This window comes from Mytilus trossulus, chromosome 13, assembly GCF_036588685.1.
Source record: "Mytilus trossulus isolate FHL-02 chromosome 13, PNRI_Mtr1.1.1.hap1, whole genome shotgun sequence".
In the NCBI taxonomy this organism is placed as follows: domain Eukaryota; kingdom Metazoa; phylum Mollusca; class Bivalvia; order Mytilida; family Mytilidae; genus Mytilus; species Mytilus trossulus.
Window position 1 is genome coordinate 5,963,316 of NC_086385.1, and position 72,089 is coordinate 6,035,404.

The 72,089-nt window shown below is 33.4% G+C and overlaps 2 protein-coding genes across 2 annotated transcripts; one reads left to right on the top strand and one right to left on the bottom strand.

Moving 5' to 3' along the window:
* The first annotated feature begins 37,919 nt into the window (after positions 1-37,919).
* Positions 37,920-39,939, top strand: LOC134695356 (uncharacterized). Its single transcript, XM_063556583.1, has 3 exons — positions 37,920-38,170; positions 39,074-39,272; positions 39,723-39,939. The coding sequence occupies exons 1-3, from the start codon at positions 38,107-38,109 to the stop codon at positions 39,937-39,939; spliced, it is 480 nt and encodes a 159-aa protein (XP_063412653.1). The 5' UTR covers positions 37,920-38,106.
* Positions 39,940-40,484: 545 nt separating this feature from the next.
* On the bottom strand, positions 40,485-44,793 carry LOC134695357 (putative nuclease HARBI1). The gene is made up of 3 exons (XM_063556584.1): positions 44,054-44,793; positions 42,899-43,188; positions 40,485-40,679 (listed from the first exon to the last, which is right to left on the bottom strand). The coding sequence occupies exons 1-3, from the start codon at positions 44,592-44,594 to the stop codon at positions 40,485-40,487; spliced, it is 1,026 nt and encodes a 341-aa protein (XP_063412654.1). The 5' UTR covers positions 44,595-44,793.
* Between the last annotated feature and the right edge of the window lie 27,296 nt (positions 44,794-72,089).

Genomic DNA, 72,089 nt, shown 5'->3' on the forward strand with positions numbered 1-72,089 from the left:
CTTACTTTTATATTTTGGTTGAAAGGGTGCGCAGACAATAAATGGGAATTTTTGCCCATCTTACATTTAGAATAACGCGTCAAGTGATATTACTCATTAACCAAACATATTAAAGACCTATGGTCTTTTGATTTAAGGTCCTGGGTTTGTGACCTTGAAATTGAGGTCAAGGTCATAGGTTAATAGGACGTTCTAGATTTTGACCTTTGCTTTGAATTCATATTAATACATCATTAATCCATAGGAAATAACATTTTAAACTGATTTTTCATATTTCAATATCAAAATAGAACTTTACTAGTGGAAAGACCTTCAATTGTTCTCTGAACAATTGGTTTTTAATTAGGTCTTTCCACCTTTCTGTGGAAAGACCTATTGTATTTGTTCTGATTATTATTTTTTTTTTTTTCTTCCGCCTAATTTTTTTTCTTGCGTAGTATTGAGGTTTCAAAAGATGTCGCTTAGATATTTGAAATATGATATCATATAGTTTATACGCTTTAAAAATTTACAACGACAAAATAAAATACTTTACGTTGTAAGAGTTATCTACCCTAACACTGTTTTTCTTGTGGCCACTACTCCTTCGCAACCGTAAAAGATTACGACAAATTTATTTTACCAAATTGCTCGTTACATCTTCAGGATTAGGATATTCATTTGGACCGAAGCTTTACGGAGACTCCATATGAGAGTTATTCCCCTTTTTTCATTTGATTCAAGTCATATGCATTTCTAACTAGTAAACCATACGTGATAGAGACCTAGGGTCTTCAGATTTAAGGTCCTTGGTCCGAAAAAATGAAAATGAGGTCAAGGTCAAAGGTCAAGGTCATATTCTTAATTTTGATTTTGGCTTATTTTCACTTATTTTCAAATACCTTATGACACATCGACAAATATTTTTTCATAAATTGTTAGTTGTGACATGTCCTTACTTTTATATTTTGGTTGAAAGGGTGCGCAGACAATAAATGGGAATTTTTGCCCATCTTACATTTAGAATAACGCGTCAAGTGATATTACTCATTAACCAAACATATTAAAGACCTATGGTCTTTTGATTTAAGGTCCTGGGTTTGTGACCTTGAAATTGAGGTCAAGGTCATAGGTTAATAGGACGTTCTAGATTTTGACCTTTGCTTTGAATTCATATTAATACATCATTAATCCATAGGAAATAACATTTTAAACTGATTTTTCATATTTCAATATCAAAATAGAACTTTACTAGTGGAAAGACCTTCAATTGTTCTCTGAACAATTGGTTTTTAATTAGGTCTTTCCACCTTTCTGTGGAAAGACCTATTGTATTTGTTCTGATTATTATTTTTTTTTTTTTTCTTCCGCCTAATTTTTTTTCTTGCGTAGTATTGAGGTTTCAAAAGATGTCGCTTAGATATTTGAAATATGATATCATATAGTTTATACGCTTTAAAAATTTACAACGACAAAATAAAATACTTTACGTTGTAAGAGTTATCTACCCTAACACTGTTTTTCTTGTGGCCACTACTCCTTCGCAACCGTAAAAGATTACGACAAATTTATTTTACCAAATTGCTCGTTACATCTTCAGGATTAGGATATTCATTTGGACCGAAGCTTTACGGAGACTCCATATGAGAGTTATTCCCCTTTTTTCATTTGATTCAAGTGATATGTATTTCTAACTAGTAAACCATACGTGATAGAGACCTAGGGTCTTCAGATTTTAGGTCCTAGGTCCAAAAAAATTAAAATGAGGTCAAGGTCAAAGGTCAAGGTCATATTCTTAATTTTGATTTTGGCTTATTTTCACTTATTTTCAAATACCGTTTGACATATAGACAAAAAAAATTTCATAAATTGTTAGTTGTGACATGTCCTTACTTGTATATTTTGATTAAAAGGGTGCGCAGACTATAAATTGGAGTTTTTGCCCATCTTACATTTAGAATTACACATAAAGTGATATTACTCCTTAACCAAATATATTAAAGACCTAGGGTCTTTTGATTGAAGGACCTTGGTTTGTGACCTTGAAATTGAGGTCAAGGTCATAGGTTTATAGGACGTTCTAGATTTTGACTTTTGCTTTAAATTCATATTAATACATCATAAAGCCATAGGAACTAACATTTTAAACTGATTTTTCATATTTCAATATCAAAACAGATCTTTACTTGTGGAAAGACCTTCAATTGTTCTTTGAACAATTGGTTTTTAATTAGGTCTTTCCACCTTTCCGTGGAAAGACCTATTGAATTTGTTCTGATTATTAGGTCTTTCCACCTTTCCGTGGAAAGACCTATTGAATTTCTTCTGATTATTAGGTCTTTCCACCTTTCCGTGGAAAGACCTATTGAATTTGTTCTGATTATTATTATTATTATTATTTTTTTTTTTTTTTTTCTTCCGCCTAATTTTTTTTCTTGCGTAGTATTGATGTTTCAAAAGATGTCGCTTAGATATTTGGAATATGGTATCGTATAGTTTATCAGCTTTAAAATTTTCAACTGTGTAACAAAATACTTTACGTTGTAAGAGTTATCTCCCCAAACACAGTTTTTCTTGTGGCCACTACTCCTTCGCAACCGTTAAAGATAACGACAAATTTAGTTTACCAAATTGCTCGTTACAACTTCAGGATTAGAATATTCATTTGGACCGAAGCTTTACGGAGACTCCATATGAGAGTTATTCCCCCTTTTCCATTTAATTAAGTGATATGCATTTCTAAATGGTAAACCATAAGTGATAAAGACATAGGGTCTTTAGATTCGAGGTCCTTGGTCCAAAAAAATAAAAATGAGGTCAAGGTCAAAGGTCAAGGTCATATTCTAAATTTTGAGTTTTTTTGATTTTTGCTTATTTTCATTTATTTTCAAATACCTTATGACATATCGACAAATAATTTTTCGTAAATTGTTAGTTGCGACATGTCCTTACTTGTATATTTTGGTTGAAAGGGTGCGCAGACAATAAATGGGAGTTTTTGCCCATCTGACATTTAGAATTACGCGTAAAGTGATATTACTAATAAACCAAACATATTACAGACCTAGGGTCTTTTGATTTAAGGTCCTTGGTTTGTGAACTTGAAATTGAGGTCAAGGTCATAGGTTAATATGACGTTCTAGATTTTGACATTTGCTTTAAATTCATATAAATACATCATAAAACCATAGAAACTAACATTTTAAACTGATTTTTCATATTTCAATATCAAAATAGATCTTTACTAGTGGAAAGACCTACAATTGTTCTCTGAACAATTGGTTTTTAATTATTATTTTTTTTTTTTTTTTCTTCCGCCTAAATTTTTTTCTTGCGTAGTATTGATGTTTCAAAAGATTTTGCTTAGATATTTGGAAATGGATGTCGTATAGTTTGTACGCTTTAAAAATTTACAACTGCGTAATAAAATACTTTACGTTGTAAGAGTTATCTCCCCAAACACTGTTTTTCTTGTGGCCACTACTCCTTCGCAACCGTTAAAGATTACGACAAAATTATTTTACCAAATTGCTGGTTACATCTTCAGGATTAAGATATTCATTTGGACCGAAGCTTTACGGAGACTCCATATGAGAGTTATTCCCCCTTTTCCATTTAATTAAGTGATATGCATTTCTAAATGGTAAACAATAAGTGATAAAGACATAGGGTCTGTAGATTTGAGGTCCTTGGTCCAAAAAAATAAAAATGAGGTCAAGGTCAAAGGTCAAGGTCATATTCTAAATTTTGATTTTGGCTTATTTTCATTTATTTTCAAATACATTATGACATATCGACAAATAATTTTTCATAAATTTTTAGTCGATACATGTCCTTACTTGTATATTTTGGTTGAAAGGGTGCGCAGACAATAAATGGGAGTTTTTGCCCATCTTACATTTAGAATTACGCGTAAAGTGATATTACTAATAAACCAAACATATTAAAGACCTAGGGTCTTTTGATTTAAGGTCCTTGGTTTGTGAACTTGAAATTGAGGTCAAGGTCATAGGTTAATATGACGTTCTAGATTTTGACCTTTGCTTTAAATTCATATAAATACATCATAAAACCATAGGAACTAACATTTTAAACTGATTTTTCATATTTCAATATCAAAGTAGATCTTTACTAGTGGAAAGACCTACAATTGTTCTCTGAACAATTGGTTTTTAATTATTATTATTTTTTTTTTTCTTCCGCCTAAATTTTGTTCTTGCGTAGTATTGATGTTTCAAAAGATGTCGCTTAGATATTTGGAATATGATGTCGTATAGTTTATACGCTTTAAAAATTCACAACTGCGTAACAAAATACTTTACGTTGTAAGAGTTATCTCCCCAAACACTGTTATTCTTGTGGCCACTACTTCTTCGCAACCGTAAAAGATTACGACAAATTTATTTTACCAAATTGCTTGTTACGTCTTCAGGATTAGAATATTCATTTGGACCGAAGCTATCCGGAGACTCCATATGAGAGTTATTTCCCCTTATGCATTTGATATAAGTGATATGTGTTTCTTACTGGTAAACCATCAGTGATATAGGCCTAGGGTCTTTAGATTTGAGGTCCTTGGTCCAAAAAAATAAAAATGAGGTCAAGGTCAAAGGTCAAGGTCATATTCTAAATTTTGATTTTGGCTTATTTTCATTTATTTCCAAATACCTTATTACATATCGACAAATAATTTTTCATAAATTGTTATTTGCGACATGTCCTTACTTGTGTATTTTGGTTGAAAGGGTGCGCAGACAATAAATGGGAGTTTTTGCCCATCTTACATTTAGAATTACGCGTAAAGTGATATTACTAATCAACCAAACATATTTAAGACCTAGAGTCTTTTGATTTAAGGTCCTTGGTTTGTGAACTTGAAATTGAGGTCAAGGTCATAGGTTAATATGACGTTCTAGATTTTGACCTTTGCTTTAAATTCATATAAATACATCATACAGCCATAGGAACTAACATTTTAAACTGATTTTTAATATTTCAATATCAAAATAGATTTTTCTAGTGGAAAGACCTACAATTGTTCTCTGAACAATTGGTTTTTAATTAGGTCTTTCCGCCTTTCCGTGGAAAGACCTATTGAATTTGTTCTGATTATTATTATTTTTTTTTTTTTTTTTCTTCCGCCTAAATTTTTTTCTTGCGTAGTATTGATGTTTCAAAAGATGTCGCTTAGATATTTGGAATATGATGTCATATAGTTTATACGCTTTAAAATTTTACAACTGCTTAACAAAATACTTTAAGTTGTAAGAGTTATCTCCCCAAACACTGTTTTTCTTGTGGCCACTACTCCTTCGCAACCGTAAAAGATTACGACAAATTTATTTTACCAAATTGCTTGTTACATCTTCAGGATTAGGATATTCATTTGGACCGAAGCTATCCAGAGAATCCATATGAGAGTTATTTCCCCTTATGCATTTGATATAAGTGATATGCGTTTCTAACTGGTAAACCATCAGTGATATAGGCCTAGGGTCTTTGGATTTAAGTTCCTTGGTCCAAAAAAATGAAAATAGGGTCAAGTTCAAAGGTCAAGGTCATATTCTTAATTTTGATTTTGGCTTATTTTCTCTTATTTTCAACAACCGTGAAAGATATTGACAACTTCTTTTTACTAAATTGTGAGTTGCGACATGTTGTAACTTATAAATTTTGGTTGGAAGGGGTGTGTAAACAATAAATGAGAGTTTTCGCCCATCTTATATTTAAAATCATGCCTATAGTGATATAACTCATTAACCATACATATTACAGACCTAGGGTCTTTTTGTTTGAGGTCCTTGGTTGGTGACCTTGAATTTGAGGTCAAGGTCAAAGGTTAATAGGACGTTCTAGAATTTGACCTTTGCTTTAAATTCATATTTATACATTATAAAGTCATAGGAACTGACATTTAAGATTGATTCTTGATATTTTGATAATAAAATAGATCTTTACTTGTGGAAAGACCTTCAATTGTTCTTTGAACAATTGGTTTTTAATTATTATTATTATTATTAATTTTTTTTTTTTTCTTCCGCCTAATTTTTTTTCTTGCGTAGTATTGATGTTTCTAAAGATGTGGCTTAGATATTTGGAATATGGTATCCTATAGTTTATACGCTTTAAAATTTACAACTGCGTAACAAAAATACTTTAAGTTGTAAGAGTTATCTCCCCCAACACTGTTTTTCTTGTGGCCACTACTCCTTCGCAACTGTTAAAGATAACGACAAATTTAGTTTACCAAATTGCTCGTTACAACTTCAGGATTAGGATATTCATTTGGACCGAAGCTTTACGGAGACTCCATATGAGAGTTATTCCCCCTTTTCCATTTAATTATGTGATATGCATTTCTAAATGGTAAACCATAAGTGATAAAGACATAGGGTCTTTAGATTCGAGGTCCTTGGTCCAAAAAAATAAAAATGAGGTCAAGGTCAAAGGTCAAGGTCATATTCTAAATTTTGATTTTGGCTTATTTTCATTTATTTTCAAATACCTTATGACATATCGACAAATAATTTTTCATAAATTGTTAGTTGCGACATGTCCTTACTTGTATATATTTTGGTTAAAAGGGTGCGCAGACAATAAAAGGGAGTTTTTGCCCATCTTACATTTAGAATTACGCGTAAAGTGTTATTACTAATAAACCAAACATATTGAAGACCTAGGGTCTTTTGATTTAAGGTCCTTGGTTTGTGAACTTGAAATTGAGGTCATGGTCATAGGTTAAGATGACGTTCTAGATTTTGACCTTTGCTTTAAATTCATATAAATTCATCATAAAGCCATAGGAACTAACATTTTAAACTGATTTTTCATATTTCAATATTAAAATAGATCTTACTAGTGGAAAGACCTACAATTGTTCTCTGAACAATTGGTTTTTAATTATTATTATTAGGTCTTTCCACCTTTCCGTGGAAAGACCTATTGAATTTGTTCTGATTATTAGGTCTTTCCACCTTTCCGTGGAAAGACCTATTGAATTTGTTCTGATTAGGTCTTTCCACCTTTCCGTGGAAAGACCTATTGTATTTGTTCTGATTATTATTATTATTATTATTATTATTTTTTTTTTTTTTTTTCTTCCGCCCAATTTTTTTCTTGCGTAGTATTGTTGTTTCATAAGATGTCGCTTAGATATTTGGATTATGATATCATGTAGTTTATACGCTTTAAAAACTGACAACGGCATAACAAAATACTTTACGTTGTAAGAGTTATCTCCCCAAACACTGTTTTTCTTGTGGCCACTACTCCTTCGCAACCGTAAAAGATTACGCCAAAATTATTTTATCAAAATGCTCGTTACTTCTTAACGATTAAGGTATTCATTTGGACCGAAGCTTTACGGAGACTCCATATGAGAGTTATTCCCCCTTTTTCATTTGATTCAAGTGATATGCATTTCTAACTAGTAAACCATAAGTGTTAGAGACCTAGGGTCCTCAGATTTGAGGTCCTTGGTCCATAAAAATGAAAATGAGGTCAAGGTCAAAGGTCAAGGTCATATTCTAAATTTTTTGATTTTGGCTTATTTTCACTTATTTTCAAATACCTTATGACATATCGACAACTAATTTTTCATAAATTGTTAGTTGCGACATGTCCTTACTTGTATATTTTGGTTGAAAGGGTGCGCAGACAAGAAATGGGAATTTTTGCTCATCTTACATTTAGAATTACGCATCAAGTGATATTACTCATTAACCAAACATATTAAAGACCTAGGGTCTTTTGATTTAAGGTCCTTGGTTTGTGACCTTGAAATTGAGGTCAAGGTCATAGGTTAATAGGACGTTCTAGATTTTGACCTTTGCTTTAAATTCATATTAATACATCATAAAGCCATAGGAACTAACATTTTAAACTGATTTTTCATATTTCAATATCAAAATAGAACTTTACTATTGGAAAGACCTTCAATTGTTCTCTGAACAATTGGTTTTTAATTATTATTATTTTTAGGTCTTTCCACTTTTCCGTGGAAAGACCTATTGAATTTGTTCTGATTATTATTATTTTTTTTTTTTTTTTTCTTCCGCCTAAATTTTGTTCTTGCGTAGTATTGATGTTTCAAAAGATGTCGCATAGATATTTGGAATATGATGTCGTATAGTTTATACGCTTTAAAAATTCACAACTGCGTAACAAAATACTTTACGTTGTAAGAGTTATCTCCCCAAACACTGTTATTCTTGTGGCCACTACTTCTTCGCAACCATAAAAGTTTACGACAAATTTATTTTACCAAATTGCTCGTTACGTCTTCAGGATTAGAATATTCATTTGGACCGAAGCTATCCGGAGACTCCATATGAGAGTTATTTCCCCTTATGCATTTGATATAAGTGATATGCGTTTCTTACTGGTAAACCATCAGTGATATAGGCCTAGGGTCTTTAGATTTGAGGTCCTTGGTCCAAAAAAATAAAAATGAGGTCAAGGTCAAAGGTCAAGGTCATATTCTAAATTTTGATTTTGGCTTATTTTCATTTATTTTCAAATACCTTATGACATATCGACAAATAATTTTTCATAAATTGTTAGTTGCGACATGTCCTTACTTGTATATTTTGGTTGAAAGGGTGCGCAGACAATAAATGGGAGTTTTTGCCCATCTTACATTTAGAATTACGCGTAAAGTGATATTACTAATAAACCAAACATATTTAAGACCTAGGGTCTTTTGATTAAAGGTCCTTGGTTTGTGAACTTGAAATTGAGGTCAAGGTCATAGGTTAATATGACGTTCTAGATGTTGACCTTTGCTTTAAATTCATATAAATACATCATAAAACCATAGGAACTAACATTTTAAACTGATTTTTCATATTCCAATATCTAAATAGATCTTTACTAGTGGAAAGACCTACAATTGTTCTCTGAACAATTGGTTTTTAATTTTTTTTTTTTTTCTTCCGCCTAATTTTTTTTCTTGCGTAGTATTGATGTTTTAAAAGATGTCGCTTAGATATTTGGAATATGATATCGTATAGTTTATGCGCTTTAAAAAATCACAACTGCATAACAAAATACTTTATGTTGTTAGAGTTATCTCCCCAAACATTGTTTTTCTTGTGGCCACTACTCCTTCGCAACCGTTAACGATTACGACAAATTTTTTTTACCAAATTGCTCGTTACCTCTTCAGGATTAGGATATTCATTTGGACCGAAGCTTTACGGAGATGCCATATGAGAGTTATTCCCCCTTTTCCATTTAATTAAGTGATATGCATTTCTAAATGGTAAACCATAAGTGATAAAGACATAGGGTCTTTAGATTTAAGGTCCTTGGTCCAAAAAAATAAAAATGAGGTCAAGGTCAAAGGTCAAGGTCATATTCTAAATTTTGATTTTGGCTTATTTTCATTTATTTTCAAAAACCGTATGACATATCGACAAATAATTTTTCATAACTTGTAAGTTGCTACATGTCCTTATTGTATATTTTGGTTGAAAGGGTGTGCAGACAATAAATGGGAATTTTTGCTCATTTTACATTTAGAATTACGCGTAAAGTGATATTACTCATTAGCCAAACATATTAAAGACCTAGGGTCTTTTGATCTAAGGTCCTAAGTTTGTGACCTTGAAATTGAGATCAAGGTCATAAGTTAATATGACGTTCTAGATTTTGACCTTTGCTTTAAATTCATATAAATACATCATAAAGCCATAGGAACTAACATTTTCAACTGATTTTTCATATTTCAATATCAAAATAGATCTTTACTAGTGGAAAGACCTACAATTGTTCTCTGAACAATTGGTTTTTAATTAGGTCTTTCAACCTTTCAGGTGAAAGACCTATTGTATTTGTTCTGATTATTATTATTTTTTTTTTTTTTTTTCTTCCGCCTAAATTTTTTTCTTGCGTAGTAATGATGTTTCAAAAGATGTCGCTTACATATTTGAAATATGATGTTGTATAGTTTATACGCTTTAAAAATTTACAACTGCATAACAAAATACTTTACGTTGTAAGAGTTATCTCCCCAAACACTGTTTTTCTTGTGGCCACTACTCCTTCGCAACCGTAAAAGATTACTACAAATTTATTTTACCAAATTGCTCGTTACATCTTAAGGATTAGGATATTCATTTGGACCGAAGCTTTACGGAGACTCCATATGAGAGTTATTCCCCTTTTTCATTTAAATTAAGTGATATGCATTTCTAAATGGTAAACCATAAGTGATAGAGACCAAGGGTCTTTAGATTTGAAGTCCTTAGTAAAAAACAATGAAAATTAGGTCAAGGTCAAAGGTCAAGGTCAAATTCTAAATTTTGATTTTGGCTTATTTTCACTTATTTTCATTAACTTTATAAGATTTCGACAATTTTTTTTACTAAATTGTTAGTTGCGACATGTCGTAACTTATGAATTTTGATTGGAAGGGTGCGTAGACAATAAATGAGAGTTTTTGCCCCTCATATATCTAGAATGATGCATAAAGTGATATTACTCATGAACCATACATAATACAGACCTAGGGTCTTTTGATTTGGGATCCTTGGTTTATGACCTTGAAATTGAGGTCATGGTCATAGGTTAATTGGACGTTCTATATTTTGACCTTTGCTCGAAATTCATATTTTTATATCATAAAGCCATAGCAACTGACATTTTCAACTGAATCTTAATATTTTCATATCAAAATAGATCCTTATTGGTTGAAAGACCTTCAATTGTTCTTTGAACAATTGGTTTTTAATTATTATTTTTTTTTTTTTTTTTTTTTCTTCCGCCTAATTTTTTTCTTGCGTAGTATTGATGTTTCAAAAGATGTCGCTTCGATATTTGGAATATGATATTGTAAAGTGTATGTGCTTTTAAAACTGACAACTGCGTAACCAAATACTTTGCGTTGTAAGAGTTATCTCCCCAAACACTGTTTTTCTTGTGGCCACTACTCCTTCGCAACCGTAAAAGATTACGACAAATTTATTTTACCAAATTGCTCGTTACATCTTCAGGATTAGGCAATTCATTTGGACCGAAGCTTTCCATAGACTCCATATGAGAGTTATTTCCCCTTATGTAAATGATATAAGTTATAAGCATTTCTAACTGGTAAACCATAAGTGATAGAGACCTAGGGTCTTCAGATTTGAGGTCCTTGGTCCAAAAAAATGAAAATGAGGTCAAGGTCAAAGGTCAAGGTCATGTTCTAAATTTTGCTAACTTGTATATTTTGGTTGAAAGGGTGCGCAGATAATAAATGGGAGTTTTTGCCCATCTTATATTTAGGTTTACCCGTGAAGTGATATTACTCTTTAACCAAACATATTAAAGACCTAGGGTCTTTTGATTTAAGATCCTTGGTTTGTGACCTTGAAATTGAGGTCAAGGTCATAGGTTAATAGGACGTTCTAGATTTTGACCTTTGCTTTAAATTGATATTAATACATCATAAAGCCATAGGAACTAACATTTTAAACTGAATTTTCATATTTCCAGATCAAAATAGATCTTTACTAGTGGAAAGACCTTCAATTGTTCTGTTCTCTGAACAATTGGTTTTTAATTTTATTTTTTTTTTTTCTTCCGCCTAAATTTTGTTCTTGCGTAGTATTGATGTTTCAAAAGATGTCGCTTAGATATTTGGAATATGATGTCGTATAGTTTATACGCTTTAAAAATTTACAACTGCGTAACAAAATACTTTACGTTGTAAGAGTTATCTCCCCAAACACTGTTTTTCTTGTGGCCACTACTCCTTCGCAACTATAAAAGATTATGACAAATTTATTTTACCAATTTCCTCGTTACTTCTTCAGGATTAGGATATTCCTTTGAACCAAAGCTATCCGGAGACTCCATATGAGAGTTATTTCCCCTTATGCATTTGATATAAGTGATATGCGTTTCTAACTGGTAAACCATCAGTGATATAAGCCTAGGGTCTTAGGATTTAAGTTCCTTGGTCCAAAAAAATGAAAAGAAGGTCAAGGTCAAAGGTCAAGGTCATATTCTTAATTTTGATTTTGGCTTATTTTCTCTTATTTTCAACAACCGTGAAAGATATTGACAAATTATTTTTTCTAAATTGTGAGTTGCGACATGTTGTAACTTATAAATTTTGGTTGGAAGGGTGCGTAAACTATAAATGAGAGTTGTCGCCCATCTTATATTTAAAATCATGCCTATAGTGATATAACTCATTAACCATACATATAACAGACCTAGGGTCTTTTTGTTTGAGGTCCTTGGTTGATGACCTTGAAATTGACGTCAAGGTCAAAGGTTAATAGGACGTTCTAGATTTTGACCTTTGCTTTGAATTCATATTTATACATTATAAAGTTATAGGAACTGACATTTTAGATTGATTTTTAATATTTTGATAATAAACTAGATCTTTACTTGTGGAAAGACCTTCAATTGTTCTTTGAACAATTGGTTTTTAATTATTATTTTTTTTTTTTTTTTTCTTCCGCCTAATTTTTTTTCTTGCGTAGTATTGATGTTTCAAAAGATGTCGCTTAGATATTTGGAATATGGTATCGTATAGTTTATACGCTTTAAAATTTACAACTGCGTAACAAAATACTTAACATTGTAAGAGTTATCTCCCCAAACACTGTTTTTCTTGTGGCCACTACTTCTTCGTAACCGTAAAAGATTACGACAAATTTATTTTACCAAATTGCTCGTTATATCTTAAGGATTAGGATACTCATTTGGACCGAAGCTTTACGGAGACTCCATATGAGCGTTATTCCCCCTTTTCCATTGAATTAAGTGATATGCATTTCTAAATGGTAAACCATAAGTGATAGAGACCTAGGGTCTTCAGATTTGAGGTCCTTGGTCCAAAAAAATGAAAATGAGGTCAAGGTCAAAGGTCAAGGTCATATTCTAAATTTTGATTTTGGCTTATTTTCACTTATTTCCAAAAACCGTATGACATATCGACAAATAATTTTTCATAAATTGTTAGTTGCGACATGTCCTTACTTGTATATTTTGGTTGAAAGGGTGGGCAGACAATAAATGGGAGTTTTTGCCAATCTTACATTTAGAATTATGCGTAAAGTGATATTACTCATTAACCAAACATATTAAAGACCTAGGGTCTTTTGATTTAAGGTCCTTGGTTTGTGACCTTGAAATTGAGGTCAAGGTCATAGGTTAATAGGACGTTCTAAATTTTCACCTTTGCTTTAAATTCACATTAATACATCATAAAGCCATAGGAATTAACATTTTAAACTGATTTTTCATATTTCAATATCAAAATAGATCTTTACTAGTGGAAAGACCTTCAATTGTTCTCTGAACAATTGGTTTTTATTTATTTTTTTTTTTCTTCCGCCTAAATTTTTTTCTTGCGTAGTATTGATGTTTCAAAAGATGTCGCTTAGATATTTAGAATATGATATCTTATAGTTTATTCGCTTTAAAATTTACAACGACATAACAAAATACTTTACGTTGTAAGAGTTATCTCCCCAAACACTGTTTTTCTTGTGGCCACTACTCCTTCGCAACCGTAAAAGATTACGACAAATTTATTTTACCAAATTGCTCGTTATGTCTTAAAGATTAGGGTATTCATTTGGACCGAAGCTTTACGGAGACTCCATATGAGAGTTATTCCCCCTTTTTCATTTGATTCAAGTGATATGCATTTCTAACTATTAAACCATAAGTGATAGAGAACTAGGATCCTCAGATTTGAGGTCCTTGGTCCAAAAAAATGAAAATGAGGTCAAGGTCAAAGGTCAAGGTCATATTCTAAATTTTGATTTTGGCTTATTTTCACTTAATTTTTAATAACTTCTGACATATCGACAAATAATTTTTCATAAATTGTTAGTTGCGACATGTCCTTACTTGTATATTTTGGTTAAAGGTGCGCAGACAATAAATGAGAGTTTTTGCCCATCTTACATTTATAATAATGCGTCAAGTGATATTACTCATTAACCAAACATATTAAAGACCTAGGGTCTTTTGATTTAAGGTCCTGGGTTTGTGACCTTGAAATTGAGGTCAAGGTCATAGGTTAATAGGACGTTCTAGATTTTGACCTTTGCTTTAAATTTATATTAATACATCATCAAGCCATAAGAACTAACATTTTAAACTGATTTTTCATATTTCAATATCAAAATAGAACTTTACTAGTGGAAAGACCTTCAATTGTTCTCTGAACAATTGGTTTTTAATTATTATTATTTTTTTTTTTTTCTTCCGCCTAATTTTTTTTCTTGCGTAGTATTGATGTTTCAAAAGATGTCGCTTAGATATTTGGAATATGGTATCGTATAGTTTATACGCTTTAAAATTTACAACTGCGTATCAAAATACTTTACGTTGTAAGAGTTATCTCCCCAAACACTGTTTTTCTTGTGGCCACTACTCCTTCGCAACCGTTAAAGATAACGACAAATTTAGTTTACCAAATTGCTCGTTACAACTTCAGGATTAGGATATTCGTTTGGACCGAAGCTTTACGGAGACTCCATATGAGAGTTATTCCCCCTTTTCCATTTAATTATGTGATATGCATTTCTAAATGGTAAACCATAAGTGATAAAGACATAGGGTCTTTAGATTCGAGGTCCTTGGTCCTAAAAAAATAAAAATGAGGTCAAGGTCAAAGGTCAAGTTCATATTCTAAATTTTGATTTTTTTTGATTTTTGCTTATTTTCATTTATTTTCAAATACCTTATGACATATCGACAAATAATTTTTCATAAATTGTTAGTTGCGACATGTCCTTACTTGTATATTTTGGTTGAAAGGGTGCGCAGACAATAAATGGGATTTTTTGCCCATCTGACATTTAGAATTACGAGTAAAGTGATATTACTAATAAACCAAACATATTAAAGACCTAGGGGAATTTGATTTAAGGTCCTTGGTATGTGAACTTGAAATTGAGGTCAAGGTCATAGGTTCAGATGACGTTCTAGATTTTGACCTTTGCTTTAAATTCATATAAATACATCATAAAGCCATAGGAACTATCATTTTAAACTGATTTTTCATATTTCAATATCAAAATAGATCTTTACTAGTGGAAAAACCTACAATTGTTCTCTGAACAATTGGTTTTTAATTATTTATTTTTTTTCTTCCACCTAAATTTTTTTTCTTGCGTAGTATTGATGTTGCAAAAGATGTCGCTTAGATATTTGGAATATGATGTCGTATAGTTTATACGCTTTAAATATTTACAACTACGTAACAAAATACTTTACGTTGTAAGAGTTATCTCCCCAAACACTGTTTTTCTTGTGGCCACTACTCCTTCGCAACCGTAAAAGATTACGACAAATTTATTTTACCAAATTGCTCGTTACTTCTTCAGGATCAGGATATTCATTTGGACCGAAGCTATCCGGAGACTCCATATGAGAGTTTTTTCCCCTTATGCATTTAATATAAGTGATATGCGTTTCTAACTGGTAAACCATCAGTGATATAGGCCTAGGGTCTTTGGATTTAAGTTCCTTGGTCCAAAAAATGAAAATAAGGTCAAGGTCAAAGGTCAAGGTCATATTCTAAATTTTAGATTTTGGCTTATTTTCTCTTATTTTCAACAACCGTGAAAGATATTGACAAATTCTTTATGGTAAATTATGAGTTGCGACATGTTGTAACTTATAAATTTTGGTTGGAAGGGTGCATAAACAATAAATGAGAGTTTTCGCTGATCTTATATTTAAAATCATGGCTTAAGTGATATAACTCATTAACCATACATATTACAGACTTAGGGTCTTTTTATTTGAGGTCCTTGGTTGGTGACCTTGAAATTAAGGTCAAGGTCAAAGGTTAATAGGACGTTCTGGATTTTGACCTTTGCTTTAAATTCATATTTATACATTATAAAGTCATAGGAACTGACATTTTAGATAATCTTTTAATATTTTGATAATAAAATAGATCTCGACTTGTGGAAAGACCTTCAATTGTTCTCTGAACAATTGGTTTTTAATTATTATTATTAGGTCTTTCCACCTTTCCGTGGAAAGACCTATTGAATTTGTTCTGATAATTATTATTAGGTCTTTCCAACTTTCCGTGGAAAGACCTATTGAATTTGTTCTGATTATTATTATTTTTTTTTATTTTTTTTTTCTTCCGCCTAATTTTTTTCTTGCGTAGTATTGATGTTTCAAAAGATGTCGCTTAGATATTTGGAATATGATATTATAAAGTGTATGCGCTTTTAAAACTGACAACTGCGTTACCAAATACTTTGCGTTGTAAGAGTTATCTCCCCAAACACTGTTTTTCTTGCGGCCACTACTCCTTCGCAACCGTAAAAGATTACGACAAATTTATTTTACCAAATTGCTCGTTACATCTTCAGGATTAGGCAATTCATTTGGACCAAAGCTTTCCAGAGACTCCATATGAGAGTTATTTCCCCTTATGTAAATGATATAAGTAATATGCATTTCTAACTGGTTAACCATAAGTGATAGAGACCTAGGGTCTTCAGATTTGAGGTCCTTGGTCCTAAAAAATGAAAATGAGGTCAAGGTCAAAGGTCATGGTCATGTTCTAAATTTTGATTTTTGCTTATTTTCACTGATTTTCAAATACCGTATGACATATCGACAAATAATTTTTCATAAATTGTTAGTTGCGACATGTTCTTACTTGTTTATTTTGGTTGAAAGGGTGCGCAGATAATAAATGGGAGTTTTTTGCCCATCTTATATTTAGGTTTACCCGTAAAGTGATATTACTCTTTAACCAAACATATTAAAGACCTAGGGTCTTTTGATTTAAGATCCTTGGTTTGTGACCTTGAAATTGAGGTCAAGGTCATAGGTTAATAGGACGTTCTAGATTTTGACCTTTGCTTTAAATTGATATTAATACATCATAAAGCCATAGGAACTAACATTTTAAACTGATTTTTCATATTTCCATATCAAAATAGATCTTTACTAGTGGAAAGACCTTCTCTGAACAATTGGTTTTTAATTATTTTTTTTTTTCTTCCGCCTAAATTTTTTTCTTGCGTAGTATTGATGTTTCAAAAGATGTCGCTTAGATATTTGGAATATGATGTCGTATAGTTTATACGCTTTAAAAATTTACAACTGCGTAACAAAATACTTTACGTTGTAAGAGTTATCTCCCCAAACACTGTTTTTCTTGTGGCCACTACTCCTTCGCAACCGTAAAAGATTACGACAAATTTTTTTTACCAAATTGCTCGTTACTTCTTCAGGATTAGGATATTCATTTGAACCGAAGCTTTCCGGAGACTCCATATGAGAGTTATTTCCCCTTATGCATTTGATATAAGTGATATGCGTTTCTAACTGGTAAACCATCAGTGATATAGGCCTAGGGTCTTTGGATTTAAGATATTTGGTCCAAAAAAATGAAAATAAGGTCAAGGTCAAAGGTCAAGGTCATATTCTTAATTTTGATTTTGGCTTATTTTCTCTTATTTTCAACAACCATGAAAGATATCGACAAATTCTTTTTACTAAATTGTGAGTTGCGACATGTTGTAACTCATAAATTTTCGTTGGAAGGGTGCGAAAACAATAAATGAGAGTTTTCGACCATCTTATATTTAAAATCATGCCTATAGTGATATAACTCATTAACCATACATATTACAGACCTAGGGTCTTTTTGTTTGAGGTCCTTGGTTGGTGACCTTGAAATTGAGGTCAAGGTCAAAGGTTAATAGGGCGTTCTAGATTTTGACCTTTGCTTTAAATTCATATTTATACATTATAAAGTTATAGGAACTGACATTTTAGATTGATTTTTAATATTTTGATAATAAAATAGATCTTTACTTGTGGAAAGACCTTCAATTGTTCTTTGAACAATTGGTTTTTAATTAGGTCTTTCCACTTTTCCGTGGAAAGACCTATTGAATTTGTTCTGATTATTATTATTTTTTTTTTTTTTTTTCTTCCGCCTAATTTTTTTTCTTGCGTAGTATTGATGTTTCAAAAGATGTCGCTTAGATATTTGGAATATGGTATCGTATAGTTTATACGCTTTAAAAATTTACAACGACATAACAAAAAACTTTACGTTGTAAGAGTTATCTCCCCAAACACTGTTTTTCTTGTGGCCACTACTCCTTCGTAACCGTAAAGGATTACGACAAATTTATTTTACCAAATTGCTTGTTACGTCTTAAAGATTAGGGTATTCATTTGGACCGAAGCTTTACGGAGACTCCATATGAGAGTTATTCCCCCTTTTTCATTTGATTCAAGTGATATGCATTTCTAACTAGTAAACCATAAGTGATAGAAACCTAGGGTCCTCAGATTTGAGGTCCTTGGTCCAAAAAAATGAAAATGAGGTCAAGGTCAAAGGTCAAGGTCATATTCTAAATTTTGATTTTGGCTTATTTTCACTTATTTTCAAATACGTTATGACATATCGACAAATAATTTTTCATAAATTGTTAGTTGCGACATGTCCTTACTTGTATATTTTGGTTAAAAGGGTGCGCAGACAATAAATGGGAATTTTTGCCCATCTTACATTTAGAATAACGCGTCAAGTGATATTACTCATTAACCAAACATATTTTTTGATTTAAGGTCCTTGGTTTGTGACCTTAAAATTGAGGTCAAGGTCATAGGTTAAAGGACGTTCTAGATTTTGACCTTTGCTTTAAATTCATATTAATACATCCTAAAGCCATAGGAACTAACATTTTAAACTGATTTTTCATATTTCAATATCAAAATAGAACTTTACTAGTGGAAAGACCTTCAATTGTTCTCTGAACAATTGGTTTTTAATTATTATTATTATTTTTTTTTTTTTTTTTCTTCCGCCTAATTTTTTTTCTTGCGTAGTATTGATGTTTCAAAAGATGTCGCTTAGATATTTGGAATATGGTATCGTATAGTTTATACGCTTTAAAATTTACAACTGCGTAACAAAATACGTTACGTTGTAAGAGTTATCTCCCCAAACACTGTTTTTCTTGTGGCCACTACTCCTTCGCAACCGTTAAAGATAACAACAAATTTAGTTTACCAAATTGCTCGTTACAACTTCAGGATTAGGATATTCATTTGGACCGAAGCTTTACGGAGACTCCATATGAGAGTTATTCCCCCTTTTCCATTTAATTAAGTGATATGCATTTCTAAATGGTAAACCATAAGTGATAAAGACATAGGGTCTTTAGATTCGAGGTCCTGGGTCCAAAAAAATAAAAATGAGGTCAAGGTCAAAGGTCAAGGTCATATTCTAAATTTTGATTTTTTTTTATTTTTGCTTATTTTCATTTATTTTCAAATACCTTATGACATATCGACAAATAATTTTTCGTAAATTGTTAGTTGCGACATGTTCTTACTTGTATATTTTGGTTGAAAGGGTGCGCAGACAATAAATGGGAGTTTTTGCACATCTGACATTTAGAATTACACGTAAAGTGATATTACTAATAAACCAAACATATTTAAGACCTAGGGTCTTTTGATTTAAGGTCCTTGGTTTGTGAACTTGAAATTGAGGTCAAGGTCATAGGTTAATATGACGTTCTAGATTTTGACCTTTGCTTTAAATTCATATAAATACATCATAAAACCATAGGAACTAACATTTTAAACTGTTTTTTCATATTTCGATATCAAAATAGATCTTTACTAGTGGAAAGACCTACAATTGTTCTCTGAACAATTGGTTTTTAATTTTTTTTTTTTTTTTCTTCCGCCTAAATTTTTTTCTTGCGTAGTATTGATGTTTCAAAAGATGTCGCTTAGATATTTGGAATATGATGTCGTATAGTTTATACGCTTTAAAAATTTACAACTGCGTAACAAAATACTTTACGTTGTAAGAGTTATCTCCCCAAACACTGTTTTTCTTGTGGCCACTACTCCTTCGCAACCGTAAAAGATTACGACAATTTTTTTTTACCAAATTGCTCGTTATTTCTTCAGGATTAGGATATTCATTTGAATCGAAGCTTTCCGGAGACTCCATATGAGAGTTATTTCCCCTTATGCATTTGATATAAGTGATATGCGTTTCTAACTGGTAAACCATCAGTGATATAGGCCTAGGGTCTTTGGATTTAAGTTATTTGGTCCAAAAAAATGAAAATAAGGTCAAGGTCAAAGGTCAAGGTCATATTCTTAATTTTGATTTTGGCTTATTTTCTCTTATTTTCAACAACCATGAAAGATATTGACAAATTATTTTTACTAAATTGTGAGTTGCGACATGTTGTAACTCATAAATTTTGGTTGGAAGGGTGCGTAAACAATAAATGAGAGTTTTCGCCCATCTTATATTTAAAATTATGCCTAAAGTGATATAACTCATTAACCATACATATAACAGACCTAGGGTCTTTTTATTTGAGGTCCTTGGTTAGTGACCTTGAAATTGAGGTCAAGGTCAAAGGTTAATAGGACGTTCTAGATTTTGACCTTTGCATTAAATTCATATTTATACATTATAAAGTCATAGGAACTGACATTTTAGATTGATTTTTAATATTTTTATAATAAAATAGAACTTTACTTGTGGAAAGACCTTCAATTGTTCTTTGAACAATTGGTTTTTAATTATTATTATTTATTTTTTTTTTCTTCCGCCTAATTTTTTTTCTTGCGTAGTATTGATGTTTCAAAAGATGTCGCTTAGATATTTGGAATATGGTATCGTATAGTTTATACGCTTTAAAATTTACAACTGCGTAACAAAATACTTATCATTGTAAGAGTTATCTCCCCAAACACTGTTTTTCTTGTGGCCACTACTTCTTCGTAACCGTAAAAGATTCTGACAAATTTATTTTACCAAATTGCTCGTTATATCTTAAGAATTAGGATACTCATTTGGACCGAAGCTTTACGGAGACTCCATATGAGAGTTATTCCCCCTTTTCCATTGAATTAAGTGATATGCATTTCTAAATGGTAAACCATAAGTGATAGAGACCTAGGGTCTTCAGATTTGAGGTCCTTGGTCCAAAAAAATGAAAATGAGGTCAAGGTCAAAGGTCAAGGTCATATTCTAAATTTTGATTTTGGCTTATTTTCACTTATTTCCAAAAACCGTATGACATATCGACAAATAATTTTTCATAAATTGTTAGTTGCGACATGTCCTTACTTGTATATTTTGGTTGAAAGGGTGCGCAGACATTAAATGGGAGTTTTTGCCAATCTTACATTTAGAATTATGCGTAAAGTGATATTACTCATTAACCAAACATATTAAAGACCTAGGGTCTTTTGATTTAAGGTCCTTGGTTTGTGACCTTGAAATTGAGGTCAAGGTCATAGGTTAATAGGACGTTCTAAATTTTCACCTTTGCTTTAAATTCACATTAATACATCATAAAGCCATAGGAATTAACATTTTAAACTGATTTTTCATATTTCAATATCAAAATAGATCTTTACTAGTGGAAAGACCTTCAATTGTTCTCTGAACAATTGGTTTTTAATTATTATTTTTTTTTCTTCCGCCTAAATTTTTTTCTTGCGTAGTATTGATGTTTCAAAAGATGTCGCTTAGATATTTAGAATATGATATCTTATAGTTTATTCGCTTTAAAATTTACAACGACATAACAAAATACTTTACGTTGTAAGAGTTATCTCCCCAAACACTGTTTTTCTTGTGGCCACTACTCCTTCGCAACCGTAAAAGATTACGACAAATTTATTTTACCAAATTGCTCGTTATGTCTTAAAGATTAGGGTATTCATTTGGACCGAAGCTTTACGGAGACTCCATATGAGAGTTATTCCCCCTTTTCCATTTAATTATGTGATATGCATTTCTAAATGGTAAACCATAAGTGATAAAGACATAGGGTCTTTAGATTCGAGGTCCTTGGTCCTAAAAAAATTAAAATGAGGTCAAGGTCAAAGGTCAAGGTCATATTCTAAATTTTGATTTTTTTTTATTTTTGCTTATTTTCATTTATTTTCAAATACCTTATGACATATCGACAAATAATTTCTCATAAATTGTTAGTTGCGACATGTCCTTACTTGTATATTTTGGTTGAAAGGGTGCGCAGACAATAAATGGGATTTTTTGCCCATCTAACATTTAGAATTACGCGTAAAGTGATATTACTAATAAACCAAACATATTAAAGACCTAGGGGAATTTGATTTAAGGTCCTTGGTATGTGAACTTGAAATTGAGGTCAAGGTCATAGGTTCAGATGACGTTCTAGATTTTGACCTTTGCTTTAAATTCATATAAATACATCATAAAGCCATAGGAACTATCATTTTAAACTGATTTTTCATATTTGAATATCAAAATAGATCTTTACTAGTGGAAAAACCTACAATTGTTCTCTGAACAATTGGTTTTTAATTATTTATTTTTTTTCTTCCGCCTAAATTTTTTTTCTTGCGTAGTATTGATGTTGCAAAAGATGTCGCTTAGATATTTGGAATATGATGTCGTATAGTTTATACGCTTTAAATATTTACAACTACGTAACAAAATACTTTACGTTGTAAGAGTTATCTCCCCAAACACTGTTTTTCTTGTGGCCACTACTCCTTCGCAACCGTAAAAGATTACGACAAATTTATTTTACCAAATTGCTCGTTACTTCTTCAGGATCAGGATATTCATTTGGACCGAAGCTATCCGGAGACTCCATATGAGAGTTTTTTCCCCTTATGCATTTAATATAAGTGATATGCGTTTCTAACTGGTAAACCATCAGTGATATAGGCCTAGGGTCTTTGGATTTAAGTTCCTTGGTCCAAAAAATGAAAATAAGGTCAAGGTCAAAGGTCAAGGTCATATTCTAAATTTTAGATTTTGGCTTATTTTCTCTTATTTTCAACAACCGTGAAAGATATTGACAAATTCTTTATAGTAAATTGTGAGTTGCGACATGTTGTAACTTATAAATTTTGGTTGGAAGGGTGCATAAACAATAAATGAGAGTTTTCGCTGATCTTATATTTAAAATCATGGCTTAAGTGATATAACTCATTAACCATACATATTACAGACTTAGGGTCTTTTTATTTGAGGTCCTTGGTTGGTGACCTTGAAATTAAGGTCAAGGTCAAAGGTTAATAGGACGTTCTAGATTTTGACCTTTGCTTTAAATTCATATTTATACATTATAAAGTCATAGGAACTGACATTTTAGATAATCTTTTAATATTTTGATAATAAAATAGATATTTACTTGTGGAAAGACCTTCAATTGTTCTTTGAACAATTGGTTTTTAATTATTATTTTTTTTTTTTTCTTCCCCCTAATTTTTTTTCTTGCGTAGTATTGATGTTTCAAAAGATGTCGCTTAGATATTTGGAATATGGTATCGTATAGTTTATACGCTTTAAAATTTACAACAGTGTAACAAAATACTTTACGTTGTAAGAGTCATCTTCCCAAACACTGTTTTTCTTGTGGCCACTACTCCTTCTCAACCGTTAAAGATAACGACAAATTTAGTTTATCAAATTGCTCGTTACAACTTCAGGATTAGAATATTAATTTGTACCGAAGCTTTACGGAGACTCCATATGAGAGTTATTCCCCCTTTTCCATTTAATTAAGTGATATGCATTTCTAAATGGTAAACCATAAGTGATAAAGACATAGGGTCTTTAGATTCGAGGTCCTTGGTCCAAAAAAATAAAAATGAGGTCAAGGTCAAAGGTCAAGGTTATATTGTAAATTTTGATTTTTTTTTATTTTGGCTTATTTTCATTTATTTTCAAATACCTTATGACATATCGACAAATAATTTTTCGTAAATTGTTAGTTGCGACATGTCCTTACTTGTATATTTTGGTTGAAAGGGTGCGCAGACAATAAATGGGAGTTTTTGCCCATCTGACAATTAGAATTACGCGTAAAGTGATATTACTAATAAACCAAACATATTTAAGACCTAGGGTCTTTTGATTTAAGGTCCTTGGTTTGTGAACTTGAAATTGAGGTCAAGGTCATAGGTTAATATGACGTTCTAGATTTTGACCTTTGCTTTAAATTCATATAAATACATCATAAAACCATAGGAACTAACATTTTAAACTGATTTTTCATATTTCAATATCAAAATAGATCTTTACTAGTGGAAAGACCTACAATTGTTCTCTGAACAATTGGTTTTTAATTGTCATTTTGTTTATTTTCTTTGGTCACATCTTCTGACATCAGACTCGGACTTCTCTTGAACTGAATTTTACTGTGCGTATTGTTATTCGTTTACTTTTCTACATTGGCTAGAGGTATAGGGGAGGGTCGAGATCTCACAAACATGTTTAACCCCGCCGCATTTTTGCGCCTGTCCCAACTCAGGAGCCTCTGGCCTTTGCTAGTCTTGTATTATTTTAATTTTGGTTTCTTGTGTACAATTTAGAAATTAGTATGGCGTTCATTATCACTGAACTAGTATATATGTTTTAGGGGCCAGCTGAAGGACGCCTCCTGGTGCGGAAATTTCTCGCTACATTGAAGACCTGTCGGTGACCTTCTGCTGTTGTTTTTTTACGGTCGGGTTGTTGTCTCTTTGACACATTCCCCATTTCCATTCTCAATTTTATATATGTCTTAAAGAAATTATATTGGTAACAAAACCTACAAATTTTAAAATTTAATTATAATAAAAGCATGACAAGTTGCAAAAAATACTTTAAACATCAATCTTTTAGCCGATTGATTTGGCGGACTTTTTGACGCTACGGACGACTGTAGCGCCACATAATTAATTCCCCCTGCTATTGTTGCTGATAAAACTTGACAACAACGGATGTTTCCGAGGACTAGCTTTCCAACTGAAACAATATGAAAATGGAGAAGAAAAGTAATAGCGCTTACATACTTTACCAACTGTATGCACATGCATATATTTCAACCCGATCTGATTGATATTCTGTTTTTTTGTGAGGACAAAACCTACTGAATTAAGTGGAATCAGAAAACAGAATTACAAATCTACTAGAGGAATTCAGAAAGAATTCTTATGAAGGTAATTCCACTGTTTTTCATGAAAATTTTATTGAAATGCCCTTTATAATTCGGCCCGTATAACTGGATATGAAAATACCAAAATGTCAAAACGTAATCATTCGATCTGCATCTGTGAATTTGGTGTCAGAAATAAATTTGGAACTAATGGTTCAGCAAAAAGCTTTCATGGTGTCGCCTTTATTTGAAAAATGTCGTGTCTTGCTTCCAAAGGAGTATGCCGACAAATACACATGACTTTCATAAAATAGATTTTCAAATTATTACAGGGACTCAATTATCATACAAACATGACAAGGCCAGGATAAACTAAACTTGTATTCAGCTGCTCTATGTCTATTGGTAATGCCTTTTAATCTGCAAGTAAGTTTAAATCTTAACTCAAGATGGGGGATTTACAAATATATATGCCTGATGCACGAAGCTTTACACTATGGTTATTTGTCTTATAAATTAGCATCGAAGATTATTGTTTTTAACATTACAGTACAGCCTGTGACTTCCTCTTAGTTATGTCCACCCTTTTGCATGGTCAACATCCAATGGTGAACATTTATTGGGGTATTCAATCCTGAGATGTTGGCCATTTATTGGGGGTCATAAAACATAGGTAGAATTTTTATCTCATTATGTTACCTGTTAAAATCAATCAGGGTTGAAGTTTTCAGCTGGTATGTTTCATTAAAATTTACCTGTACAGGTAACTCAGGTTTCTTTTAAAATTGACATTTCACCTTTTGTTTTAAATGTGGAATAAAATATTGTTTTAGTCTTTTTAATTTAAAAAAAAAATTAAAAAATTGTTGTAATGTTATTTAAATTTAAATTTTTGTTTATTTTTCATTTTTGTATGGTTTTTTTTATTCCTTTTTTTTCTTAATCTTTTAATTTCTTCTTGGTAAGAATCTTGAGTAGAAATGGCAAAAAGTCAAAGATAAAGTTATTGACTATCATTTGAAATAAACCAGACTTTTCATAAATATTAATTGTTTTTAAAGTAAGAGGTTTATATAAATGTACTAATATACATTGTATTCAAGTTTTTGTTAGCATTATTAAATGAGTTATTACTATTAATAATAACTAATAATCATGCAAATGATATTTAAAAGAAAATTAAAAGTAATTAAACAATAAAATTGAGAAAGGAAGTCGGTTTCTAACTTAACAAAATAATATGATCAATATCAATCCTTTTACAATAAATTTTGATAACATCTAATATTATTCAGGAAAACTACAAGTTTGATTATATGGTTTAGGAAAAAAACTAATTTTGTTAATCTAAATATTTTTCAAATCTCTAAACAAGAGTTGTGCACAAACAATCACTGATAAGACTTGTTTTCCAAATGCCCACCTAGTCATGCTAGTTATCATCAAATTTTGATAAATGCTGATGAAAAATGTTCTTATCTCTGAATAAAGTGAATCTTATGAAAAGAAATTATTTAAGAAATTGTCTTGAAACTTATTAAATATGTTATCTTCAGTTTGGTTAATATCTTTCAAAATTTTCTCCCGAAAAAATAATGGGCACTTCTAAAGATGGTGACACTTTTATGGTCTATTAATTAAAACATATTTTTTTCAGTGTATTATATTGTCGAGAAAGTGCTGAACTGGCAGGCTACATATTCTTGGTATACATTTGCAAAGAATATTTCACTCAACCTAGGACTTTTAGATAAAGTTAATAATTGCAGAGACTTGAATGAATTAAGACTTTTAAAGTCCTTAATAAAAAATGAATTTAAAGAAAAATCTAAGAATAAAAACTTATGATAAAAACTGTAAAATTTATTGTGTCGATAGGTAGAATTTTTGGTCATAATTTAGAAATAGAAAATAATGGACAATATTAAATTTCTAGAAAGGATAGAATATGTAAACATTGCCTCTTGTAGGTCAACTAAAACACCTATTCCTTGATTGTAAAATTAACAAAACAACTTTGAGATAATCTATTTAAAAATTATTTACCTTCTCATAATAATGTCTCTTACCCAAAAACAAAAAGTAAAAGAAATGCTTAACCTTTAAAACATGGATCATGTTTAAAATATCATATGACAAAAAAATATTATCAAATTTTGTTGTAATGAATATTTCTTATATTTCTATTTTATTTAATAGAGAAATAATGAACTGCCTAAATTTTATTTAGCACAAGTCCTCAGACAATCATGAACATACGCTTAACAATGTTGAATGCAGATCAGTCTATCTACAATAATAAACAATTTTAATTTAAGTGTTTATTTGAGAAACACCTTTTTATTAGAAAAATGCAGTCATGAGACAATTATTTTTTCATTGAGCTGTTTGTTCACCTAGTTTTATTATTTCATTTTATTTTTGAATTTCTTGTCATAATCACAGTTATTAAATTTGACAAACACATACATGTATATTTTACCTGAGACACCTGACCCGTAAGTTATATAATTTTAACACTTCAATGCATTCAATATTTCCCTATATCCTTGACTGGTTTTTGATTAATACCTTGTGTATTAAAAATGCAACAGGGACATATAGGGCCACCATGGTGAACATATTTTTTTTGGCCACCATTAATAAGACAAAGTCACAGGTAGTACTGTAAATGCAAATCTTAAAAAACTGCCAATTTTAATATATTGTCTTTTGAATACTGATATAAGCAATAAGCAACAACAGAAAGATACATCTATGTGGTTACTTAATGTATTTTTTTTATTATAAAGCTGCTTCCGATATATATATTTACCTAAAACTGCGTGAAATGAGAAGATCAGGTCAAATATATAAATTTCGACATGTTTATAATGTCATAGTAATAGCATCACACACATCATTATTAACGTTTCTGTCTCTGTTGTTTCCTCAGTATACAGTAAGTATTTAAATAAGACAAGACATAATAGCTATATCGCCATTTATATTTGTTTATAAGAAAAATCGGTTAAAAGATAAAACAAAATGCGAAAGGAGAATATTAAAGCAATAGTTTTACCTTGAGTAAGGTAATCCTGACTCGTTTTTATTTCCGCTCTGTCATCAGGAGTCATTTCAACCTGACAAAAACACTCAACATTTTAACTGAATGAAAAACAACACAATATAATTAAGTAGCTTAACTGTACATCATTTTCACCTGAACATAAAACAGTTATGATAATTGAAGTACGAGGCCAATAAGGAGGGTACACAAAATGTGTTTCTAATATCTACAAATAAACTCTTTTCAAATACAGTACTTGTAAATAAACTCATCATAGATACCAGGACTGAATTTAGTATATAAGCCAGACGCGCGTTTCGTCTACAAAAGACTCATCAGTGACGCTCGAATCCCAAAAAGTTAAAAAGGCCAAATAAAGTATGAAGTTGAAAAGCATTGAGGAACAAAATTCCGAAAAGTTTTGCCAAATACAGTAACCGCATGCTTAAATGTTTTAGCAATAATTCAGTTAGGATCTATCCGTCCAACTTACAATGGTGATCGTTTAATTGATAGGACGAATCGAGAATATATATAATGATTTTTAACATTACTATTCAGAATAGTTTTGCTCCCAGACAAATAGTAGAAAAATTTACAAGATGTTCCGAAAGATTGCCAAAGTTAGCTATACAATAACAGTCTATTAATCTTGTTTGGAGATTCTGGGAACGAGTCTTCACAAATCATGTTGATAGCGTCATTGTGGTGGTATCAATCTGTCTTTAATATTACGGAATCCTCTTTTTGCTTTATTTATTGGAGATTGTTACCCGCATGAAAAACTTTTCCAGTCACATGGCGAAAACATGTATAAAATGTGCAAATAAAATTAATTATTTTTTAATTTTTTAAATAATTTCAAATTTCCTACATAAAAAGGAATGATTTAAAGAAGAATAACGAAAATGCCGAACTCCAAAGAAAATTCAAAATGAAAAGTCAAACAACTGTCATATTCCTGCATTGGTGTTGACATTTCTCTGTAAAGAAAATGGTCTATTTATTAATGGTTCTATAGCTAGCAAAACACACAAATATTATAGGTAAAAATACCAAAACATATTTACCGCAGTCACTTTTATTTTAACCACTACAAAACACTAGAGGCTCTGGCTGTGTCGCTCACCTTGGTCTATGTGAATATTCAACATAGGACACAGATGGATTCATGACAAAATAGTGTTTTGGTGATTATGATGTGTTTGTAGATCTTACTTTACTGAACATTCTTGCTGCTTACAATTATCTCTATCTATAATGAATTGGCCCAGTAGTTTCAGTGGAAAATGTTAGTAAAAATTTACAAATTTTATGAAGATTGTTAAGAATTGACTATAAAGGGCAATAACTCCTTCGGGGGGTCAATTTATCACTTTGGTCATGTTGACTTATTTTTAGGTCTTACTTTGCTGCAAAATTATTGCTGTTCACAGTTAATCTCTATCTATAATAATATTCAAGATAATAACTAAAATCGGTTTGGCTCAGTAGTTTCAGGGAAGAAGATTTTGTAAAAGATTACTAAGATTTACGAAAAATAATTAAAAATTTAATATAAAGGGCAATCACATCTTCTTCATATTTGAATTCCGGTGGATAGTTGACTCATTGGCAATCATATAACATCTCTTAGTTATATACCTGACTTTAAACTCGTGTTTTGTAAAAATGAATGAAATATTTGGCACCGGGGTTTAAAGATTAGCAGCAAACAATCAATCAATTCAAATATGTGTTTAAATGAAAATTATTTGATATTGATTCATTTTTTGGGGTGGGGATAGGAGGATTTTATATATGAATAAGGTTGCCTAGTAAGATCTGAAAAATAGGCATGATTAGCGACAGATTAAAATGAATAATAATGCCCTTTTCCTTTCCCAAACCTCCATCTATATTTAAGCTGACCACCACGGAATAGCCCTATAGTGTTAAAAAAACTAGCGTTAAACACCTCTCCTTTAACTGTCATTTAGACTAAACGACGCCATTTTGCCTACACAGTTGCAACACTGGGTAAGCACCTCATAAAGCACATTCAAGTAATGTTTTATATTATTGCATTTAGTTGTTCTCTAAAAGAGTATATAGATAAGACCGTTGGTTTTCCCGTTTGAATGGTTTTACACTAGTAATTTTGGGACCCTTTATAGCTTGTTGTTTGGTGTGAGCCAAGGCTCCGTGTTGAAGGCCGTACTTTAACCTATAATGGTTTACTTTTTATGGAGAGTTGTCTCATTGGCACTCACACCACATCTTCCTATATCTATATGTATATGTACATATTTTCCATAGGGTCCCAGATTAAACTATATGTCTCTCTTTGGTGGCAATCATGGATGATTGATCGGCTTCAAAGTAACAACTTTGGCTTTACTCCATTCGGCGGTTTTCTAAAAGAAGACATGTGTATGGATTTTCAAATTGTCCTATGATAAACGATGTCCTCGCTGGCGCCCATCTTGGCTGACGAATTGGCTTCAACGAAGCTACACTTGGTCAGCACCTCATTAGTAACTTTCATGTCATGTCTGGTTTCTTTCAATTCAGGGGTCTCTAAGAAAAGACATTTGTATGTATTATCCGTAGGGTCCTATGTTAAACTACGTCCCCCGCTGGAGACCATTTTGGATAATGGATCGGCTACAAAGTAACAACACTTGGTCAACACCTCATAAGGAACATTCATGCCATTTTTGGTTTCATTTTATTCAACAGTTCTCTAAAAGAAGTCATTTGTATGCATTTCCCATAGGGTCCTATGTTAAACTAAACCCCCGCTGGTGGCAATCTTGGATGATTGATCGGCTACAAAGTAACAACACTTTAATAGCTTGTGGGAAAAGATTCGTAAATGACCTCAATGTTCTACTCTAACATATGTATTAGTAAACTTGCTACATGTCTCTTCTTATTATGTTTTTTTCATTTTGCCCCTATATCAATTTTATACTATAACTAAGGCCGTGTTCACACCAAACGCCGTGTACAGTAAACATGTTTACGTTTGGTTTAATGTAATGTACGCTAGTTTCACATTAACTTTGTTCACATCTATACACCTTGTTTAGCTACCTGTACATAAGATTTGTTCACACTTGTAAATTATATGTCATTTAAATGTTCATTACGTAGAACCGAATTCAAATTTTCGAACAGCTTTTCTAGCAGTTTGGGAACGACCATTTGACTTTTAAAAAAAAGGGGGGGGGGTAGACTTTTCCACACTTTTGATTAAAAAAAATCGAGTGATATAGATGATTAGAATTAACAATATTCTGAATCCAAAGTTTCCCCATACATTATAGTGTTAAATATTAAATTGCTACCATCGAAACATAAATATATAAACTTTCGCGAGGGAAAAAAATCTGACTCAAAACCCCTCCCATCCCCCCTTTCTTTTTTTCTTTTATAAAGTAAAGTGGTTGCTCCTTTAAGAAAGTCATTTTGGATGATTTGCAGTAGTTTAAAGATGTCTCGATTACGCATTAAAAACGAAGGCTGCATCAGCGTGCTTACAGACGAAGAAAAAGAACTGTGATGTTAAGGATCACTACATTTCTATCTTTTCTGGGTTTTTTCAAATGGTATAGGGAGTGGGTAATGTTTTAATTTTTTTATTTCTTATTGTATTTTTTGTGGGATCTGAGATACTACACAACAATTAACCTCACCCTTTTTCAATTATGCATTTATGAGTGAATCGTTGTTTGATTAAATACCATTGGCAAATATTTCTGTCAGTGTGTACGTCCTGTCGATTCGGGAAGACCTTTTCAAATGAATTATAAATGTGTTCGGCAGTGATGATGGATGAGTAAATAAGGCTACGTAAAGTAAATTGTTTTTATAACAAATAAATATATGAAGTTTGGACAAATATTTCTGTAAAGAACTTTATAATAATAAGTGTCATAAGTATAAATTTATAGAAAAATCGTTTCTTTTTTAAATAAACATGGGACAATTAAGGTTTTGAATACCTAGTATTGTGTACACTTAACCTACACAAGGCCTACATCGACTATCGACTGCATGTAGACAAAACATGATTTAAACTACATGTAAACATTGAGTTTTATAAATGGAAACGTAATTTTGTTTTGTTTGTGTGTGAGTTACACTAACACAACACCGACTTTAGGTCAATGTGAACACGGCCTAAGTGATTACCATTATATTGACATCTGCAGAGCCTTTCTCCAAGGGCAATCAGTATACTACCAGTTTTCAGTAAACATTTTAGATAGTAAGAATGAAATAAAAGAAAGGGAATTGTAGCAAGTCTACAAAGACGAAAGAAAAAAAGTGTAAATTGTTTGTTATACGAGGGAAGTTAGTTTGAAAAATTATTTTCAAAGAAACTAAAACAACATAATAGTATTGTGTATATATAAGCACATAGACAAACACATATTCTACGTTAATAAATTATTCTAAATTGTATATAATATAATGCATAATTATTATACCTTGATCATTTGCATGAATTTGGGTTTTTTTTTATCCATTAAAACATACTTTATTGTAATATTGATAAAAGTCTTGAATTCTGTACAATCAACCAGTGATGGTGAAATTACAAGGTCGATGTCTCAAAAAATGTATAATTTATGAGTTCAGAACATTCTGACAACCACCTCTGACACAGAAAAAAACTCGATTAATACTTATTGCAGATTAATAACCTTTAAACTTCCTAATCTAAAATGTGTAATTACTCACAAATTAAGGGTAAAAGCACTAAGAAATGAAGGCGCGAGTTTCTCTCGCGTATTTTAACACAGTTATTACAAATAGGACAACACGTGGAGAATGTTACTTTACTAAGGGAACGAATAAAGGGGGGAGGATGGCTGGTTTTTTTTCATAAAATAATTTTCTAAGCTGATGAAAAACAAGCTATCAGAGCAAAAAAAAATATTTTGAATTCTGATTTCCCCCATACCTTGAAGAAAATAATTTGATTGATAGCGTTGAAGAAATGAATTGAAAAAGACGTAATTGTAACAGGATGCTGAATTGTATCAGGAAGCTGTTACGAAGTCTCCCAAACAAAGCTCCCAAAATTAGCCATTTCCATGGTCTCATATTTTATAAGATTTGTTTTATTATCCCATACAAAAATATATAAGGTTTAGTGTTTGGGATCTCTACTGTTTACAAGCTTTCAAACAGAAAGGTGTGGGGTGACCCCATACACCCCCCTATTTGTTTTATCGTCCCATACAAGAACAAATATGGTTTAGGGTGGGGATCTCTACCGTTTACAAGTTCTCAAACAAGAGGGGGTGGGTGACCCCTAGGGACTTCCACTTTCTTTCATTTGATTTGTTTTATTGTCCCATACAAGAATATATATGGTTTAAGGGGGATCTGGACCGTTTACAAGTTTTCAATCAAGAGTGGGTGGAGTGAACCCAAGGGACTTTCCTTTTATTTCATTTGATTTGTGTTATATCCCATGCAAGAATATATATGGTTTAGGGGTGGATCTAGACCGTTTATAAGTTTTCAATCAAGAGTGGGTGGCGTGAACCCAAGGGACTTTCCTTTTATTTCATTTGATTTGTTTTATTATCCCATGCAAGAATATATATGGTTCAGGGATGGGGATCTCGACCGTTTACACGTTATCAAACAAGAGGGATGGGGTGACACCCAGAGACTTCCCTTTTACTTCATTTGATTTGTTTTATTGTCCCATACAAGAATATATATAGTTTAGGGGTGGGGATCTGGGCCGTTTACAAGATAAAAGCACATTCCCAAATTAAAGGAGGGTGTGTTACCCCAAGGGACTCCTGTATTTTATTTGATTTGTGTTAATGTCCTGTGACAATTTCTGAAGACTGCATGTGTTTATCACTTACAGTTTTCAAGTTATAGTCATTTGAAATTTTTTTATAAATAAAATCCCATAGGGTTCTATAGTTAACCCCTACCTTGTTTGTGCCCCTCAAAATACCCCTTAATAAACCCCAATGCACAAACGAAAGATTGATGGCTCCCCTAGACATGTTAGTCTAACATGTTTTAAAATCTGAAGTCAATCTGACAAGCCGTTTAGGAGAACCGCTGCGGAAAAGTTCATTTTTAATGTGGCGGAAGAAGAGGAAGAGGAAGAGGAAGAAGAAGAATAATAAAAATTAAAAACCAATTGTTCAGAGAACCATTGATGGTCTTTCCACCAGTAAGGATCTTTTTTTATATGAAAATATTAAAAATTTGGTTTTAAATGTCAATTGAACCGTCAAATGACAGCTTATTGAACGTTGATTCCAAAAATGTATGGTTTCTATGGAAAAAGATATAGATAAGGGAGATAATTGTTAACTTCCGGTTCAAATGACGTAATTTCCGGTATAGTTTGATAGTTTAATTGACACTGATTCCAAAAATATATGGTTCTTTATACTTTTACATTTATTAAGAACAAAAAATAGCTACTTCCGGTAAACAAAAGGTCACTTCCGGTTGGCTTTTACAAGGTCACATTGCTTGCAACCTATTGCAAAAAGTCCCATGTCTTTATCATGTATACATATGAGGTAAAAGCAAAGGTCAAAATCTAGAACGTTAATTTTGCCAATGACCTTGAGCTCAATATCAAGGTCATCAACCAAGGACCTCAAATCAAAAGACTTTAGTCCTCTACTTTATATTGTTTATGAGTTATATTACCATACATATGATATTAGATATAAAAAGGGGGAAAACTCACGTCAAATGTCTACGTACCCTTTCGACTAAAATTTATGTGTTACTACATGTCGTAACTAACAATTTTATGAAAATATTTTGTCAATATCTTATATGATTTCTGAAAATAAGAGATAACAAGCCAAAATCAAAATTTTGATCATGACCTTGACCTTTGACCTTGAACTCATTTTCAATTTTTTGGACCAAGAAGGACCTCAAAACAAAAGACCCTAGGCCTCTAACACTTATGGTTTTCCAGTTAAAATTGCATATCACTTATATCAAATATAAAAGGGGAAATAACTCTCATATGGAGTCTCCGGATAGCTTCGGTCAAAACAAATCAAATCATCCTGAGGATATAACAAATTTGTCAGTTTCTTATACGGTTGCGAATATTAAGCGATCACAAGAAAAACAGTGTTCGGGGAGATAACTCTTACATTGAAAAGATTTTGGTTACGCGGTGTCAGTTTCAAAAGCGTATTAATTGCTCGATATCATATACCATATATCTAAGCGACATCTTGCGAAACAAAAAAATTGCGAAGGATCAAAAAGTTGGCGGAAGAAAAAAAAAAATAATAATAATAATAATAATAATCAGAAGAAAACCAATAGGTCTTTCCACGGAAAAGTCGAAAGACCTAATAATAAGAACTGACCAAAACAATAAGTCTCCAAACTTTGTTTGGAAAGACTTAATTATTCAATGGTTGTTCCCTAAAATACTTTTTACTGGGCCGATGCCTTTGCTGGGGAACTGATAGTCCCTGAGGATATCACTATCCCAGTAGCCAATACTTCGGTACTGGCATAAAAATATGGATTTTGCGTTTTTATTTAAAATTTGCTGTTACAAAATTTTTGAAATAATTTAAAATTAAGGAATGTATGTATCATGCAAAGTCCCGATTCCTTGTCCGACTTTGGCTTTCTTGTTGTCCTTCTTTGTTTATAGCTTGTTTAATAAGCTTTGGATTTTCAATTATTTTGGGTTCGAGCATCACTGAAGAGACATTGATTGTCGAAATGCGTATCTGGGGCAGACAAATTGGTACCGTTTATGTCGTGTAATGTTGCCATTTTAATGTTATAATTAATTCTGTCATTAAAGAGGGAGGTTTGGCCTGCTGCAGAACCAGGTTCAACCCGCAATGTGTTCTCTTATATTTGATACGTTTCCCTCAGTTTTAGTTTGTTACCCGGATTTGTTTTTTCTCTTTCGATTTATGAATTTTGAACAGCGGTATAATACTGTTGCATTTGTTTATGTTATTACTACCACTGGTCCGATGCCACTGCTGGTGGACTGATAGTCCCAGAGGATATCATTTTCCTGGCAGCCAATACTTCACTACTGGCATCAAAATACAAATTTTGTTATTTTAAAATTTGCTAATTTAAAATTAAGGAATCTGTTACCTTATGGGAAGCTCTGCTTCCTTGCCCGGCTTTGGTATACTTTTTGTCCTTTTTTGCTTATAGCTCTTCATCTTTTTAAAAAGCTTTGGATTTTCAATTTCATTTTGCCTCCTTGGAATCACTGAAGAGACGTTGAAATAAAGTTGACCTATTGCTTATATAGATTTTAAGAAACAGACATAACCAAGAAAACTAAACATTGAGCAATGAACCATGAAAATGAGGTCAAGGTCAGATAACCATGCCAGGTAGATATGTACAGCTTACAATCCTTCCATACAACTAATCCAGTTGACCAATTGCTTATATTTTAAGAAAAACAGACCAAAACACAAAATCTTAATTAACACTTAGAAATGAACTTCCTGCAAGAATGTACACCTTAAATCATTCCATGCACCAAGTATATATGGTAGACCAACTGCATACAGTATAGGAAATACAGACCAAAACACAAAAACTTAACTTTAACACGCGATCAATTTCAATTCAACGGCAAATTCTGAGAAAATATCCGTTGTATTATTCGTGTTCATCCATAGTATTGAAATGTAAGTTGTATTTTATGATAATACATAACATATATAAAGGTTGAGGATGAAAACGGATGCGGCCACTTTCATTTTTGACAAAAACCATCCGAAAAGTGACATTTTTCGCCATATTTGGTAGATTTTTCATATTTGAGCTTGAATTGGGACGTTTTTAATGACTAAATCAGTTAAAATCTTGCACATAAACTAATTGATTCAAACGCAATAGACACTTGAGTGTTTAAAAAGTGGTCAAAATCTTTCGTCAGATGAGCCTGAAATTTGAGGCAAAAATCGGTCCTTACCGGACCTACTCATTTAAGACTTACAAATAGTACTTCGCAAGATCTTGTTTGTACTAGCCCAGATTTAATTAGCGTGAACCGTTGTTTTCCTGCAGATGGCGTTCCAGTGTACTAGCACTATATAGTCCTGTAACTACGGTAGCCTAGCACAAAGACGTCAAAATTAAACATACACCCCAGGGGTGGATCCAGCCATTTTAAATGGGGGGGGGGGGTCCTATCCCAGGACAAAGGGGTGGTCCAACTACATGTCCCCATTTAAATGCATTCATCGTCCAAAAAAAGGGGGTTCTAACCCCCGGACCCCCTCCCCCTTTCCACCCTGGACCCGCGCCTGCACCCTAAAGGTTTTTTTTTATTTATTTGATTTGATCTTATTTACTTCTCTTTTTCTTAAACATACAAAACGTTTTTCTAGTTAGTTTTGCAAAATTCACATACACAAATTTAGGCATATTTCGGTTTACACAAAATATTTGGCAACTAAATTCACATCCACAATTATGGCATATCAAAATTATCCGCTCTTTACTTGGCTGCTGATGTACCAGTACAACGTTGCTGCTGCTTACTGCTGTTTGTCTGGGGTCTGTTGTTCAACTTGTCGTTATGTTAACGATTGATTAAATTTAACGAGTCATTAAATCTTTTAACCAGTCGTTACATAACGAGTCATTTATTTTCTGTTGTTCAACAATATTTAACGTGTCGATTAAATAATCAATGAAATTTAATCAACTGATTAATCAATGCGTTAAAATTTAATCAACTGATTAATCAAGTGATTAAATAAAACCTACCCATCATGCATTGTTCTGGAGCATCCTGTCTGTAAAACAATGGCTGAATCTACTGAACCAAACCCAAGCAAACTAAAAAGACTGAAAAAGACCAACTTCACTGTGGCAGAGGAAGACCTGATCCAACAACTAGTCGAGAAACACTAGTATAATCAATGGAAAACTTACAAATACAGTGACCAACCAATTGAAAAAAAAAGGTATAGGATGATATAGCCATCAGAGTCAATTCTCTTGGAGTTGCCATCCGTACAGCCACAGAAGTTAGGAACAAGTGGAGGAATACCACAAGAGTGGCCAAGGCTGTGTACACAACTCACAGGAGTGAGTTGTTCAAAACTGGGGGGAGGACCAGCTCCAAAACAACCTAGCTCTGCAGTCGAGAAAGTTATCCATCTTATGAAGGACACCACCAGCTTCAGGGGGATTCAGGGTGGACTTGAAACTGAATCATTCCAGACAAGTAAGTAAATATTGTTTAACACTTTGAAATAAATCCCCAAATGTGTTTTCCTCTTAATTAGAACTTCTCAAGGCTCTACCCTTCTTATTGAACTTTGTAAACAGTAACTTGATCAGTTTCACTTAACATGTTTTTATTTATCATATAAAAACAAACATTTTTGGCAAAATTTTGTTTTGAAGGTTCTTTTTATTGTTTTTGTTAATTTTCAATGAAATTGACACAAATATTTGTATCCTTTTTAATACCGGGATACATAGTTTCCTTTATTAAATTTTGGTAAAAGTTTCGTCTGCTCCGCCGTCACAACAAGTAGGGGAATTCCCAACTGATATCACGTGACTGATAACAATTTATTTTAACCAATAATTTCTATCATTAAATGATTGCCATCGTGTTTCTTGTTGGTTTGAAGGTTTTCCACATGATATACTATTGAAAGATTGCATTTGCTTAAACTGATAACAGTTTTAAAGTATTATTTTCAACATTAATTCACAAGTGGCTGCAGGTGCCCGCCAAGTCGTCTTTAAACTGGTATCTGTTGATGGATTAAAGGGAACCGCAATAGCTAATTTCGACCGAAAACCAGTCATGATTTATAATATTAAAACAGATACGGACTGGTTGTCATAAATCCGAAATAAAGTTGATAAATTTGCTGTTGCAGACTGAACCTAGACAGGAACACATATTAGTTTATAGCTGAGACCCTTGATAATCTGAAAAGGGTTGAAATAGGGTCTTATTTAGTCTTGTGCAATATTTTTTATCTTGCAATTTAAAGTAATTGTATCTGAATTTAATTGAATGATATATATATATATAGTATGCCTTTTCAATTGCCCCCTTTTAGAATTAATACACAGTATCAACGAATAATTTTGTTCTCATTTATTACAGATCAACCATCTATCAATGCCACTTTACCGGAAGAAGATGCCAGCCAGGATTTGTATGAATCTGCTGCATCTCTGATAAGGGACAGTCCACCCCCCTCCAGTCCACCAAGTCCGTCTCTGCTTTCAGGATATGACCCCATCCTGACACAAACAGTCGTACCACATATTCAAGAACAAACAGATAGGACAGATAAGCAGAAGTAAGTTGTAAATGTAAAAAAAGAAGATGTGGTATAATTGCTAATGAGACAGCTCCCCACAAGAGACCAGAAATTAACAACTGAAGGTCACCGTAAGCCACCTTCAACAAAAACGATTTTTAGTTCATAAGTAGAATGAATATTTTCCCGAAATTTTAGATTTAAAAAAAAAAAATCTACTGTACTATGGGGATGTATACAAGAACTCTTTAAAAATGTGTTGTGGAAACAGGTTCCGCTAGATTATTTGGTCAATACTTCAAGTTTTCTTTTTTTACCTTTTCATATATTTCTGACAGTTTCCCCCACCTATTCACATATTTCAAGCCGGAAAACGTGACATATTCTGACTGGCTATTTCATGGAACTATGACGTTGAATCGATCAATAAAAAGAGATGTAAAATTAATCGATCTTTTACAGAATTCATTATGTTTTTATTATTTGTAGGACAGTGAGAACACCTTTGAAAAAGGTAACAGTGCAGGATATTCACGACATGCAGTATCGTGCACTGCAAGGTAAACTAGAAATCCAAGAGAAGCAGAAAGTACATATGGACTTGGAGAGGAACAAACTGGAACTACAAATTGAGCTGTTGCAGAAGTTAGTGGGTGGCAATTCTGAACCAGTAACACTCTCTCAGGCACTTGCCTCTATGTATTAAATTCATTGTTATATTGTTGATTTGTATTTCAGAAATTACTATGAGGCCAACACATTCATTTAATTTTGTGTGCACACTCCTATGTAAAAGAAAATAGACCAGTAATTACAATTTAGCCACACATATTGCACCTCCATCATTCAAAAAATAATAAGTGATACACAGATCAAAAAAATTTAAATGACCTTGCTTTGCTATACAGTCCTTGCACTGTCGGCCATGGCTTTTGCCTTTTTTGGGCATTTAAATAAAAAAAATTTTCCATATGGTAATGGATATAATCAATTGGCAATCAAACCACATATTCTTATTCTTGTACTGACAAACAGTTGCCTGGCTACTGGGTTTTTTATTTCATAGGCGACTAACTGCTCACCATTTACTATAGATCACTAAACCAGTATTGAAGTCGCGAAAATGCACACTTCCTCTCTCAACACATTGTCAAACTGATCATACAAAGATTTGTTACTATTTTCAAATTTCCTCATTTTTTAATGAAAGACAATTTATGAAAATATGAAAAAATAAAAACATGCAATTTATTAGGCAAAAAAAGTGGTAGCAAAATGATCCCGTATGCCTTTTCCGTCCTGTGGACCATTATAGGGTGGCATCTGAGGTTGATTGTCAATCAATTGTTCTTCTGCAACTTCAGGTTCATTCCTCATGATGGCAATATTGTGCAGAATACCACAAGAAATGATAATTCGGCAAGCTTTATCAGGTTTCATTCGGATCTGGAATACAATTAAAAATCATTTATTTTAAAGTGTGACAGAAATACTATTTGTTTGTAGCATGAATTAACCTTGCTCATGAATAAGTCTGAGATTAAGTAAATCTATTACAAAAACGTTAACACTATAATTTAATTAAACAAGAGTGCACACACTGAAATGTCTCGCCTTCTTTACTAATCATTGATACTATCTTGATAGACCTAAATATAAAGCTTTTATTACAACTGTCACATAAACTCAACATAAACCAAGAAAATGAAACATTGATCAATGAACCATGAAAATGAAACATTGATCAATGAACCATGAAAATGAGGTCAAGGTCAGATGAACCATGCAAGGCAGACATGTACAGCTAACAATTCTTCAATACAACAAATATAGTTGACTTATTCCTTATAAAAAAAGAAAAACAGACCAAAACACAAACACTTTTATAAACTTAGCAATGGACCGTGAAAATGAGGTCAAGGTCAAATAAAACCTGCTTAACGGACATATAGATCATAAAATATTTTCATACACCAAATATAGTTGATCTAATGCATAAAGTATTAGAAAAATAAACCAAAACTAAAAAACTTAACTTTGACCACTGAACCATGAAAATGAGGTCAAGGTCAGATGACACCTGTCAGCTAGACATGAACACCTTACAGTCCTTCCATACACGGAATATACTAGACCTATTGCTTATAGTATCAGAAATATTGACTTGACCACCAAAACTTTACCTTGTTCACTAATCCATGAAATGAGGTCGAGGTCAAGTGAAAACTGTCTGACAGGCATGAGGACCTTGCAAGGTAGGCACATACCAAATATAGTTATCCAATTACTTATAATAAGAGAGAATTTAACATTACAAAAAGTCTTAACTTTTTTTTCAAGTAGTCACTGAACCATGAAAATGAGGTCAAGGACATTGGACATGTGACTGAAGGAAAGTTCGTAACACGAGGCATCTATATACAAAGTATGAAGCATCCAGGTCTTCTACCTTCTAAAATATAAAGCTTTTAAGAAGTGAGCTAACACCGCCGCCGCCGCCGGATCACTATCCCTATGTCGAGCTTTCTGCAACAAAAGTTGCAGGCTCGACAAAAAGGGACCAAATCAAACATAAAGCTGAACAAACAGTCCAACAACTGGTGATGTACTGTTACATTCACCATTTAATAAAGTTATAGTAATGGCTAACTTTGAGCAGTTACCCAAACATGACTACATAATTTGGTTGGTTGTTGGTTGCTTAACGTCCAGTGGCAAATAGTTCATGCATATTCAGGCCGAGAACAAGTTCACAATAAATGCAATAGGTAGATCTTGTCATAATAGAGGCCATTTGGGATGATGGTCGGAGAAATTTGGACTGCCAATGGAAAATGAGGGTATATTGGATAGGGACAGAAATTGTGCCTTGCAACAGGCCACTTACGGGCCATCAATGAGTCGTTGCAAGGGTTCTTAACGTGCACAAAGCGTGGCACTCTCTTTACTCGAGATATCGGATTCAACGTCCACATTCTGACCGGACGTGACTGCGAACTTATACATCCCGCGCAGCCAAACGGACGCCCCACTTCGGCAAGCGTTTTACTGCCGGTCGGAAGAAGACTACGTGACCATATTTCTATTCCCCATTCACCCTTGGGGTACATTAAGTTATCGAACTAACATCACCAATTTTCCAACTGAATCCCTGTTATCAGTATAATTTTCGGGTTTTGATCTGTGTGCAGATGAATTATCGATCATTGTGTTCTTGTCCTGGCTTGATATTTAACGTGTTTCTGATGTCAGCTTTATCAGCCGGCCTTTAATATACAACTGATTTTTCAGTTTTTCCGGGTTTTATTACGTGATAAAAATAAGCAGATTTGGTGTGATTGTTAATTTTATAACTAAAATGTATGTATCCTGCAAAGTTAAAATGAAGTTGATGTAAGCAATTATAGGCAACCATACTGTGGTCAGCAAAAAAAAACCAAAAACGTATAGTAGCTACATGTATAAAGAAAAGATAGAGAAGGGGACCATTAATACCTTAACCGAAATTTAGAGAAATCGAAAAATGAACTAATGAAAGATTTAGTAGACAGCAGTCTCACAAGAAAAAAAAACATGACTTTTAAAATATAAGGGCATACATGGCAAACATCATGTCAAATATTCATGTTACTATACTGTGATTATTTGTAAAGAATTAATTGTACCTCTGATCCTAGAATGTGAATGCGCTTCTTCCATATTCCAAATGTCCTTTCTATTGTCGACCTTGTTGAGCAATGTCTTCTGTTAAACCTTGCTTGACCTCTACCAGCAGCTGGTTGTCTGTATGGTGTCAGCAAAAACTGTCTGCAGGGATAGCCACTGTCTCCTAACAATACACCTTGTCCAATTCCTTGATATACATTCTCAAGATGTTTTCCTATGGCTGAGGTTCTGAAAACGTGAGAATCATGTGCTGATCCTGGCCACCTAGCACTGATGTTGGTGAATCTACCTTTAAAGAAAAATATGATAGTTACAAAAGTAAAAAAATAGTTCCATAATTCATTTGTCAAGGCAAAGCAAATCAGTGATTGTGATTAAGTATGGTGACCCAAGCTGTTTATTTCTGTGTCATTTAATCTGTTGTGGAGATTTGTCCCATTGAAGCAATCATTACCACATCTTCTTTTATGTGCATACATATAGTTTGTCCATTATAGTTCTAGTCATTAAAATGTTAGCTGAATTTGCAATGTGATGAAAGCAAAATATGTATAGTTTTATAAACAATCAGTCAGATAAATAATACATCGGGGATCGAAGCAGTTACTTATATATGCTCCCTTAACATTTAAAAAAAAAATATTTGGAACAATGACTGGCTTTTTTTCCAACCGAAAAGAATGGGGGCGAACTTTGGATGACAGATTGGACTTCTTCAAACTACAAGGGGACACTATTTGTTGACGTTTCAAAGTTTATAACTTATAAGCCTGACTGTGACAAATTCTACCTAAAGCAGATAAGGGTTGGCAAAATCTATATAACTATTTTGATCAATAATTTTATGTTCATTAACTCTTAGCAGTTCACTCGATCCAGCATATTTAAAAGTGAAACAGTAAAAACAGAAAAGTGAAACGGTAAAATTAGAGACATGTCTCTGGTAAAAAAACAATGAGTCTACGGATCCAATAGAAAGTATGAAAAGATTGAGTTGTCTTTCTTTTTCCATCGATTTTCAAATAAGCTGAAAACCAGTTCAACAGAAAACCAGCCATGTGTATGGTCAAGGACGATTGAAGATGTCAAGAAAAAGGACGCACACAAAGCATGTTGTAAATATAAAATAGGTATAATACAGTGTTTTAAATTACCTTCATAGTCACAAATGGCTTGTACGTTGATGCTGTGGAACCCCTTTCGGTTAACAAATGCTGGTTCATCAATGCTAGGCCCAGTAATCCGTATGTGAGTCCCATCAATGCATCCAACCACGTTTGGAAAACCAGCCTTTTCATAAAACCCAGCCCTTATTACGTTCTTCCTCTGATTATCTGGCCACGATATGAAATCATCTTTCATGGCAACTAATGAATCCGTCACACGGTTAATCACCCGAGATACAGTTGATTTGTCAAATCCCATTGTGTCCCCAACTACTTGCAAGTGTGATCCACTTCCATAAAACCTCAAGGCAATCATAATCTGTTGTTCCACTGAAAGGACTGTCTCCTTGTTTGTCCCACGCTCAAGATCCCCTCTCATTAAATCTGACAGGTATGCAATAGTCTCCCTGCCAAATCTATATCTCTGCCTTAGCTCCTCATCAGAAAATTCCCTTTCTAGAGGGTCAAAACCGCGAAAATGTCGCTCTCTTCTTACAACAGGTGGTTGAAACAAAACATTGACAGCCATCTTAGTTTGAGGTTAATCAACTGATTAAAATTTAATCACCCTCAATGAGGTCGATTAAATATAACGACACTTTGACATTTTTAAACGACTCGTTAAATTTAACGACAAGTTGAACAACATGATAATGGACTGATTAAATTTAACGCAGTGATTAGTAAAATTTAACGACTCGTTTAATTTAACGACAAGTTGAACAACAGACCCCTGGCCTTTTGGTGGCTCCGTGTTTATTAATTATTTATTGTTACGTTTATATATTTTTTTTTTTTATCTTTGGTTTTCTAAAAAAAATCATTAAATATTCTTTTATTGTATTTATTGTCATATTTTTTTCTTTTTTTCATTTATTAAATTATTCATGAATTTATTTATTCATTTATATATTATTCGAATTGTTTCTCTTATTTACTTTTCATTAACCTTTTTTGTCATTCTAAATTGTATCAATTACCATATGGTAAAAAATAAATTATAAAACGCCCCAAAACCGACCGATCAAGGGCTGTATAGCCAGTCAAGATCGTTAAAAACGTCCATTTGTTGTGATTTTATTTTAGATACGGTTCACTAAATAGATGAAAAACACAAAAGGCGACACCTAACATATGTGAAGAAAAAAAAACAAACACAACTTTTGATCCAAAATTAACTCATTTCAATAAATAAACTAATTCCTGGTACTTTTGATAACTATTTACACCACTGGGTCGATGCCACTGCTGGTGGACGTTTCGTCCCCGAGGGTATCACCAGCCCAGTAGTCAGCACTTCGGTGTTGACATGAATATCAATTATATGGTCATTTTTATAAATTTTCTGTTTACAGAACTTTGAATTTTTCGAAAAACTAAGGATTTTCTTACCCCAGGAGTAGATTACCTTAGCCGTATTTGGCACAACTTTTTGGAAATTTTGGATCCTCAATGCTCTTCAACTTTGTATTTATTTGGCTTTTTAACTATTTCGATCTGAGCGTCACTGATGAGTCTTATGTAGACGAAACGCGCGTCTGGCGTATACAATTATAATCCTGGTACTTTTGATAACTATTTGTATCCAAAGTACAGTAACATTGATGTTATATTTTACCTGAACAGTTTAGGATTAAAAAAGAAGTTTCAGACAACGTGTTATTCTTGACCGTGAAATAAATTCGTGCTCAGACAAGACTGTATACGGTTTGCTTAACTCTGTTGACCACATCCTTACGACTTTGTTGGATAGTTGTCTCATACGAGCTTTCTTGCATTTTGACGAAACGAACGAACAAACGTAAAGGGAGCATGTATTGTATATTTCTACGATAATGCCGAGAGTCTGCGTTTTATCCGGTAAAACAGCATGTTTTTCTGAATTAAACTTGTCTTTAAAGACTTAAGCATATTGCAAATAAAACACGCTTTTGATATTCAAATACACTTATGTCCGACACGCTACGATTGTTTCCCACGATTACACACATTTGCGCGGGAATTGGTTTCAAAATTAACATTTTAATGAAATAGTATGATACTCTAAATGTTACGACAAGATTCATAATTATTTATTCTAAATGAGTATGCCATCATCAAATTGTCAACGTGGACCATCGTGAATTGCAAGGCAAGGATGCTGCAATGTTTTGGTAGAAATCACAAAATTACCCTAACCGGCCACGCTACCTTCCCCCTGGTCGTATTATTATTTTACCTTTCGTACGTCATGCAATTCCTTTGTCTTTCGAAAAATTAAGTTAAACACGTGTCATTACATGCAGTGTATTTTTCCTTGATAGGAAAACACTTAGATAAAACACCATCGAAGTTTCAAGACACTTCGATTAAGATTTCATAAATATGTCAAAATAAAGGATCCCTTAAAACGAATCTAATGTATGATTCGTCAAATTGTAAGAGAGCTCCATTTATAATTACCAAATGTAGTATTGGCAATCATACCACATCTCATCGTTTTTTTATTTTTTTAAACGTATATTTATTTTCAATATGTGCTTGTACCGAAGCATATTAGCGCCGCACATTTTTTTTTTATACATTTCTTCCTATGTTTGTATTATTTCCTTTGGTCGTTTGAATTGTTTTACATTTTACTGTTCAGAACCTTTTATAGTCCACTATGCAGTATAGGCTTTGCTCATTTTTGTAGGCCATACGGTGACCAATAGCTTTTACTTTCTGAGTCAATTGGTCTCTTGTGAAAAGTTTTCTCATTGGCAATCATACCACATATCCTGTTTTTATATTATAACGCTCAACGCAAACTTTGTGTTATAACGTGAAAAATCAAAGTACTGAAGAACTAAACATCGGATGACCGCGTGGATGGTCACAAGGACAAAGGTCTTGTCTCAGAAAAAAGTGAAAGTAAGATACATGTATATACATTTGTATAGACCAATTCGTGCGTGGATGATGATTAAATGACAGGGTATTCAACCTCATGGTAATAATTATTATCTTGTAGTGATACAAATTAGTATACTCTGGTTTGTTATATATTATATTAATATTTACATATATATATATTTTTCCATTTGTATTTCATTCAGTTTTATTAATTAATTTTATTAATTGTGACTGTTTATTTAACGCATCATGTAAATATAACGGAATTTGATGAGACTGTTATTAAATGAGAGGGTTAGCGCTATAGAACCAGGTTTAATCCACCATTTTCTACATTTGAAAATGCCTGTACCAAGTCAGGAATATGACAGTTCTTGTCCATTCGTTTTTGATGCGTTTTGTTATTTGATTTTGCCATGTGATTATGGACTTTCCAAATTGATTTTCCTCTGAGTTCAGTATTTTTGTGATTTTACTTTTTACCTTAGCCGTATTTTGCACAACTTTTTGGAATTTTGGATCCTCAATGCTCTTCAACTCTGTACTTGTTTGGCTTTATAAATATTTTAATATGAGCGTCACTGATGAATCTTATGTAGACGTAACGCGCGTCTGGCGTACTGAATTAAAATCCTGGTACCTTTGATAATTTTACTTTTTACTGTTCTAATAATGGTGCAGTGCAAGTGCATGATGGACACTCTTCTGTATTAATTTGATTTTTCAAATAGTTTGGACTTGAGTAGGCACTCATATTTTCCCAAAAAAGTTCCTCAAATATTCTTCTGCATGCGTTAACACACATTTTTGGTATTCTTTATTTGTTATTGATATATATATATTCCTCACGACAGAACATTTTCATATCATTTATCTCTGTTTAAAAAAAAAATCATGAATATTTATTGATGAAATTGAAAATATAAATAATAAGCAACAATGAATGTTATGTTGCGTTCGGTTATCAGTAAAAAAAAAGAAAGTCACGTGGGTAGAAATGAAGTGTAAAATAAACCAACAAATAGTTATCAAAGGTACCAGAATTATAATTGTGTACGCCAGACGCGCGTTTCGTCTACATAAGACTCATCAGTGACGCTCATATCGAAATATTTATAAAACCAAACAAGAACAAAGTTGAAGAGCATTTAAAATCCAAAACTCCAAAAAGTTGTGCCAAATACGTCTAATGTAATCTATGCCTGAGATAAGAAAATCCTTAGCTTTTCGAAAAATTCATATTTTTATAAACAGGAAATTTATTAAAATTACCACATTATTGATATTCATGTCAACACCGAAGTGTTGACTACTGGGCTGGTGATACGCTCGCGGACGAGACGTCCACCAGCAGTGTATAAGGCAGACTCAACCTTATATGTAGGGGTGAGCAGCTGAGACATCAATTGCCCCCCTTTTCATATATTTTCAAAGATATACCTTGTCATATATCAAGTAACACAGACCTCTGGTACATTAGTATAGAGATTTTCTTTTTTGAAAAGGGGAAAGGTGGGGCTTGCAATGCATTGCTTTTCTTAAAAAAATCTTAAACACTTTCCTCTATTTGCCCCTTTTATATATCTTACATTGTGAAGAAATTTCAACAGACAATATTTATAGCATATAAAACTAGCATCAGTGGAAATACTACATTGGAATAATAGAGATTAATTGGTTTGACAAATAGCTGATACATTTACGATCATTGTGCTTCGAAAAATTCATATTTTTATAAACAGGAAATTTATTAAAATTACCACATTATTGATATTCATGTCAACACCGAAGTGTTGACTACTGGGCTGGTGATACGCTCGCGGACGAGACGTCCACCAGCAGTGTATAAGGCAGACTCAACCTTATATGTAGGGGTGAGCAGCTGAGACATCAATTGCCCCCCTTTTCATATATTTTCAAAGATATACCTTGTCATATATCAAGTAACACAGACCTCTGGTACATTAGTATAGAGATTTTCTTTTTTGAAAAGGGGAAAGGTGGGGCTTGCAATGCATTGCTTTTCTTAAAAAAATCTTAAACACTTTCCTCTATTTGCCCCTTTTATATATCTTACATTGTGAAGAAATTTCAACAGACAATATTTATAGCATATAAAACTAGCATCAGTGGAAATACTACATTGGAATAATAGAGATTAATTGGTTTGACAAATAGCTGATACATTTACGATCATTGTGCTTTAACCGCATCAAAACTCAATACTGACACCTAATAGTTTCAGATACTCATGATTTAATCAAGAATTGTCAAGTGATAACATCAACCTAGTGACCTATTTAATCTGATTTTCTCACCCTTTTAATACATCATGGAGTATGAAATAGTGACCTATTCCAGACGCTCATCCCTACCACTCATTACATAGAAAGTTCCACCATTCTCGAGTATATCATAATGCTACTCGAAGTTAACATTCGGATATAGTAATACTACGAACAGCTTGAGCACTTTTGTCAGCTCAAACCTAACAAAATTATCTCATCATGTCTAATACAAAAGAAAGACACAAACGCGTGTTTAGACATTTGAGGCATTGAAATGATGCAACACAACGGTTCCTACTATATCGCTACTGGGAGCGCCCGGGAAAAAATAAAAGCGTCCGGGGGAAGAAAAGATAAACGCCCGGGGAAGGGAAAAGGCCCCCGTGGAATATATATAGAAATTGTATTGGCATGAGACAACTTTATGTCGAGGAAATAAGATATGCACATTGATTTATTTTTAGATCCTTTCGACGATCTTCCAATGTTAATTCATGCAAGAGTGTTTAATAAAATACAACACTTTGAAGAGTGCCCACCATGCAGTTGCGAATATTAGACCTCGGGCACTGATTTTTTTTAATAACAAAAATACGTTTTGATCGAGGACAATATCAATTATGATTTTTTTATTTCCTCTTATTTATATTTACAGCTTACTTAGTACGTAAATACAATTTTGAAATCTAAAGAGTAAAAGTGCAACAACACTTAAGACAAAACAAACAATGATTTTATTTTTTTTTAATTCAGAAAAAACATTTTTTTGTTATAAAATATTACAATTTTCTTCTCACGGGCGCTTTATTTCCTTACCCGGGCGCTATTTCTTTTCACCTAGCGCTTTTTCTTAAATTAATTTAAACCAGAAATCGCTGTTTGATCTGTGCTGTTTATGCATAACTCTATAGAACGGTAAAAGTGACGCCACCCAAATTCACACTTGATTATTGATTATAATGTTTTATAAAAAAAAAAGTCTAAATACATTATTGTATTGAGTTCATCTATAAAAAGTGGTGCCTTCCAACATACTTATTTAAGAAATATCGCCTATCCGAAACACCCATTGACTTGAGCATATGGAAATGCTCAAACGCAATTGGAAGCTGTTAAATTTGGTTGTATAAACAATACGGTATTAATGATATTCCTTAAAACTGCAAATATTCTAATGTAACAATAAACATTTGAATGTCTAGAATTCTCTCATAGTCAAGATTTGTTCAGAATTTAGTAAAACACCTTTGCTTTAGCCGACAAAGCACGGTTAGGTTCAAATATATTTAGTTATTGACATTTGGTTGATCAAATTTTTAATATTTGAAACTTGTCTTCTGGCGTGTTCATTTTTAATTTGTTTAAACGTCTGTTAACGTCATAATCCGACTACGTTTTTTATGTCAATCCTTCTACTTTTCCTAGCAATTAGCTTTACAAACGAGATATAACCAATCTTACCTCAAATTCAGCACATTTAATTCTCCAATAATCTCGACAAATGATCTCACTCTTCAACATGTTATCAGTAACTATGGTAAGTTGTTTTGCTTGTATGATATGTTTCTCGGTTTCAACAGCATATTCACTGCCTATTACTCTAGCTATTCCTAGTACGGAGCCTTCTAGTATTCTCCATTTTCTGCTTAGGTTTTGATCTGTTAATTCGTGTATATCTGACGGAGTGAATAATTCGTTTCGCACGTCCTTGATTTGATTTATCCAATTATCTATCCCTATCTCTTGTTTTCCACATTTCTGAATTATAAAGTTTGCTAGTGTGATATCAAGAACTCTTATATCAATGTTTTCTCTTGCAGAATATTTACAGATGCAAATTTGGGTCAATTTGGTTCCGGTATATTTATTGTGTTGACGAATCTGCCTCCCTTCGTCTGATTTATACAGTAAGAATAACTGCTTCCTTGATATCAGTCTCTCTGCAGAGATTGTTTCTTTTATGCATTGGCAACATCGAAATGTTTCGAAAATATGCACTAACTTGTGTTTCTCCTTATTCAGAAATGTTTCAAAACTATCATGTCCGATGATCTTTTCTCTTATATACTTCCAGATAACAAGCATTGCGACATCAACAATAATGGCCACTAATTTCAAGTAGTTGTTCATCTGTTGTTGTGACATAACTGTATGTAAAGAGAATCATTTGGATTTTTATCAAGTAGTTCTTTTATTAGAATAGAAACTATATCTAGATGGTAGTTCAATAAGACATGTTATTTAAAAGAATATCATTCTTTAATCTAATATAAGGAACGGTATGCTTGTGTGTTTACATTATACAAACAGCATTTAAAAAGTTGTTACAACAGGATTACGTTATTATTACGAATTTGTCTCATCCCAAAAGCGATTTTTTTTCTCGGCGACATAATTCTTTAGAATTGTCGTCTGATTAGATTAGGATATTTTCACATAGATTGGATCCACATTGCGTCTGTTGCATGCATGACAGGAGACGCTCATCTTGTATATGAACCCCGTCTTGCTTGTTTTTAAGTTCTTTCAATTCCCTCAATTGTTTTTGTGAATTTAAGAATTTAGAAGATATTTTAAAACACAAAATACGTGTAACGAAACTTTCCCAGACGCAATATTTAATATCAACAATTTTATCATTTAGCTTGAGAGAATTCATTGCCTGTGTTTATCAAGAAGATTATACGTAGAATCTGTAGACGTGTATAAGGGGAACAATGGGGAGTTTATTGTTGACCGAAACAATAAAATTCCACTAAAATAATGTGACGATTGAAATGTACTATCTCGCTTATTTTTATAGCATATGAAGTTTTCATATGTTGATTCCAACTTTACGTCTAATTTATTCATAGCTATAGTATACTAAGTCCGGTATTTTCAAAACAATCCTCCTATAGCGATGCATAAATCTTTGCGTCAAATTAAAAACCAATTCTATTTACATTCATATCAAACAAGATACTTTTCAGTTCTACGAATGTATTTTCAGTAAGTGTCTGGGGTGGTAAATGTTGGGTGTCTAAGTTAATTGTCACCCCTAATCACTTTCAGTAAGTTTCTGCTATGTAATATACAAACATTAACTGTGTTGTATTAGACTTTACTGTGGAGACACCATTCCATGTATGATAGATGATAGATTATTATTGTGTACATGTCATCATGAATTTTCAAAGCTCGCAAATTGGCACCTTGAATCTGACGTGTTTTTGTTTGTTTTTGTTGGTGTGCTTTGTGTTGACCTGATGAGTCAAGCCTTTTTTCAACTGTTTTTTAATAGTTTGCTGTTTTGTTTTGCTGGTCTATCCATGTCTAAGATTTTTGGAGGGCTCGGCAAATGCAGACAATGTAACCCTGCATTATTCCGTCTCTGCCTGTCCCACTTCATTTTATTTACAAATAAAAAAAATATGTGTTGATTTTTTATGGAATTTTAAAACTCACCATGTGGCATATGAAACAGTTATTATAGAAAAATCTAAAGGTGGTATGCATTTTCAAGACATAATACCAAAAACATCTGCCTTTCGGTAAAAAAATCTTAGTAGAGATTAAATTCGGATTATTTTGCTCTGTAGAAAAATACTTTTTTTTTCAAAAATAATATAACTCTTGGTTAAAGAAATTTTACTTTGTGAATTAAAAGCTTTAATCAAAGCTTCCCTTTTTCGTGCGTGAAATGTCGCTTGTATAGAGCAAATTGAAGACTTATGTTGCCTTTGAAACTAATACAAATAATCTGAAATATGATGATGTCTGCAAATTTTATAAAAATGTGCTTGTCAGTTTGCCTCCTGAATTGGTACATTATTTCAATGATAATGTCAATCCCAAAGAATTTTTAAATAACTGCAGCTTGTTTTTCTTTTTCTGTTGAAGATTAAAACAAGTTCCTATGCCACAAAGTACTCGAAATTTTTATATTCTCTTAATACAACTTGTTATCCAGAATCAGAACTTTCAAGGTGTTTTTTTTCAAATTTACATATTTTGCCTCGTGAATGCAGGCAACTTTATTTTCAAGTACTTCATGGAACTTTAGTTACTAAAGTTAAACTTTTAAAATGTAACAAGTCTGATAACAACACTTGTCCAGCGTGTGCACAATCAAGAGAAGATTTAGAACACATGTTTATTAATTGTGTCAATCTGTCACATTTCACTGATTTTTTAGATTTTTTGTTAACACATTTTATGTGTAATGTTGTTAACCATTGATTTTGACCAAGCGTGAATGGATCCGACCATCAGACAAACACCAGTACACAAAACACAACATTGAAATCTAAACAATAAGAAACAATAATCCAACCAAAAACTGGGGTGATCTCAGTTGATCCGGAAAGGTAAGCATCTTGCTTCTCATGTGGTACCAGTCATGTCGTTCATGAAGGTCAAAATCCGGTTTTAAGTCACCTTAATCATCATCTGTTGCATTAAGTTTGATAATTCTGAATAAGAAAACGTCCCTTTCTCTAATGTTCCCTCGATATACTGATATACTGTGAAATAATTAAATATGACTTAGGAGCTATATCGTCATTTATATTTGTGGTAAAACAAAACGGTTTAAAGATATAATTAGTTATCAAAGGTACCAGGATTATAATTTAGTTCGCCAGACGCGCGTCTGAAAATGCGAAAGAAAAATATGTAAACAATGGATTTACTTGGATTAAGGTCATCCTGTCTCGTTCTTATTTCTGCTCTGTCATCAGGAGTCTTTTCAACCTAAAAAAGAACACGTTTTAACTGAATAAAAACAAAACAATTATATGAGTGTTTTAAACATTAAGTTCGACTCAATCTTTTGATTGATAGGACGAATCGAGAATAATGTTGTTAATTTTACTAATCAGAATATGTTTCCTCCTCGAAAAATGTTTAAAAATTTTCACAAAATTTTCCGATAGATGATCAATTTCCTGACGAAGAAGATTTCTTGGCACTTTTCATCAATGGCCTGGCAATAGGTAAAAGTCAATATTCAACATGTTCAAAGGCAAAATATATTCCTGTCAACCACTACAAGATTTCAAAAGGATCTCACAAGCATTATCTACAAAATAATATAACGCCGCACGGCCCTCTAGGGTCTTTGATACGTTTTTTTTTTTATCCTAAATGAAAATGTTTGAGTAGGAATAATTGTGTAATTGTTTCACTTCATTTCACTTTCCAATTTTGTCCATAAGTATCGCCCTTCTTTGAAATTTATTGCTTGGTGCATTATTTGTATGTCTAATATCTTGCATGAGAGTAGTAATGCTCTTTACCGTCTGGCGTCAAACGGTAATTTTCGCGAAGGAAAACTTTTTAAATTATGTTTTTTATAACGCCTATGTAATTTTTTCTTTGGGTTTTGTCTTCAAGTAATGTGAAATATCCTAATTTAATCATGCCACCATATTTTTGGCGAAAAAATACTTAACTGAAAATCGATATTGACAGTAGATGAATATGTACAAGGATCTTAACATGAACTACGACGCGGGCAGTTAAACCAGTCAAAAGGAAATAAATTTGACTTGAATTAGAATAATTGTAAAAGATTTAAATACATTTAATTGACCCTTTTCTATTTCTATCAATCCTGTTTAAATTTATCATTAATACCTTTCTTATAGGATAAAGACTTTGTTAACCGATCAATATTAACTTTTATTAGGACATTTTTCGTTAGTTGATGTATTAAGATGGAAATTTCACTATTTTCTGAAGCAGCTGTTTTAAATATACCTCATTCTCTATCCAAGGCGAGTATATCTGTTCAGAGAGATGTGCTTTCCGATGCTGTGAACAAAAAAGCTCTTGGGTTGTTTTCAAAGTATCATATTCAAAAGTGTCTCTATAATAGTCGCCATCACTGCATTTGAAATGGAGTTTAAAAGAAAGTTTCACCTTATACCTCTCTTTTATAATTTCAATAAGTTGTTTCACTTTACCGTACATATCGCAACACGTGCTTCCGAATCCCTCCTGTATTTCGAAAAAAGACACAACCTGAAGAGCAATTGTATCAGTCGACATGGTAACCAGAATTTTTTTACAACCAGATTCCTCAAAGTCAAACATACAGATGCCACGGTATAAAGCAACACTACCATCTACCTTGCTAGGGTAGTAGTTTCTGATAAACCAGGCCGATAGATGGTTAAAGAAAGAAGGTGGAAGAAATTCAAACTTAAAACAAACCCAGGAAGTCCTTTTACAGTTTTTTGTAAGAATACCAAATTTTTCGCATACATCATCAAACGTGGACGACGGCATTTTGCTTGGAATTATATAACTAGATTCCTCAATCTTGACTATTATGTCCATATTTTCCATAACTTTATGTAAATTAGTTTTCTGTCCCGAAAACTGACTTCCATCTTTTGATGCGAAGAGTTCTGTTATTAGCGATTCACTTATTTTACCTTGTCGTTTATATAGTGTCCAGTCCTCACGATGGTGCAGTTTGCTGTCATCATACCTATCTGAAACTAAACATCGGAAAGCATCTGCCAACCACTGAGGTTTTAATATGATCAAGTCCCGTACATTTTCGAAGTAAATAATGTTTCCTATATTATGCTGAAATCGAAGAAACAATAACAGTTCATCCTCTTCCAGTATCTGTATCTCTTCATGTTGAGCCATTTTATACATCTCGTTTAAAGAGATAAAATTTGTTCCCATACTTTTATTAATTTCGATCAAATGTTCCAAAAGGATCCATTTCAACGGAAAAGTATTACCCCAATTATCCATTTCCCGTGCAGTCTCGTAAATTGCAATTTGCAACTTTTCAAATTCTTCTTCAGTATCAATTGTATTTGATACATAACACTTTAGGCGCAAGTGATGATATTTACTTTGAAATCCAAGAACGTGGTCTATTTGATCATAAAGTTCCTTTTCTCTCCTCTTCAAATCTTTCTACAGAAAATATATAAAAATCAACAATTATCATGTCTGATACTTAAACAATTATTATTGATTGATGTTAATATTCCAGCTTTAGCTGGCACTTATGGTAGAAGCATCGTTTTAGAGTAAAGAACGATAACTATTTCTACACGACCCATCTGAAAAGTTTCGTCTCTCTCGTAAAATCTCGTACGATTATTTTTTTTAATGGCGGCCGAATTTAACGTTTCAACGCGATCTTGAAAAAAACGGGACAGATCGGAATAATTTCGATGTTGAGTACGATGTGAATTTTTATTTGTTTGATAGAACAAGAATTCAGAAATTTTGGTAACTTGTGTAGCTTATTTAAATTTTATTGTACCACGGAAATTACCGACGCCATGTTTCGTCTGCTTCAAAACAAATTACCTAAACAATCACAGCAACTTCATTTATATGTCACAAAATCATAGTTAACGATAACATATTTAGCGTAAAAGTTCCGTCCAGCCATTGGAACACAGAAAAAACCTCTGCAGGCAATACATTTCGAATTTTTTATGGCCATGCGGTATGAAGGGTAAACTCCGGTGCACTGGTTGACCATGACTACTTATGTTCATCTGCCACATTATTCACCACATCAAGCAACACTGATGATTATACTGTTGAATGTGATCACGGTTATTCCTCCTCATGTATAGTCAATGATGAATCCATCCTTTTTCATAAGGAGGGCCCGCTGACATTTTTTTCTCAAGAAAAAGGGTGGACCCCCCCCCCCCCCCCCCCCCATTGCTGGATTTTCAACTCTCAACAACAAATCTTTTCATTGATTATGTCACACCTTATAACTTGTTATACAGTCATAGGAGATGAAAACTGTTTTGTGTTCTCTCTCTAAGTTCAATCATAAAAGGAGACTTCAGTCTCAATAGTACATTTAGAACTGACTTCTGTATATATATATTGTATGCTCCCATACTGTCCAAAATTGGATTGTATTGGAAAATGGAGTTATTATGATAACCCATGAGAATACCATGACTTTGATAGGTATATATGGCATGTTACTTAGAAGTGTGGGCTACATCCTAAAATTCAAGCTGCAACAGTCGCCTGCATATTAAATGCATCAGTTTAAACCAGTCAGATCAAAACATTTTCACTCTACCAATTTGTTACCAGCATCCTTTTCTTCAAAACATAATAGTAAAAGCATGGAATAAATTGTTCGAAATATTTGAAGAAATAAATCAAAATCTCTGTTTATATCCAAGTTTAAAGGATTTGAAATTAACCATTCATGAAATGATGTATTGAATTTGGGTACTGGCCTCATTACAGTATCATTGATTGTTTGGATGTAATTTCAAACCCATTTTTAATGACTCTACATGGACTCACAATCAAATTGGTGTAACTATATTGTAAACAAGGATAGTCTAAAAAATAAGCACAGAATAAACTTTTGTCTGGTTCAATAATAAAAGTTGGGGGAAAAAATGGCAATTTAGGTGCAATTTGGGTATTCTCATGTTAGCAACTTCACAACAGAACTACAAATTTTTTTTTCATGACCAAAACAAAACAAAAAGTTCAAACTTAAAGGCAATGAGATTCTTCGCCACGCACAGTCTGATACGACCAAAGATGTATATTAAGCATATATAAAAAACACCATTTTTTTTTTATGTCAGTTGTATTCAAACATATTTTTATTTTGGATCCTTTAAACTTCAATATGGACTAATTTGAAAACAGGTATCAGGTGAATCCACATATTTCTATTCATCAGAAGTCTCTAACTACATATATCCTTAATTTCATATGATAGTTAGTCCTACAAAAATATTGAAAATGTGTACTTTTAATTTTTTATTTCTAGAATCTCTCATGTGAAAGCAGTACCGTTTTGGTCTTTATTTATGTGTTGCGTCTAAATAAGAATTGTAACACTTTTTAGCGACTGACAGGTTAAACAAATACTTCTCAAGAAACCCAAAAAAGAAGACAACTTGAAACAGCACCAGCCATGCCAGTATTCATGTATGTATGAATAAAAACTCAGAACCAAATAGCATGGACAATATGTCAGTTATATGTCCTTGTGAATATATTGTGAGGAAAGTTATCAATAATTCTGCAGATAATACAATGTCATTAAGTGTTTTGTACATTTTTTGTTAAAATTTTCACACAATCAGTGAAACATTCAAACAGGCTAAACTAAATTTTTATTACTGAAAGTTTCAAACAATGACATGTGTTTTATCCACGAAATAACTCATGTGTTTCTGTGAGAAAAAAAATCATGTGCAATTTTTGGAATTAAAGGGAAAAAAGATCCTTTTTCAGCACCCTGTCGCATATCAATTGTGAATATATACTTACCAAATATATTTTCTTTATCATGAAACTCACATCCACATTATCAAGTACATATCATAGGGAAAATACACAAATTACAGATAAAATATTTAAAACACCCTATTTTGAGTGCATCTCCTGCCAAATCAGTAGTTGTTGCACCTTTGTATACTAAATGAGTATAATCAATGTAAATAAGGTAAGTTTTTGAAGAAAGAACAAAAATTTGGAAAATACCCCCCCCCCCCCCCCCAATAATGTTGTGCTATAACCCCAAAATCAATTCTAATCTTCCTTTTGTGTATTGAACCTCCTAGTAAAATTTCATAGAGATCCATTCACTTACACTCAAACTATTGTCTGGAAACCAAATGTGTCTCCTTGAAAACAACGATGACATGATTAAGCATTACTCAAAAGCAAATTTTTGACATGCTTGTATTTCCCATTTCCATTCTCAATTTTATTTCGCTGTCATATGAAAACTTGAAAAGTAAGCTACATCATGTGCATGTAACAAAAAAAATATATATGCAAGAAATGACATAAAAACGACTCTGAATTAGTACATGAAATTGATGTAGAACTCACAAACTGAAGATGATCAGAAATACCAATGTTTTTTTATTCAGTCAGATGTTCTTTTAACGAAGCCCTTCAGTGCTATCAATCAAAATCATTTAGTCAAAATTTAACTCTAAGGTTTATGGTTTATCATAATAACTTGGCAAATACGGCCTTATTATCACCTTAAAAACTATTGTGTACAGACTGACAAGTGCAGTTTGGGAAGTTTTTATGTTTTTAGATATATAAAAATTAAATTTATTTTGCATATTTTGGTGAAGATCTGGATTATCCTATGCTAGAACAGATTTGTTATTCATCAATTTGGGAATCAGAATATTTTTTTCAGGAAAAATACCATAACCCTTCATGCCTTTTCAAGTTTAATGTTCGTTCTCTAAACATAATCCATCTGAACTTATAATTTTATTTTATACATAAACAATACGTTAATGTAGCCTAGGACATTCTTTCTGAACATGCATGAAATATTTGCCACTGGACGTTAAGCAACCAACAACCAATCAAGATATAGGACATTGTCTTAGTATAAAGCTGACATTTAAGGTAGCGCTTTCCTAATATTATTTCAAAAGATGATGCATCTCCAATATATAGTATCTGGGTTTATACGTACCACTAGCGTTCTTATGAAATTATAAGGAAAATTTACGAGTCTTCTATACCTTACTATACGGTATGGGTGTTGTTGTTAAAGGCCGTATTGTGAACTTTATGTTTTACCCTTTTGTCGATTTGTATTTATGAAAAGTTACCTAATTGGCTTTTATGCCACGTCACATTATAAAAACTATAAGTGTTAATTGGAGCATAAATTATGGTCATCCCTTGGTCCGACCCCTTTGCAGATAGGGAGAGTTTTTTGCTGATCAGGATGTATGATTTCGCGTACAGTCAGATAAGAAACGTTAAGGTTGATGCCTTGTGTTGATAGAGTGCTGAACTTTCTGTTTAACAACAACTCTTCAAAGGGCCTGTACGGCCGGACTAAATTTCTGTTCCTATCTTCATAACACCATTTTCAAATGGCTTTCCAAATTCTTTTTATTGGACCTTATTTTTCTTTTTATTGTTCGTTTGTTTTCGATCTGAATATACATGACATATTCCTCACTAGCAGTTAATCAAACAACAACTAATCAATTCCTTATGAACGAAATCTATAATCGTCAATCATTGTAACAATCTCATGACAGTCATGCAACCTGTTCAGAGTTTTTGAATCTTAACTTCAATCTAAAACCCCGAACATATCCGAAAGCACACATTGCGGAGCCTTAATCATAGGCGAATTTTTTTTCCTGTCCATCATACCATTATTTTTCAAAAACAAGTCCTCGCACGCTAGCGATTTCTATAATTATATCAAAACATACATTCTGTATAAATATTGCTTGTAGCTTTGCATGAAATAATTGGCTTTAAGCAAGTATTCATCAATCAACAGAAGTTTTATTTGTTCGTAAGTTGTGTACTGTTAGAAAAATTATACTCCAGTCGTTATCTGCCATGCTTATTTAACGTTATTGTTGTTTTCTAAAAATGATTTTGACTTTCTTTTTTGAGTTTCAAGTTGTTTTTAATCTATTATACTTTATGGGATTTGGTAATGTTTTATGATGGTTCGGTGACAAATTTATGTCCTTCGATCATCTATGGGTGGATCTCAAAGGTAAACATTTCTCTGATAACGATTCGATCAATTACGGATGACAGTACTTCAAATATCAGCGGAAAGAAGTAAGGAACAATGTTCTACAATTATATTACCTCCTTGTCATATTTATCCTTTCCAGTGAAAACTAATAAAATCGCAGGATCGAAGTGGCCATTATTATGTGGTTCGTCGGTTGTTCGATGGCAATGGATAGAATCAAACCAAAAATCAATATACTCTGAAACATATCGACATTGTTAAATAAATAACGTTTACAGACCACCTAGGATACTTTTGATATATTTGTATCCGAACAAAAAAATAAATAAAACTATGATTGTTTCTAACATAACTATATAATTATGTTAATGAAAGAACAATTTTGCTGTTTATAGGAGAAAATATATTCATCTTATGGTTCTAAACATATGTAGCCTTCTCCATTTTTAATTTAAAAAATGTGCTTTGATGTTATTTTTACTGGGTTTGTGTTCTTGTATAAAAGATTGTAAGGAAGGATAAGCAGATCTTTTCCAATGTGGCACCTGTTGTTTTACTCATATAAGTACAAACCCGATTTCGATACGTAACATTCAAGGAAAAGAAGATGAGATTTTGGTTACGAAAATTGTAACATATCCGTCGTTATATGTGAAATAGATATTAAAAAACAGTTAACCAACTCGTGATGGCGTCTTTTAAACTAACGAAGGGATAATTTTACCACTGGGAATCACTCTTTGTTTGTTAGCTTCCAGTGTTAGCAGAAACCTCCTATCTTGGAAATGCAAACCAACTGACAGACATATACTCAATAAACAGGCGCTGCTGGAATGATGCTCCATAACAATGGAAAGTTCACTATTGGGAAGCTGAAATCATCTCTTTGGTCGGAAAGTTTTTTTTTCTAATCTAAATTTAGTAAATTCTAAAAAGTACGTCTGAGCCAGCGACAACTATACAACAGATTTATCCATTGGATAACCAGTAGTGATGGTGATACATGGCTGCGTACATTATGTATATATATATAGACGAGTTACTCGTCTATATATATATATATATAACAAGTCAATAAGGGTACAACATCACCATTAAATAACTATAAAATATACAAATATTAGATATTTCGGATAACAGATATCCTTCTTCAATAATAGCACGATGTCAAATGAATCATGTCAATTCAAATTGAGACTCTATCAAAATCTTGATTTATACAATTTAAGCGAACGCTGCAACAATTTTAAAATTTCCGAACACACCGCAAAGACTACAGAAATATGCCAAAAATAAAAATAGTTATTTACGATGTGAAATGGCACAACTCTAGATTTCCAAAGGATGTAACAGTTGAGATGTAATAACTGCATTGAGTGCAGTCCTCAAACAAAAAAATCAAAAATGTCCTTACCGATCCAGGATGGAATAAATTAGACAACGGTAGGGCAATTACAACAGAAACTACATATTAAAGCCTTTCAAACGAATAGCAGTCTAATAGTGATTGCAAAAATATGTTTTGTATAATGAGGTGCAGTTATTACATCTCAACTGTCACATCCTTTGGAAATCTAGAAGGATATCTGTTATCCGAAATATCTAACATTTGTATATTTTATTGTGGACAAGTTCATTTATTTACATATTATCTATTTGATATTATTCCTAACTTTGTACTTAGTTTATATCTATTTTACCCTATACTATAATGATCTTACTATATTGAACATATTTTGTATTATATGGTTCAATGAATCCAAAATACTGTATTTGGGATCTTTGATATTTACTCACCACTGGCTATTGGACAAACTACCTTACTTAATAGTTGTTTTATCTGGTTCTATCTAGTTAAACAGTTCACCTTTTGACTATATATATTGTACTTTTTTACTATATTGTCAATGCGAAAAAGAAACACCAGAAACAACATTAAGAGCCGTAGCCAGCATTATAAGGTATTTACATTTAAGGGTTTTTCAAATTAGTTTATAGGTTAAATGTTTTTTACTTAAATATTTTATTTAGTTTCATTTACTTTGCTAACTGTATTTCAAACTTTATATATTCTTTTTACCTGTAATTAACTTTCAATGTTATATAGTATTTTATATAGTAGTATGGTCAACTTACTTTAGTGAACAGTTTTCATTAGCATAGATTAACAAATTGTTTACATTCAGAGTGGTCATTAAACTGTGTTTTGCATTAATATTTATTTGCAATTGTGTAATTAAACATAATATACATTATTTGCTACAAAATGATATATTCATATGCATTTATATGTAAAGTTGTATTTATTTGTCATTATCTGTATATTTCAGATCTGTCGTTGCCTTCTATTATATATTATATCTATTAAAATATATGAACGTTCTGCATAATTTATCTGAGCCTTATTCCACCTGGTCACATTATAGTTATTTAATGGCAATGTTGTACCCTTATTGACTTGTTATATATTATATTTTGTAGTGTACAGAATCATATTACATGATCCATCGCCCTGTAAGATTGATCGTTGACTATTTATTCAGTCATTTTTTATATATATATATCTTCATGCCTTATATATCATGTACTGTAGTACGCCGCTAGATTAAAACTGACGTGGAAAGGTAACATATGGCCACCGAAAGCTCTTTTAATGAGAGCCCAGGTGGTCGTGTGGTCTAGCGGGACGGCTGCAGTGCAGGCGATTTGGTGTCACGATATCACAGTAGCATGGGTTCGAATCCCGGCGAGGGAAGAACCAAAAATTTGCGAAAGCAAATTTACAGATCTAACATTGTTGGGTTGATGTTTAGACGAGTTATATATATATATATATATATATACTGTAGTACGCCGCTAGATTAAAACTGACGTGGAAAGGTAACACATGCACACCGCAAGCTCTTTTTTTGAGAGCCCAGGTGGTCGTGTGGTCTAGCGGGACGGCTGCAGTGCAGGCAATTTGGTGTCACGATATCACAGTAGCATGGGTTCGAATCCCGGCGAGGGAAGAACCAAAAGTTTGCGAAAGCAAATTTACAGATCTAACATTGTTGGGTTGATGTTTAGACGAGTTGTATATACATTATGTACACAGCCATGTATCACCATCATTGATGGCGATCCGATGGATACATCTGTTTTAGGGTTGTCACTGACTCAGACGTACTTATGTATATAATTATTTTCTGTGACTGTATCTTACATTAATTTGTAGGATCCTTTACTATAGATAATTTAGCTGATCTGTAATTATAACATCTTCATGCCTTATATATCATGTACTGTAGTACGCCGCTAGATAAAAACTGACGTCGAAAGGTAACACATGCCCACCAAAAGCTCTTTTTTTGAGAGCCGAGGTGGTCGTGTGGTCTAGCGGGACGGCTGCAGTGCAGGCGATTTGGTGTCACGATATCACAGTAGCATGGGTTCGAATCCCGACGAGGGAAGAACCAAAAATTTGCGAAAGCAAATTTACAGATCTAACATTGTTGGGTTGATGTTTAGACGAGTTGTATATACATTATGTACACAGCTTTGTATCACCATCATTGATGGCGATTCAATGGATACATCTGTTGTAGGGTTGTCACTGACTCAGACGTACTTATGTATATAATTATTTTCTGTGACTGTATCTTACATTAATTTGTAGGATCCTTTACTATCGATAATTTAGCTGATCTGTAACAATAACATCTTTATGCCTTATATATCATGTACTGTAGTACGCCGCTAGATTAAAACTGACGTGGAAAGGTAACACATGCCCACCGCAAGCTCTTTTTTTGAGAGCCCAGGTGGTCGTGTGGTCTAGCGGGACGGCTGCAGTGCAGGAAAATTGGTGTCACGATATCACAGTAGCATGGGTTCAAATCCCGGCGAGGGAAGAACCAAATATTTGCGAAAGCAAATTTACAGATCTAACATTGTTGGGTTGATGTTTAGACGAGTTGAATATACATTATGTACACAGCCATGTATCACCATCATTGATGGCGATCCGATGGATACATCTGTTGTAGGGTTGTCACTGACTCAGACGTACTTATGAATATAATTATTTTCTGTGACTGTATCTTACATTAATTTGTAGGATCCTTTACTATAGATAATTTAGCTGATCTGTAACAATAACATCTTCATGCCTTATATATCATGTACTGTAGTACGCCGCTAGATTAAAACTGACGTGGAAAGGTAACACATGCCCACCGTTAGCCCTTTTTTTGAGAGCCCAGGTGGTCGTGTGGTCTAGCGGGACGGCTGCAGTGCAGGCGATTTGGTGTCACGATATCACAGTAGCATGGGTTCGAATCCCGGCGAGGGAAGAACCAAAAATTTGCGAAAGCAAATTTACAGATCTAACACTGTTGGGTTGATGTTTAGACAAGTTGTATATTCATTATGTACACAGCCATGTATCACCATCATTGATGGCGATCCGATGGATACATCTGTTGTAGGGTTGTCACTGACTCAGACGTACTTATGAATATAATTATTTTCTGTGACTGTATCTTACATTAATTTGTAGGATCCTTTACTATAGATAATTTAGCTGATCTGTAACAATAACATCTTCATGCCTTATATATCATGTACTGTAGTACGCCGCTAGATTAAAACTGACGTGGAAAGGTAACACATGCCCACCGCAAGCTCTTTTTTTGAGAGCCCAGGTGGTCGTGTGGTCTAGAGGGACGGCTGCAGTGCAGGCGATTTGGTGTCACGATATCACAGTAGCATGGGTTCGAATCCCGGCGAGGGAAGAACCAAAAATTTGCAAAAGCAAATTTACAGATCTAACATTGTTTGGTTGATGTTTAGACGAGTTGTATATACATTATGTACACAGCCATGTATCACCATCATTGATGGCGATCCGATGGATACATCTGTTGTAGGGTTGTCACTAACTCAGACGTCCTTATGAATATAATTATTTTCTGTGACTGTATCTTACATTAATTTGTAGGATCCTTTTCTATAGATAATTTAGCTGATCTGTAACAATAACATCTTCATGCCTTATATATCATGTACTGTTGTACGCCGCTAGATTAAAACTGACGTCGAAAGGTAACACATGCCCACCGCAAGCTCTTTTTTTGAGAGCCCAGGTGGTCGTGTGGTCTAGCGGGACGGCTGCAGTGCAGGCGGTTTGGTGTCACGATATCACTGGAGCATGGGTTCGAATCCCGGAGAGGGAAGAACTAAAAATTTGCGAAAGCAAATTTACAGATCTAACATTGTTGGGTTGGTGTTTAGACGAGTTGTATATACATTATGTACACAGCCATGTATCACCATCATTGATGGCGATCCGATGGATACATCTGTTGTAGGGTTGTCACTGACTCAGACGTAGTTATGAATATAATTATTTTCTTTGACTGTATATTACATTAATTTGTAGGATCCTTTACTATAGATAATTTAGCTGATCTGTAATAATAACATCTTCATGCCTTATATATCATGTACTGTAGTACGCCGCTAGATTAAAACTGACGTGGAAAGGTAACACATGCCCACCGCAAGCTCCTTTTTTGAGAGCCCAGGTGGTCGTGTGGTCTAGCGGTACGGCTGCAGTGCAGGCAATTTGGTGTCACGATATCACAGTAGCGTGGGTTCGAATCCCGGCGAGGGAAGAACCAAAAATTTGCGAAAGCAAATTTACAGATCTACCATTGTTGGGTTGATGTTTAGACGAGTTGTATATACATTATGTACACAGCCATGTATCACCATCATTGATGGCGATCCGATGGATACATCTGTTGTAGGGTTGTCACTGACTCAGACGTACTTATGAATATAATTATTTTCTGTGACTGTATCTTACATTAATTTGTAGGATCCTTTACTATAGATAATTTAGCTGATCTGTAACAATAACATCTTCATGTCTTATATATCATGTACTGTAGTACGCCGCTAGATTAAAACTGACGTGGAAAGGTAACACATGCCCACCGTAGGCTCTTTTTTTGAGAGCCCAGGTGGTCGTGTGGTCTAGCGGGACGGCTGCAGTGCAGGCGATTAGGTGTCACGATATCACAGTAGCATGGGTTCGAATCCCGACGAGGGAAGAACCAAAAATTTGCGAAAGCAAATTTACAGATCTAACATTGTTGGGTTGATGTTTAGACGAGTTGTATATACATTATGTACACAGCTTTGTATCACCATCATTGATGGCGATTCAATGGATACATCTGTTGTAGGGTTGTCACTGACTCAGACGTACTTATGTATATAATTATTTTCTGTGACTGTATCTTACATTAATTTGTAGGATCCTTTACTATAGATAATTTAGCTGATCTGTAACAATAACATCTTTATGCCTTATATATCATGTACTGTAGTACGCCGCTAGATTAAAACTGACGTGGAAAGGTAACACATGCCCACCGCAAGCTCTTTTTTTGAGAGCCCAGGTGGTCGTGTGGTCTAGCGGGACGGCTGCAGTGCAGGCAAATTGGTGTCACGATATCACAGTAGCATGGGTTCGAATCCCGGCGAGGGAAGAACCAAATATTTGCGAAAGCAAATTTACAGATCTAACATTGTTGGGTTGATGTTTAGACGAGTTGTATATACATTATGTACACAGCCATGTATCACCATCATTGATGGCGATCCGATGGATACATCTGTTGTAGGGTTGTCACTGACTCAGACGTACTTATGAATATAATTATTTTCTGTGACTGTATCTTACATTAATTTGTAGGATCCTTTACTATAGATAATTTAGCTGATCTGTAACAATAACATCTTCATGCCTTATATATCATGTACTGTAGTACGCCGCTAGATTAAAACTGACGTGGAAAGGTAACACATGCCCACCGTTAGCTCTTTTTTTGAGAGCCCAGGTGGTCATGTGGTCTAGCGGGACGGCTGCAGTGCAGGCGATTTGGTGTCACGATATCACAGTAGCATGGGTTCGAATCCCGGCGAGGGAAGAACCAAAAATTTGCGAAAGCAAATTTACAGATCTAACACTGTTGGGTTGATGTTTAGACAAGTTGTATATTCATTATGTACACAGCCATGTATCACCATCATTGATGGCGATCCGATGGATACATCTGTTGTAGGGTTGTCACTGACTCAGACGTACTTATGAATATAATTATTTTCTGTGACTGTATCTTACATTAATTTGTAGGATCCTTTACTATAGATAATTTAGCTGATCTGTAACAATAACATCTTCATGCCTTATATATCATGTACTGTAGTACGCCGCTATATTAAAACTGACGTGGAAAGGTAACACATGCCCACCGCAAGCTCTTTTTTTGAGAGCCGAGGTGGTCGTGTGGTCTAGAGGGACGGCTGCAGTGCAGGCGATTTGGTGTCACGATATCACAGTAGCATGGGTTCGAATCCCGGCGAGGGAAGAACCAAAAATTTGCAAAAGCAAATTTACAGATCTAACATTGTTTGGTTGATGTTTAGACGAGTTGTATATACATTATGTACACAGCCATGTATCACCATCATTGATGGCGATCCGATGGATACATCTGTTGTAGGGTTGTCACTAACTCAGACGTCCTTATGAATATAATTATTTTCTGTGACTGTATCTTACATTAATTTGTAGGATCCTTTTCTATAGATAATTTAGCTGATCTGTAACAATAACATCTTCATGCCTTATATATCATGTACTGTTGTACGCCGCTAGATTAAAACTGACGTCGAAAGGTAACACATGCCCACCGCAAGCTCTTTTTTTGAGAGCCCAGGTGGTCGTGTGGTCTAGCGGGACGGCTGCAGTGCAGGCGGTTTGGTGTCACGATATCACAGGAGCATGGGTTCGAATCCCGGAGAGGGAAGAACTAAAAATTTGCGAAAGCAAATTTACAGATCTAACATTGTTGGGTTGGTGTTTAGACGAGTTGTATATACATTATGTACACAGCCATGTATCACCATCATTGATGGCGATCCGATGGATACATCTGTTGTAGGGTTGTCACTGACTCAGACGTAGTTATGAATATAATTATTTTCTTTGACTGTATATTACATTAATTTGTAGGATCCTTTACTATAGATAATTTAGCTGATCTGTAATAATAACATCTTCATGCCTTATATATCATGTACTGTAGTACGCCGCTAGATTAAAACTGACGTGGAAAGGTAACACATGCCCACCGTAGGCTCTTTTTTTGAGAGCCCAGGTGGTCGTGTGGTCTAGCGGGACGGCTGCAGTGCAGGCGATTAGGTGTCACGATATCACAGTAGCATGGGTTCGAATCCCGGCGAGGGAAGAACCAAATATTTGCTAAAGTAAATTTACAGATCTAACATTATTGGGTTGATGTTTAGACGAGTTGTATATACATTATGTACACAGCCATGTATCACCATCATTGATGGCGATCCGATTGATACATCTGTTGTAGGGTTGTCACTGACTCAGACGTACTTATGAATATAATTATTTTCTGTGACTGTATCTTACATTAATTTGTAGGATCCTTTACTATAAATAATTTAGCTGATCTGTAACAATAACATCTTCATGCCTTATTAATCATGTACTGTAGTACGCTGCTAGATAAAAACTGACGTCGAAAGGTAACACATGCCCACCGAAGCTCTTTTTTTTGAGAGCCGAGGTGGTCGTGTGGTCTAGCGGGACGGCTGCAGTGCAGGCGATTTGGTGTCACGATATCACAGTAGCATGGGTTCGAATCCCGACGAGGGAAGAACCAAAAATTTGCGAAAGCAAATTTACAGATCTAACATTGTTGGGTTGATGTTTAGACGAGTTGTATATACATTATGTCCACAGCTTTGTATCACCATCATTGATGGCGATTCAATGGATACATCTGTTGTAGGGTTGTCACTGACTCAGACGTACTTATGTATATAATTATTTTCTGTGACTGTATCTTACATTAATTTGTAGGATCCTTTACTATAGATAATTTAGCTGATCTGTAACAATAACATCTTTATGCCTTATATATCATGTACTGTAGTACGCCGCTAGATTAAAACTGACGTGGAAAGGTAACACATGCCCACCGCAAGCTCTTTTTTTGAGAGCCCAGGTGGTCGTGTGGTCTAGCGGGACGGCTGCAGTGCAGGCAAATTGGTGTCACGATATCACAGTAGCATGGGTTCGAATCCCGGCGAGGGAAGAACCAAATATTTGCGAAAGCAAATTTACAGATCTAACATTGTTGGGTTGATGTTTAGACGAGTTGTATATACATTATGTACACAGCCATGTATCACCATCATTGATGGCGATCCGATGGATACATCTGTTGTAGGGTTGTCACTGACTCAGACGTACTTATGAATATAATTATTTTCTGTGACTGTATCTTACATTAATTTGTAGGATCCTTTACTATAGATAATTTAGCTGATCTGTAACAATAACATCTTCATGCCTTATATATCATGTACTGTAGTACGCCGCTAGATTAAAACTGACATGGAAAGGTAACACATGCCCACCAAAAGCTCTTTTTTGAGAGCCCAGGTGGTCGTGTGGTCTAGCGGGACGGCTGCAGTGCAGGCGATTTGGTGTCACGATATCACAGTAGCATGGGTTCGAATCCCGGCGAGGGAAGAACCAAAAATTTGCGAAAGCAAATTTACAGATCTAACACTGTTGGGTTGATGTTTAGACAAGTTGTATATTCATTATGTACACAGCCATGTATCACCATCATTGATGGCGATCCGATGGATACATCTGTTGTAGGGTTGTCACTGACTCAGACGTACTTATGAATATAATTATTTTCTGTGACTGCATCTTACATTAATTTGTAGGATCCTTTACTATAGATAATTTAGCTGATCTGTAACAATAACATCTTCATGCCTTATATATCATGTACTGTAGTACGCCGCTATATTAAAACTGACGTGGAAAGGTAACACATGCCCACCGCAAGCTCTTTTTTTGAGAGCCCAGGTGGTCGTGTGGTCTAGAGGGACGGCTGCAGTGCAGGCGATTTGGTGTCACGATATCACAGTAGCATGGGTTCGAATCCCGGCGAGGGAAGAACCAAAAATTTGCAAAAGCAAATTTACAGATCTAACATTGTTTGGTTGATGTTTAGACGAGTTGTATATACATTATGTACACAGCCATGTATCACCATCATTGATGGCGATCCGATGGATACATCTGTTGTAGGGTTGTCACTAACTCAGACGTCCTTATGAATATGATTATTTTCTGTGACTGTATCTTACATTAATTTGTAGGATCCTTTTCTATAGATAATTTAGCTGATCTGTAACAATAACATCTTCATGCCTTATATATCATGTACTGTTGTACGCCGCTAGATTAAAACTGACGTCGAAAGGTAACACATGCCCACCGCAAGCTCTTTTTTTGAGAGCCCAGGTGGTCGTGTGGTCTAGCGGGACGGCTGCAGTGCAGGCGGTTTGGTGTCACGATATCACAGGAGCATGGGTTCGAATCCCGGAGAGGGAAGAACTAAAAATTTGCGAAAGCAAATTTACAGATCTAACATTGTTGGGTTGGTGTTTAGACGAGTTGTATATACATTATGTACACAGCCATGTATCACCATCATTGATGGCGATCCGATGGATACATCTGTTGTAGGGTTGTCACTGACTCAGACGTAGTTATGAATATAATTATTTTCTTTGACTGTATATTACATTAATTTGTAGGATCCTTTACTATAGATAATTTAGCTGATCTGTAATAATAACATCTTCATGCCTTATATATCATGTACTGTAGTAAGCCGCTAGATTAAAACTGACGTGGAAAGGTAACACATGCCCACCGTAGGTTCTTTTTTTGAGAGCCCAGGTGGTCGTGTGGTCTAGCGGGACGGCTGCAGTGCAGGCGATTAGGTGTCACGATATCACAGTAGCATGGCTTCGAATCCCGGCGAGGGAAGAACCAAATATTTGCGAAAGCAAATTTACAGATCTAACATTGTTGGGTTGGTGTTTAGACGAGTTGTATATACATTATGTACACAGCCATGTATCACCATCATTGATGGCGATCCGATGGATACATCTGTTGTAGGGTTGTCACTGACTCAGACGTACTTATGAATATAATTATTTTCTTTGACTGTATCTTACATTAATTTGTAGGATCCTTTACTATAGATAATTTAGCTGATCTGTAACAATAACATCTTCATGTCTTATATATCATGTACTGTAGTACGCCGCTAGATTAAAACTGACGTGGAAAGGTAACACATGCCCACCGTAGGCTCTTTTTTTGAGAGCCCAGGTGGTCGTGTGGTCTAGCGGGACGGCTGCAGTGCAGGCGATTTGGTGTCAC

Excerpts from the sequence above, each read along its gene's own strand:
- LOC134695357 (XM_063556584.1), bottom strand. The coding sequence starts at position 44,594 with ATGGCTGTCAATGTTTTGTTTCAACCACCTGTTGTAAGAAGAGAGCGA. Across the intron at positions 43,189-44,053 it reads AGCCATTTGTGACTATGAAG|GTAGATTCACCAACATCAGT; the intron begins GTAATTTAAAAC and ends TTTTCTTTAAAG. Across the intron at positions 40,680-42,898 it reads TTCACATTCTAGGATCAGAG|ATCCGAATGAAACCTGATAA; the intron begins GTACAATTAATT and ends ATTGTATTCCAG.
- LOC134695356 (XM_063556583.1), top strand. The coding sequence starts at position 38,107 with ATGAAGGACACCACCAGCTTCAGGGGGATTCAGGGTGGACTTGAAACT. Across the intron at positions 38,171-39,073 it reads AACTGAATCATTCCAGACAA|ATCAACCATCTATCAATGCC; the intron begins GTAAGTAAATAT and ends CATTTATTACAG. Across the intron at positions 39,273-39,722 it reads GATAGGACAGATAAGCAGAA|GACAGTGAGAACACCTTTGA; the intron begins GTAAGTTGTAAA and ends TATTATTTGTAG.